The 72,089-nt window shown below is 48.5% G+C and overlaps 2 protein-coding genes across 3 annotated transcripts; one reads left to right on the top strand and one right to left on the bottom strand.

The window, feature by feature from the left end:
* Positions 1–13,000: 13,000 nt before the first annotated feature.
* LOC123410076 (probable uridine nucleosidase 1) lies at positions 13,001–16,621 on the top strand. The gene is made up of 9 exons (XM_045102965.1): positions 13,001–13,276; positions 14,221–14,336; positions 14,415–14,474; positions 14,879–15,061; positions 15,148–15,252; positions 15,345–15,441; positions 15,537–15,644; positions 15,744–15,879; positions 16,084–16,621. The coding sequence occupies exons 1-9, from the start codon at positions 13,216–13,218 to the stop codon at positions 16,190–16,192; spliced, it is 975 nt and encodes a 324-aa protein (XP_044958900.1). The 5' UTR covers positions 13,001–13,215; the 3' UTR covers positions 16,193–16,621.
* A 39,430-nt stretch (positions 16,622–56,051) lies between these two features.
* LOC123412496 (fatty acyl-CoA reductase 1-like) lies at positions 56,052–63,767 on the bottom strand. 2 transcript variants are annotated; one of them, XM_045105442.1, is made up of 7 exons: positions 63,479–63,767; positions 62,752–62,855; positions 60,327–60,529; positions 59,334–59,434; positions 58,521–59,239; positions 56,486–56,613; positions 56,052–56,371 (listed from the first exon to the last, which is right to left on the bottom strand). In XM_045105442.1, the coding sequence occupies exons 1-7, from the start codon at positions 63,576–63,578 to the stop codon at positions 56,218–56,220; spliced, it is 1,509 nt and encodes a 502-aa protein (XP_044961377.1). In that variant the 5' UTR covers positions 63,579–63,767; the 3' UTR covers positions 56,052–56,217. The 2 variants fall into 2 exon arrangements, with proteins under 2 accessions (XP_044961377.1, XP_044961378.1); XM_045105443.1 differs by having other exon boundaries at positions 58,521–59,230.
* Between the last annotated feature and the right edge of the window lie 8,322 nt (positions 63,768–72,089).

The raw sequence follows: 72,089 nt of genomic DNA, 5'->3' as shown, positions 1-72,089 counted from the left end.
TGTAAATATCAAGGAAATCTTTAAGCATGTTCTTGACTTCGACACCCATTAAGGATTTAAATGTGGACATGACCTCATTTAACTCCTCTCGGGTGACCGAGTTTGCAACAGCTCCCTTGGGCACCTCCTCAACCCGCTCCTCATTGCGAGCCATAGTCTTTGGGTGGTGAAACCCTTAATAAAGAGACGAGGGTCTGATACCAATTGAAAGGATTGATATGGTTGACTATAGGGGGGTGAATATGCAACTAACAAATTTTTAACTTTTCTTTAAACAAATTAGGTTTAGCAACAAATAGGTTGTCTAGATAGCAACTAAGTGAGCAACCTATATGATGCTAACAACAACAATAATAAGCAAGAAGTAAATACAAGTAAAGGTAGGAAATAACCACAAGTGAAACCGATGAAGACGAGGATGTGTTTCTGAAGTTCCTTCCTTTTGAAGGGAAGTACGTCTCCGTTGGAGCGGTTTGGAGGAACAATGCTCCCCAAGATTCCACTAAGGTCGCCGTATTCTCCTCATGCCCTCGCACAATACGAGGTGCCGTGATTCCAGTAAGTGGTGCCCTTGAAGGAGGTGACCGAACCTTTACAAACAAGGTTGGGGCAATCTCCACAACTTAATTGGAGGCTCCCAACAAGACCATGAAGCTTCACCACAATGGAATATGGATTCGAGGTGATCTCTTCCGTCTAAGGTGCTCAAACACCCAAGAGTAACAAGATTTGTGATGGATTAATGGGGGGAATAAATTTTCTCTTGGTGGAAGAATGGGGGAAGGCCTTCTCCTCCAAACCCTAGAGAATCAACAAGAGCTGATGGCTACGGAGGGAGATTAGAAAAGTTTGTGCTTTTCGAGCAATGGTGGAGTTGGAGAGGAAAAGGTGAGATCTCCTAGGGGAAGGAGACCCCTATTTATAGTGGGGGGAAATCTGGTTGTTACCAGCCCCTACTGGCCCAGTTAAGTGGTAGTACCATCTACCAGGGTGGTACTACCATCCTGTAGGAGCGGTACTTCCGCTCAGCCTGGTCGAGGAGAGGTAGGACACCAGAGGAAATTTCTAAGAAGAAGTGGGCACGGCAGAAGGGGCGACAGTACTGCTGGAGCGGTACTACCTCTCCCCCTGGGCGGTACTTCCGCCCAAACAAAGAAAAACGCCCCCAAACACTAGGGAAATAAAACAAGCAGTAGAGAGCCTCATGAGGACATCAACACCACTGTTACACCCACAGTCCCAGCTGTTATACATACTGGACCAGTTACTAGAGCTCGTGCACGCCAATTAAATTACCAGGTACTTTCGTTTCTTGGGAATACTTCTAATGTTCATGAACATATGATGCTGCCTAAGTTAGGTACTTTTGTTGTGATCATGAATGAAGGACCTAGCATGGACAAGAAGGATATCCGTTGGAGCGAGATAAAGCATGGAGAAGAAGGTGCACGCGCGGGAGAGAACAATGGAGCTTCCACTCGTGATTTCGCACTTTAAAGCCACCATAAGGAGAGCATGAAGGCTTTGGGCGAAATATTCAATACGTCACTTTATAAATTTCGTCCATAGGCTATTATAGGTGTTGCGCCACCTTATTTTTGGGCCAGGCCCATGTAATTTCGAAATACCATAATATAGGCTATTTTTAGAGTCTGTATATGTGGGGAAATCGAGTTTAGGGCTGTTTCGGACCCCTCCTCCAAGGGTCACGAAATTGCCTCTCTATTTCCTCATATATATAGCCCTTAGGGCACCGTTTAGACTTGGGTTTTGTTTAGATTACAAGTTCGCCATAGCTGCAACTTCGCGTTCTTCGTTTGTGTTCTACGACCGGACAAAGGCGTGACAGAACCCCACCTTCGTCAATAGAGCTTTCCTCTTATATTCACAATATCTTGATTGCAATCCTAGTTTCTTGATTGTTCTTCGTTTGCGTGTAGGAAACAGACCTTCTTGGTCAGGTTGATCGTGCTCCGGCGTGGTCAATAACCTCTCGAAGTTAGTTTAGCGATTGCTAAGGCGTGACGTCCTCACACGTTCATAGTCGGATCGTCAAAGTCGGCTCTACCAAAACGATACCCATGATCTCATTGAAAGACAGGGACAACTTCGCCTCTAACAAGTGCTATCAGAGTTCCATGTTGCTCGGTGAGATTTTACCATATTTTCGTAGTTAGATTGCATCTGTTCTTCATACCTATCGCCCGTGAAAAACCAGAAAAAATACGGTTAGATCATCATATTGGAACCAATCTAAGCCTTTGCATAGTCTTTTTAGTAGTCTGCTTAGTTTAATTTGCGGTTACATCGTCGTGTCGAGTTGCTGGTCTTAGTGTCTAGTTCTTTAGAGTCTCGAGTTCTGTTCACAGGTTGTCACGCCACCACCGCACTGTCTTTCATTGCTGCCATATATCACCTCCACGCTACCATCATTGTTGCTGCCATATACCACCTCCACGCTACCATCATCGCTGCTGCCATATACCACCACCACGCCACCATTATCCTTGTTCCCATATACCACCACCATATATCCACCACAATCCTAGTCTACATCCTTTCCATCTTAGGTTAATTTTGAGATCTGTTTGATTTCGGTTTCGCGTTTCCTTACCTGAGTAGGTTTCGGAAGAAAAAAAGTGTCTGGCACGCTTTCTATAACACTTTTAGGCCAAAATTTCGAGGGGTGAAAAAAATCTCTAACGTTTTGTTAGGATTTTTAAAGAGTTTTGAGACACTCGCCATCATAGTGATTTTTGTCGCAATTTTTGGTCGTCGCAGCCCCGAATTGCTCCAGAAATTAAAAAAATTGTCAATTTTTTTCGTGCCTATCCTGTTTTTCATCCTTGGGAAGAGTTTTGAGACACTCGCCATTATAGTGATTTTCTAGAAAAAAGCGCAAAAAAAGAGCGCAAAAATAACAAAAAAACAGAGTGGCTCTTTCCTTGATTAGTACGTGTCGTCGTGACTTTTGTTGGTGTTCTAGGCTCGCATCTCTAGTACGGTCTAGCCTAGGACCAGCACGGTACCGTCATTGAGCATCTTTTCAACTTTGCATCCCTAAACTAACTATTGTTGATTCTTCTTGCTACCATATTATAAGCCTTCCCAGCTCCACATACATCTACATCATGTGTTTGACACCACCTAACAATCGCTCTATCCAAGCTTTGAGAGTTTTGACTACACCGGTTGCCGATCGCCACCTGTTGTTGGGTAAGAATTGGTAAGAAATTGAGATTTGCTTGACGGATTTGTGACACACCACCACTTCCTAGTAGTTTGTAGTTTCATTTTCTTTTGTGTTCCTATTGCTTCTAACCATTCCAGGATCACACGACGAGGAGATCGACTGGGAGAAACCGACCAACAGGGAGCTCCATGATAAATTTCAGCAAATGAAGTCGGACCAAGTACAGGATTTTGTAACCACCTTTGGAGAGGCCATGGACAAGCTCGAAGGTATGGAGAAGAAATTCGACACCAAGATGAACGCCAAATTCAACGAGGTGCTTGCCCGTTTACCACCACCAGCTGCAGCTTATGTCCCTCTTCAACCACAACAACAACAACGCCTACGAGCGCGACGTGTGCCTGCCGGCCAAGTTCAGATTTTTGGTGTTGTTGCTCCTACTGCTGCTCCTGTTGCTGCTGCTAATGTTGTTGCTCATCCTGCTACTACTACCGAGTTTTCTAAGGCTGAGCAGAAGAAGTATTATGATGGTGATTATGATGGTGATTACGGTGATGAGGGAGAGGTTGCTCCAGTTCAGCACGAGGAACAACAACCACCACGACAAGCCGCCGGTCGTTCACATGGATACAATCGCAACGGTAGGGATGCACCAGACCCTCAGGTACGGAATCATGACCATCTCCCTAGACTTAAATTTAATATTCCTACTTTTGATGGTCGATATGTTCCTGATATATATCTTACTTGGGAGTTAGAAACAGAGCAACGTTTTACATGCTTGCAATTTCCTGAAGATAGACATGTTGTTGTTGCTGTTTGTTCTTTCACTAGTTTTGCTTGTGTTTGGTGGTCTGAATATTGTCGAATACATCATGCTAATATTCCAACTACTTGTCCTGCTTTGAAAACTGCTATGCGTACTCGTTGGGTTCCACCATATTATCAACGTGAATTACTTCAAAACTTACAACGTTTAAGACAAGGAAAAAAGTATGTAGAAGAATATTATCAGGAATTACAAGCTGGAATGATTAGATGTGGTATTGTTGAGGACAATGAAGCTATGCTTGCACGTTTTATGGGTGGATTAAATAGAGATATTCAGACTATTCTAGAATATAAGGATTATAACACTATCACTCGTTCATTCCATCTTGCTTGCAAAGCTGAACGTGAAGTGCAGGATGGACAGGTATTGGCGAGAACTAATTTTTCTACAGGTTGCACTTCCTCATGGACGCCACAAACCACATCTACTTCCACACGTCCTTCTACATCAACACCACCTACTTCAGCCGCCAATTCCACGAGAGATACCAGGAAACAGGCCCCTGCCCCACCCTTCGCTAATAGCACACCTTCCAGGCCTGCACAGCGCTCTTCTTCATCCATGGCATCCACAGGGCAAACACATGAGGTTATTTGTCGTCGTTGCAAGGGTGGAGGTCATTATGCGAGAGAGTGCCCATCCAAGCGCGTGATGATTATTACTGAAGATGGTGGATATGACTCCGCTAGTGATTATGACGAGGAGACTCTGGCTCTTATTGTAAGTGAAGAACGAGGTGTGGATGATAGTGAACAAGAGACACACTACATGGTTGTTGACTACGCTGACAGGTATGAAAGCTTAGTTGCTCAACGTGTTTTAAGTGTGCAGGTAACACAGGCTGAGCAAAATCAGAGGCACAACTTGTTCCATACAAAGGGAGTTGTAAAGGAACGTTCTGTTCGCGTCATTATCGATGGAGGGAGTTGCAACAACTTAGCTAGCATGGAGATGGTGGAGAAGCTATCTCTCACCAACAGACCACATCCTCGTCCTTATTATATCTAGTGGTTCAACAACAGTGGCAAGGTTAAGGTAGCACATACTGTTCGTGTGCATTTTGGCATTGCTACATATTCTGATTTTGTTGATTGTGATGTGGTACCCATGCAAGCATGTTCCGTTTTACTTGGTAGACCATGGCAATTTGATAAAAAATTTGTACACCATGGTAGAACAAATAAGTATACTCTTATTCATAAGGATCAAAATATAACTTTGCTTCCTATGTTTCCTGAACATATTATGAAAGATGACATTGCTAGAGCTAGTAAAGCCAAACAAGACATACATAAGAGTGAAAATCAGATTGTAGCAAAGGAATTTGAGCAACACAATAAGCCTACTAAATCATCATCTAGTGTTGCCTCTAAAATAAAACTGAAGAGTGGTTGTTTACTTGCCACTAAATCTGATATTACTGATTTGGATATTACTACGTCTGTTTGCTATGCTTTCGTATGCAAAGAGGTATTATTTTCATTCGAGGACATGCCACCCTCTTTGCCTCCTACTGTCATTAACATTTTGAAGGAGTTCGCTGACGTGTTTCCACAAGACGTGCCACCGGGATTACCACCTATTAGAGGGATAGAGCATCAGATTGACTTAATTCCCGGTGCATCGCTACCCAACCGTGCACCATACCGTACCAATCCAGAGGAGACGAAGGAGATTATGTGTCAAGTACAAGAGATGCTCAACAAAGGTTATATACGTGAATCTCTTAGTCCTTGTGTTGTTCCTATTATTCTAGTGCCGAAAAAGGATGGTACATCGCGTATGTGTGTTGATTGTAGAGGCATTAATAACCTTACTATTTGTTATCGTCATCCTATTCCTAGGCTAGATGATATGCTTGATGAATTAAGTGTCTCCATAATTTTCTCAAAAGTTGATTTGCGTAGTGGATACCATCAAATTCGCATGAAACTGGGAGATGAATGAAAAACGACATTTAAAACTAAGTTTGGCTTATATGAGTGGTTAGTTATGCCTTTTGGATTGACTAATGCACCTAGCACTTTCATGAGATTAATGAATGACGTTTTACATGCTTTCTTTGGATGATTTGTGGTAGTCTACTTTGATGATATACTGATTTATAGTAGATCTTTGGAGGAACACTTGGATCATTTGCGTGTTGTTTTTACTGCTCTACGTGATGCACATTTGTTTGGTAACCTTGGGAAGTGCACCTTTTGCACATACCGAGTATCTTTTCTTGGCTATGTTGTTACTCCACAGGGAATTGAAGTTGATAAAGACAAGATTGAAGCTATTGAGAGTTGGCCGCAGCCCAAACGGTCACACAAGTAAGGAGTTTCCTTGGACTCGCCGGGTTTTATAGGCGTTTTGTGAGAGATTTCAGCACCATTGCTGCACCTCAATGAGATTACAAAGAAGGATGTGCCTTATTCTTGGGGTACCACACAAGAAGAAGCCTTCACGGTTTTGAAAGATAAGTTAACACATGCTCCTTTACTCCAACTTCCTGATTTTAATAAGACTTTTGAGCTTGAATGTGATGCTAGTGGAATTGGATTAGGAGGTGTGTTATTACAAGGTGGTAAACCTGTTGCATACTTTTATGAAAAAATAAGTGGGCCTAGTCTGAATTATTCTACTTATGATAAGGAATTATATGCTCTTGTTCGGACTTTGGAAACATGGCAACATTATTTATGGCCCAAAGAATTTGTCATACATTCTGATCATGAATCTTTGAAACATATTAAAAGTCAAGCAAAACTGAACCGTAGACATGCTAAATGGGTTGAATCACTGAGACTTTCCCGTACGTCATTAAACACAAGAAGGGTAAAGAAAATGTTATTGTTGATGCTTTGTCTCGTCGTTATACTATGTTTTCACAACTTGACTTTAAAATATTTGGCTTGAAGACCATCAAAGATCAATATGTGCATGATGCTGATTTCAAAGAACAAGTTCATCATTAATAATGGATTTGTGTTTCGTGCTAACAAGCTATGCATTCCAGCTAGCCCCGTTCGTCTTTTGTTGTTATAGGAGGTGCATGGAGGAGGATTGATGGGACACTTTGGCGTATAGAAGACGGAGGACGTACTTGCTACACATTTCTTTTGGTCAAGGATGCGACGGGATGTTGAGCATTTTGTTTTTCGCTGCACGACATGTCAAAAAGCTAAGTGACGACTCAATCCTCATGGTTTATATATGCCTTTGTCTGTACCTAGTGTTCCTTGGGAGGATATATCTATGGACTTTGTTTTAGGTTTACCTCGAACAAAGAAGGGGAGGGATAGCATATTTGTTGTCGTGGACAGATTTTCAAAAATGGCACACTTTATACCATGTCATAAAAGTGATGATGCCGCTAATGTGGCTGATTTGTTCTTTCGTGAAATTATTCGCTTGCATGGTGTTCCAAATACGATTGTTTCAGATCGTGATGCTAAATTTCTTAGCCACTTTTGGGGATGTTTATGGGCTAAGTTGGGGACAAAATTGCTTTTTAGTACTACATGTCACCCCCAAACTGATGGACAAACTGAAGTAGTCAATATATCTTTGTCTACTATGCTTAGAGTTGTTTTGAGGAACAATCTAAAACTGTGGGAAGAATTCTTGCCTCATATTGAATTTGCTTATAATCGTTCGCTGCATTCTACTACAAAGATGTGTCCTTTTGAAGTTGTGTATGGTTTCCTACCTCGTGCACCTATTGATTTGTTACCTCTTCCATCTGCTGAGAAGGTTAATTTTGATGCTAAAGAACATGCTGATTTGATATTAAAAATGCATGAGTTAACTAAGGAAAACATTGAGCGCATGAATACTAAATATAAACTTGCTGGAGACAAGGGTAGAAAACATGTTGTCTTTGCACCTGGAGAACTTGTTTGGTTGCATTTGCGTAAGGATAGGTTTCCTGATTTGCGCAAGTCAAAGCTAATGCCGTGTGCTGATGGTCATTTCAAAGCATTAGAGAAAATAAATGATAATGCATATAGACTTGAGCTGCGTGCAGATTTTGGGGTTAGTCCCACTTTTAACATTGCAGATTTGAAGCTGTATTTGGGTGAGGAAGATGAGCTTCCGTCGAGGACGACTTCAGTTCAAGAAGGGGAGGATGATGAGGACATCAACACCATTGTTACACCCACTGTCCCAACTGCTATACATACTGGACCAGTTACTAGAGCTCGGGCACGCCAATTGAATTACCAGGTACTTTTGTTTCTTGGGAATACTTCTAATGTTCATGAACATATGATGCTGCCTAAGTTAGATACTTTTGTTGTGCTCATGAATGAAGGACCTAGCATGGACAAGAAGGATATCCGTTGGAGCGGGATCAAGCATGGAGAAGAAGGTGCACACGTGGGAGAGAACAATGGAGCTTCCGCTCGTGATTTTCATACTTTAAAGCCACCATAAGGAGAGCATGAAGGCTTTGGACGAAATATTCAAGACGTCACTTTATAAATTTCGTCCATAGGCTATTATAGGTGTTGAGCCACGTTAATTTTGGGTCAGGCCCATGTAATTTTGAAATACCATAATATAGGTTATTTTTAGAGTCCGTATGTGTGGGGAAACCGAGTTTAGAGCTGTTTTCGGACCCCTCCTCCAAGGGTCACGAAATTGCCTCTCTATTCCCTCATATATACAACCCTTAGGGCACCGTTTAGACTTGGGTTTTGTTTAGATTACAAGTTTGCCATAGCGGCAACTTCGCGTTCTTCATTTGTGTTCTACGACCAGACAAAGGCGTCACAGAACCCCACCTTCATCAATAAAGCTTTCCTCTTATATTCGCAATATCTTGATTGCAATCTTAGTTTCTTGCTTGTTCTTCGTTTGTGTGAAGGAAACAAACCTTCGTGGTGAGGTTGATCGTGCTCCGACCTGGTCAATAACCTCTCGGAGTTGGTTTAGCTATTGCTAAGGCGCGACGTCCTCACACGTTCATAGTCGGATCGTCAAAGTCGACTTTACAAAAACGATACCCACGATCTCATTGAAAGGAGGGACAACTTCGCCTCTATCAGAGCCTGGCTCTGGTGGGCGGCAGTAACGCTAGAGCGGTACTACCGCTTTTGCATTTTCCTAGGCACTTTTTCATGGCAGCTTCTTTTCTCTGGAAAAGGGATGGGGAGCAAGAATGAGAGATAGTGTTCCACCCAACTTTTCCAAACGCGGATCCCCTCTTGATAGTATGAGATTATCTATGACTCGAGTCCACCAACCCTAAATAAATAGCTAAACACCATCTTCACTTTCAGTTAATGAGGGGAATATAACCGTCTCATGCCACCTGATAATTCTATGAAAGCATATCGCACACGATTAGTCCGCTAAGGGTATCATCATTAACCACCAAAATTACTTAGGAGAAATTGTGCTCTTACAACTATGTTCTCTTGGATCATATGCCAAGTCTTTGGAAGAGTCCATTCTGATGCCGATACTTCCAATGACAACCGAACACGCCCGAGAGTCCGGCTCATGAGAATAGGCAGACGGCCAAAGGAACCCCAGTCCCGGTCTCCCTCATGGGCGGCCTGCCCGGACGTTTGAGGAGGGTTTGAGGGGTCCGGTTGTAGATGTTCTTATATCCCATATTTGTATCTACACAAATCTAAGAGAAATAATATGGATAGGAGAAGTATGTAAATTGCAACCAATTCTCTCACCTCTTATTAAATACCTCCTCCGTCCGGAAGTCGTGGAAATTGATGTATTTAGACATATTTTAGTTCTAGACACATTTATTTTTATCCATTTTTCCGACAACTAATTTAGGATGGAGGGCTTAGACACACACTATTAGATTAATAGTTACATTTTAACTTTAGTGACTATTATAAAAAAAGTGCCATGTTTTACATATAAAGCAACGATCAACAACATTTTAATACAAATGCACGCCACTACAACACACGCACACACCCAAGGCAAGATACATAGGCACTGATCGCAACAACACCATCCTTAACACTACAAGAGCAACATGGGGCTCAACCAGGAACACGTCACAACGAAGAAATGAAGCCGCATACGACGAACTGTGGGCTCCAAGGCGACGCCTTCAGCAAGGATACGACACCGGACCGCCGCCACCGCTCGATCCGAGGATCAGAGTTTCCCCAGGAGCAGCACGACGGGCATTGAGAGCCATGATGACGCGTCCAAGAAGGGAACGAACTTCGCCGCCTTTGGTTAGTTTGAAGATAGAACATCTTTTCACCCCGACCAACACTCACCGCCACCGATCACCACACCCCGGCTACCACGCCGCCCACACGACCATGTACACCGGGCACCACCAAGCCACGAGATCTGCCCATGAACACCGCGCAACCACCTCCAGGGCCGCCGCCCGACATCCAAGACCTTGACACCACCTCACCCGGGATCCATCGCTACCCCACCAAAGAGACGAGTGGAAAGGTTCTGCCTTTCCCACCATTGGGCAGCCCCTAGCGTCGTGACCCAAAGGCCAGCCAAAACTGTCCTCCACCGACTTGTCCTACCACACTGGGTGCGAGACGAGTTCGGTCTTGCGACACCGTGTGTGAGACGAGGTCAGTCCTGCTGCACCATGTGCGAGACGAGTTCGGTCCTACACACCGTGCGCGAGACGAGATCGGTCCTGCCACACCGGTCGTGAAACGAGCGATGGACTAGAACTGGGAGAGAGCCAACCCTTCGACAGAAGTAGATCCCGAACGACGAGAAGATGCAGCGAAGGTCGACACGGTCCGACCGCAGACGAGCCAACTTCGGAGTAAGCCGTCCTTCGTCGGCGGGCAGAGCCGCCGAGCTACCGTGTAGCGCCGCGCCATCGGAAGCCACCGCCCATGTGTCGGACCTCCCCGCTCCGCCGCCCACGACCGGAGCAACAACCACGCCAGGCTGCCGCCCAACCCGTGTCGCCCACCTCGATCTCGATCAGATCCAGGAAGTGTCGCGCACACCCCACCACACCAGAGGCCAGCCGAGCCAAGCTAGTAGCCGTCCCAAGCCCTCGTTACCGCAACCCTCATCGCCATCTGCTATGATGTGACGAAGCCGCTGTCGGAGCATGCATCCCTGCAGCCCACAACACTAGCACGCCCCACCACCCAGTCAATGCAGCCACCACCACTCCTTTGTAGAGCCGCGCCGCAACATGACCGTCAGAGTCACCGACGTGCCGTCTCGTGCTCCCTACCCGCGAGCCGCGTCTCGCGCCACAGGCTACCAGAAGGACGAGGGAAGGGGGCCCGCCACCATCAAAGCCGGTCGGGCTTTGCCCGACAACGTCCTCTGATGACAGCGAGGAGGAGGGGAGGCGGGGGAGGGGTGCTGGTGGCCGGCGGCTAGGGTTTTGTCCGGCGGGCAGCATGGGCGAACGAGCGAACCGGTTCAACAATGACATAGTAACTTCGATCCAGGGCCGGCCCTGAGAGGGGGCAGGGGGGCGGCCGCCCCAGGCCCCCAAAATCTAGGGGGCCCCACCGGCAAGTACGTAGGTCAGATCGCGTGTGGCCGCCCCACGAAGGCAGGCATAACCGAGACGATGATCACACGAGCACACCCGTCCTATTTTCTTCTTTGCAACGCACAACATCATCCGCGCTAAGATAATGGGCCCGGCCCAGCGTGTGGGCAGCATGACCATCGCTGCTGAAGTCCCCAGTGTATACAACGCCCATATCTCTTTTTTTCTATCGTGGACGCCCATCGCCCATGCGAACATTGAGCCGCCAATCGCGACAACGCCATCGCCGCCAATGCCACGACGGCGGCGATAGAGGAAGACTGGCGGAGCATACCGGGATTCTCGTCTTCTGGTTCTGGTAAAGATTGCTTTGCTCCTTAGAATCCTGTGCGCTTGTATGCATTCTGAAATTTCTTCCCTTCCTTGCTTTCGATGGGGAAAATTATAGTCACCGTGAAGGGAGTTTTCATTTTGGAATTCGAAAATTAGGAGCCATGATGTTACTGTTTGATTTAGGGAAATTAGGAGAATGGGATGGTGTCTACTAAAGCAGGATTAGCCCCTAAGTTATGACGAATTCTTTATGAACTAGTCTGTTTAATTAAATCGATGGTCGCTTTTATGGTTTTGTACTGATATTGGAAAAGCACCATCTCAAACACATTTATATGGTTCCTTCTTTGTAGAAAAAATGAACTTACATCTCGAGGATCAAAGTTGACAGAAATAAAGCTTTGTGGATTTTCAGATGATAGCAAGAAATACAATGAATCTTCTGCTCAACGGTTTTCTCTTGTAGTATATAACATTTAACTTCATTATTCGTGTTATCTATAGGGCTTCGAAGATGGTTCTAATGCTTCGTCAAAGAACATTTTTTTTTCATCAAAGAATGTATAAGGAGGCACTGGATATGTCATATGTGGATCATCGCCGAGGTATGATACACTATTTGATTGTCTCTTGTGACTTGTCATACTGTAGAAAGCACCTGCATCTTTTAAATAGCTATATAGTGATGAAAAACAGTGTGATGTTTGTAAATGTCTCAAGTGAGCTTTAATGGTTTGGTAACTTCAGAAATTTTTAAATGAGATTAATATCCATACCATCATTAATGTAATTGCATCTAGGAACGTTAGATAAAAAAGTTAAGTTAAAAGTATAAATTATTTGATTTTGGATGCACTTTAGTGTTTACTAATTTCATACACCAAGTATTATTTTGATATTTACATTAAGGGCCCCGGGTTCTAGTCTCGCCCCGGGCCCCATAAATCTTAGGACCGGCCCTGCTTCGATCCATAATTCTTCTCGTGAGACAAAAAACAACGCTTATTTCATGCCACTTGCGTCGAAGACTTTGTTGATCCGACACCTCAAGAAGGCACCGCACTAAAATTACCCACACTTAACCCGCAAAATAATAATTACACATACGTAGCCCAGTCAAAAAACAAAAAAAACTACACACAGGTAGTAGTAAGAGGAACGAACTCGGCGCTCCTGACACTCCCTTTCCCCCCAACCCAACCTTCCGTGTCTGCATCATCTCCTCTGTCTATAAAAGTCCGGCGAGGCGAGGCGAGGTTGGGAAAAAGGGCGAGGTCGCGTCCCGCTCATCCACTTGGCTCTGCTCGCATCTTCCTTGTCGATTCCATTTCGGTTCCCCTTGCCTTGCTAAGGGAAGGGAAGGGAAGGGAAGGGATCCGGACGGCGATGGGGCAGGACGGGCAGATCCGCCGCGACAGGGTCATCATCGACACGGATCCCGGCATCGGTGCCTCCTCGACCCCTCCCTCCCTCCCTCCCTCCCTCCCTTCTCCATTGCTTCTCTCTCGCTCGCTTCAATTCCCTGTCACTTCTTCGCTTCCCCACCTGTTGTTGACGTTAATGGATGATGGATGGATGGAGGAGTCAGTTAGTTAGGCAGAAATTACGTTTCGTTATCGTATTCCAACATCACGTACTAACGTACAACGAAAACTCCGGGTTGCTTTTACTTTGCTATTACCACTCTGCTCGCACGTGGTTGGGTTATGTGTGGCGTTTCAACCCAGCCTGCTGACGAAAGCGACGGTGCCGTGCGGCCAGCTCGATGATCGCGACGGTTTGTCTTCATAGACCCGCTTGCTTCTTCAGTGGAGTCGAGCAGGAAAAATAATGCAATTGTGGTTTAGTTTTCTTCTGCAAGTGGAGTAATACTGTACTTAACTCACATGCAAAAAAAAAAATACTCTACTTAATTACCACCCAACTGGACAATCCATTCGGTAGTGGAGTAACTCTTTAATCTTTATGCTAGTTTACGACGCCGTAATTGATGGTATGGGAGTTGCATCTTCACACCAACATATAGGGACATCCATCTCAGCAACGTTGCTGGATACAACTTTCATGACTGCCAAATGTTCATATAGTGATTAATTATGCTTCTTTCCAAGTTCCAGCAATCCAAACTATATTCCGTATGTAGTCCGTAGTTGAATCTTTAAAAAGACAAATATTTGGAACGGAGGGAGTATATTACTGCCTTTGCTGCAAGTTCACAGCTAAGCTTCCAGTTATATGATCAACAACTTCAGGACGCTGGCGTACAAATGTTACACTGGCTTTCACAACTCAAACTATAGTCTGTACTGATATCTCCTTCTCGAAAAAAAACCCTCACCTGTAAAAAGCTACTATCCCCTATTCTCACTGCTTGCTTTCTCCGATTTCTAGATGACAGCATGACGATCCTAATGGCTTTTGGAGAACCAAGTGTGGAGATCATTGGGCTGACAACCATATTCGGCAATGTCACTACAGAGTATGCTACACGCAATGCGCTCTTGCTGGTGAGCATCGGACGCTGTTGAGTTTTGCTTCTTTCGTTTCTTGCTTTTGCTAACTGTTTCAAGTCTTCAAAAGGACAGTGTGAGAGAGCAGGGCATCCTGAGGTTCCAGTAGCAGAGGGCAGCCCTGAGCCTCTTAAGGTACGATGGTTAACGCTGCAATTTTCTACATTTCGAACTTCATGATGGCTTTGCAGCTGGATATTTCATGTTTAGTTGACGCTGGTGCGTGGTTTGTATTATCAATTAAAAATGGCTCCGAGCGGCTACATGATTATCATCCATCAAAAGTGTTTAGCTAAGGTCAAGTAATCAATTGCACAGGATGCCATTTGTTCTTTGTACTAGTTGGTATTTTCTTTTTCCTACTTGCTCTAAATGTCATATTATTAGCTTGTTGATACTTGATAGTCGGTAGCGTGGCATGAAACATGAGCCTACATATTTTATATGGTAGATGGAGTTCAGAACTGAGACCTCCAATAATACTATGTTAAACTACAGTTTCGGTTGGTCAGCTGAATGACATGAATTTTGTATTCTAGGGAGGAGAGCCACGCGTTGCTGACTTTGTTCATGGATCCGATGGTCTTGGTAATTTGTCTCTTCCTGCACCTACCAGTAAGAAGGTTGAGGAAAGTGCTGCCGAGTTCATGGTTAATAAGGTCTCTCAGTTTCCTGGAGAGATATCTGTACTTGCATTGGGACCCCTGACAAATGTCGCATTGGTATGCTTACAGTTATAGGATAAAGCTATTTACCATGCTGTTTATGCCATGCCAGGGGCTAAGAGATAGCTTGTATTCTTTGTTAGGCCATCAAAAGGGACTCGTCATTTGCAAGCAAGGTCAAAAAAATAGTTGTGCTGGGTGGAGCTTTCTTCGCAGCTGGAAATGTCAACCCTGCTGCTGAAGCAAATGTATAGTCATGTATACTGAACACTGCTGCATTATTTATGAACAAGCAGAAACAACAACACAAATATTAAACTTTGAGTGTACAACTCTGCAGATCTATGGAGATCCGGATGCAGCGGATGTAGTTTTTACATCAGGAGCAGCTATTGATGTGGTTGGCATTAACATAACAACTCAATGCTGTTTTACAGGTCTGTTCCTCTATATTAGTGTCATCTTCATAGTTCAACTTGTGTGAGTATGGGGGTTAACTACTAACCTGTCGTGTGAAATTTCTTTTATGCAGACGAGGATCTCTTGGAACTGAAAAACTCAAAAGGGGTGCACGCACAGTTCTTGTGTGACATGTGCAAGTTCTACAGAGATTGGCATGCGAAGTCTGACAGCTTTCATGGTATATTATAGCCTTGTCTTTTCGGTATGCTTTTGCTAAAGTTGCCGCTAAATCTTCAAAACCAGTTTCACTTTCAACTGATTCATGCATTCTATTCAGGGATTTTCCTACATGATCCTGTGAGCTTTACAGCCTTAGTTCATCCCGAGTACTTCACATTCAAGAAGGGTGTTGTGAGAGTCGAGACCCAGGGCATTTGCACCGGCCATACTTTGATGGATCATGGATTGAAAAAGTATGTATATCATATACTATTTTTGAGTAAATCACATTAGCTCTACCTACTTAAGTGTTTCAACGTTCTTACAAACATATTCATCTGGTGATTTTAAGTATCACATGTGCCCAGTCCACTGGTTTAAATTCTAACCAGAATGTCATTTCTGAGTAGTCAGTTGTACAAGCAAGATATTGATCTCTCGTTCGCACTACGTTGCAGGTGGAATTCAGAAAATCCATGGTCGGGTTATGCACCAATTTCAGTTGCATGGACAGTCAATGTGCCAAAGGTCCTTGCATATGTAAAGAAGCTGCTGATGGCACCCTGAGAATAGAACCAGAGGTCTATTCTGAATCTTTGAGCCGAAGTGTAATGGTTCAGGTCAACTCTCATGGCCAAAGTATATTTTTCTGTTTTTAGAAGCAAGCATAGGAGGAAGGGAAGCTTCCTAGTGCAAAGCAACCAATGGGGGTAAATTCTGCACATGACAGACAGCATTGTGACAGCATTGATTCCAAACATTTATATATACAACTACATTTCAAATTTGGAAAAAACTTCCCCATACTCTGCGGTCTTGTCTTTGTTTAGCAGGCATATCTTCGCACATGTTTAGACAAATGAGAAAAGATCTACTTCTCCTGTTTGGCCATGTCTAGGGCTAAACCTGATCTGCCCATGTGAGGTCGTACTGAACATGAATTGGCGCTACTTCCTACTTATAACTGCCTGCACATTTTAGGCCCTTTTCTTGGAACTGTTTCTGGGTGGAAATGGACCGATTGCCACACATTTTTTGTGATATTCCTCTGTTTCAAACATGACATGAGTGCATAGATTTTATCATTGTCGTAGTTTTCTCACGATAGATGCCATGGGATGGCTTATCGAGAATGATTGGGGCCGTAAGGACGCCGGCGGGCTCCGGAAACAGGATTGGAGACAAGCGGTGCGAGACACACGATATACCCAGGTTCGGGGCCCTTCGTGGGAGGTAACACCCCTAGTCCTGCTGGTTTGGTTGATGAACCGGGTGAGTTACAACGATGGTTCTTGAACTGTCCGACGGAGGAGGAAGAAGCTGGTTGCTCTCTCTCTACTTCTCCTACGTGGGTGTGTGTGTGGTGGCGTTGGCCGACCCTCAGCATGGGGTGGTACCAGGGGGTTTTATAGGCCAACCGCCTCACTTACAGTAAGCATATATGGTACTGTGGGACCCGACTGGTAGCCTCTTTGGCCGGCCAGGGGGCATCAGCTAAGGAGTCTTGTTGCATGTAGGGCTCGCCGGTTGCAGGGCCCGTTGAGAGCAAGGGCCCGTCGGCCAGTCGTTGCTATTGGTGTGTGCTCGTCATGCAGCGGCACGGTCTGCATTGTGTGGCGTCGCCTTGCGCCAGCCAGCCGCAATCAGCGGTACGGCCAGGCGCACTGTAGCCATGTCGGGCAGGTAATGGAGTGGTGGAGGTGTGCCGTCACTGTGCCGCCTTGACTGGTCGCAGTCGGTGATGGTCAGCGGTACGTTCGCCTTCAGTGTAGCCACATGCGTTCAGACCAGCGGTACCTGGGCTGCTGTAGCCATGCCTTTGATGATGCATCCCTGACGCGCCTGTCGGGGTGACATCACAAGGGCCGACACATCGCCAGGTGGGTCGTTGTCGAGCTGAATGGCGGGCGGCTTCGCCCCAAGCCAGCCCGCGCTGCATAGCCGGCCAGGAGCAGCCGACCTATAGGGGGAAGCACCCGCCCTGTATTTTCGGAGAAATAAGGGGGAAGTGGCCCGAATTGGCCTACCCAAAGTTATCCCCCGCCAGTAGTCCCCGAAGCAGGGGAGGCCCGCCGGCTCGGAGCGGCGGACCTCGCCGGCTTGGATCCTGCGCTTGCAAGCCCGCGAAGCTGTAGCCAGACCGCTCGCCTGTCGGAGGTGGCCGAGGTCGCAGCCAGTCGGCGTCTTTTGGGCCGCCTCGAGCTCTTCGAAGCGTAGAGACAGAATGCTAAGTGTGGCGCGCTATGGGCCGTGGCCTGACACGCCACACGGCTGACAAGACCGGGCTTATGAGGCGGGGCCCACTTGACCGCGGCCTTGGCCCATGCACGCGGATCTTCTGCGGGTCGAGGCCGACGGTTGTTGTTCCCAACATGCAGTAACGCCGCCCGTGTGGCGTGGGAGTAGTGGGGATCGTGCGCGTCGGATCCCCTCCCTCGCTATCCTACAAGGGGTTTAAATAGGCAGGAGGAGGGCACAGAGAGCCATTCGCCCCCTGCCCCGTCCTTTGTCTTCCCCATCGCTCCCCTTCCGCACAGAGAGATAGAGAGAGACGTCGGTCGTGTGCCTACCGCGCCGTCGTACGTCGCCGACGGCCACCGAAATCTGTTGGCATGTCCATCCTTCGACCCCGCGTGCCGAGCCGCACCGAGACCGATGACGACCAAAGGTGCCTGGACGGCAATAACGTCGACGCGGAGTACATTGAGTGCCTCCGCCACCACCGCAAGATGCTGTCGACAAGGCTTGTGGTAGCGCGCATCGAGGGGGGAACACGCCTCGGCCCCGCGGGACTGCGAGGTGGTGATCTTCACGGAGCACTTCGCCCGGGGTTCGGGCTGCCGGCGAGCACCTCCTTCCGACGGTTCCTCACGCACTTCGGCCTGCAACCCCACCACCTTGAAGCCAACGCCGTTCTGCAGCTGGACGCCTTCGTCTCCATGTGCGAGGGTTAATTGGGGATCGAGCCGCGCCTGGACCTTTGGCTCCGGCTCTTCTTCCTCAAGTAGCTGACGGTGCTGAATAAAAGCACCAAGGTGAAGAAGATGACCGCCTACGGTGCAGCACTTGTCTACCACCATCCGGGAGCCGGCTTCCCGAAGCTTCCTCTCGAGGACTCGGTGAAGGGCTAGCAGAAGGGTTTCTTCTACGTGAAGAACATCGATCCGGCCCTGGACCTCATCAACCTGTCCGATTTCGTCAACACATCCCCAATCGCCATGCTGAACTGGAAGTCGGTCGAGCCGCAGGCGATCGAGGAGGTGGACCAGCTCTGCACCCGGCTGCCTCAGCTGACCGACTTGGAGGGCCTCACGGCCGTGGACCTCCTCACCTCCTTGGTGGCGCACCGGGTGCATCTGCTGCAGCATCGCCCGCACCTCATCCGCCAGATGGGCGGCCGACGCGACCCGTGTCGGCTCTCCACGAAGGACCTGAGGGCGGTGCACGTGGCAAGGCGGGTGAACCTGATCTCAGCCACCCAGATGGACGAGGAGGAGTGTGAAAGGATGTGGATGTCGCCTAGAGGGGGGATAAATAGGCGATTTAAAATAATTACGGTTTAGGCTTGAACAAATGCGGAATAAAACTAACGTTCAATTTCTCAAGCACAAAACCTAAAACAACTAGGCTCACCTATGTGCACCAATAACTTATGCTAAGCAAGATAAACAACTAAGTGATAGCAAGATATACAGCAAGAAACAATATGGCTATCACAAAGTAAAGTGCATAAATACAGAGCTCGGGTGAGAGATAACCACGGCACACAGAGATGATGATGTATCCCGAAGTTCACACCCTTGCGGATGCTAATCTCCGTTTGGAGCGGTGTGGAGGCACAATGCTTCCCAAGATACCACTAAGGCCACCGTAATCTTCTCACGCCCTCGCACAATGCAAGATGCCGTGATTCGACTAAGGGACCCTTGAGGGCGGTCACCAAACCCTTACAAACAAGGTTGGGGCAATCTCCGCAACTTAACTGGAGGCTCCCAACAACACCACGAAGCTTCACCACAAAGGCATATGGCTTCGAGGTGACCACAAATGCTCGGGGCAATCTCCACAACTTAATTGAAGACCCCGACGCTTGCCCGGAGCTTTACACCACAATGATTGAGCTCCAAGGCACCACCAAGTTTCTAGGACGCCAAACCATCCACGAAGAACAATCTCTAGGGTACCATGTACCAAAGGGTAATAAGCTTCACAAACTTCACTTCCACATATCACCGTGGAGAACTCAAACCTATGCACCAAATGCAATGGCAAGGGCACACGGAGTGCCCAAGTCCTTCACTTCCAAATCCCACCACAACTACTAATGCTATGGTGGAAAATGAGAGGGAGAACAATGAAGAACACCAAGAACTAGATCCAAGGGGTTCCCCTCACTTAGAGGAGAAAGTGATTGGTGGAAATGTGGATCTAGATCTCCTCTCTCTTTTCCCTCAAAAAGGAGCAAGAATCATTGGAGGGATTGAGAGTTAGCAAGCTCGAAGAAGATCAACAATGGGGGAAGAACACGAGCTCAATGGATAAGATAAAGTCCAATGGGGAAGAATACCCCCTCTATATAGTGGGGGAAGAATATGCCCGTTACCCCCACTTTCAGCCCGAGCAAAGCGGTACTACCTTTGCCCAATGCGGCACTACCGCTGCCGGTGCGGTGCTACCACACACACGGTGGTGGCAGAGGGAGGAACTACTGCACGGGGCAACGAGCGATAGAACTGCCTGAGCGGTACTACCGCGCGCCCTTACGGTACTTCCGCAGGGTAGTATCCAACTGCCACGGAAGTAAAAAACTACTTCCGTGTCTACCTCCGCTGAGGCTACGAGTGTGAAAAAGTCTGGCATGATAGTACCGGACACAGTGGCGGTACTACCGCGTGAGGGTGGTAGTAAAAAACTACGTCCGTTCTTACACATCGGAAGTACCGCCCAAGCGGTACTACCGTGGTACCGAGCGGTACTACCGCGTGTTGAGAGAAAAACAACTCTCGAATTGAAACTACCATAAGTTTCGCATACAAGCTCCGAATCGAGCAAACCAAAGCTTGTTGGAAATCTTAAGAACATGCAGTTATGAAAATGCCAATGATATAGAGATGTGAGACCTCTATGAATGAAGAACCGGCAAAAACTTCCAACATCGAAAACATCATAGAAGATGCATATGGACTCCGTTTTTGATGAACTCGAGTTTGTCATGAAGATGACCATAAGCTCTCAAACTCACAAAGAGAAACACCAAACAAGAACCAAGAAATGTGATGCAAGGATGCAAATGATTTGAGCTCTCAACGAACGATACGATCAAGCTACTCACTTGAGAGACCCCCATTAAAGTACGACAATCTATCCTAAAACAGAAAAACCTACCAAGGGCAAACCTGTACCTTGCACCTAGTCCTCTTGAGCTAGATGACGATGATCTTGGCTTCCTCAAGATGGACCACCTTTCTTGATTGCGTTGGTTTGATGAAGGCTAGTTGATTACTCCCCCATACTCACTATGGGTGAGCCACCCTTCAGCACATCTTCACAAGTCCATTGCCACCACAATGGACGGCAAGCTTCAAGCATGATATCTTCGTGATGCTCCACTTGAACTTGCACACCGCAATCTTGATGACGATCACCACTTGATGTCATCCTTCATAGGTTGAATGAGATCTTCCTCTTGGCGCAAACCCATGGAAACACACCTAACCCCACATAGAACTCTCGCGAAGACCATGGGTTAGTACACAAAAGCGTTATGGACAATGTACCATACCATGGGATCACTTGACCCCTCTCGGTACATCTTGTACACTTTGTGTGTTGATCATCTTGATTTACTATTTGCTTAGTCTTGATCAACCTTGTGTCTTTATGACCAATCTTTTGATACTACCTTGAATACCACCTTGGTCATCATATAAACTCCTTGAAACCAACAGATGGACTTCAAGAAGTGCCTATGGTCTATGGACAAATCCTTCGAATACAACTTAAAGCAACCATTAGTCCATAGGGATTGTCATCAATTACCAAAACCACATACGGAGAAATATGCTCTAACAGAGTGGCAATGGGGCAAGGCCCCCTTTGATCGGCAGCATCCGGCTCCCGTGGTAAGTAGTGCGTCGCCTTTCCTTCATGTTGTATGCCATTTTTCCGCGCCTGACGCCGGATGCCTTTCGCGGTGTCAGTTGTTCCCTGGCTGCAAATCTATGGTGAGCGGGTAGTCGACTTGCCGGAGTCGGACACCAACGAGGTGGAGACGAGGGATGCGGCCCGTGCCGGTGGCGAAGCATCATGAGTCGACGCGGTGGAGTCGGAAGAGTCCGAGTTGGCTTCTGAGTTTTTTAAATCCGTGCTACGGGGTTGGTCCGATGATGATGCTGAGCCGCCGGCATCGCGCGATGTAGCCGCCATGGAGGACCCAAAGGTCATGGAGGAGTATGCCATCGTGCCGAGGAAGCGGCTTCGCAGAGCCGACGGCGGCTCCGCTACCCACTAGGGAAGGACCCGACGAGCTGTCGTCCGGCTCCCAAGCGAGCATCCGGCTGGCATCCGTCTGGAGGTTGCGGGGGCGACGAGAAGAAGCAGCGGGTTGGGCCGGTGGGACCCGGCAGGAGGGCGATCCCCAATAGTGTTGGGGTAAGTCCTTTGACCGGCTTTCTCCCTTTTATCTTTGTCTTCTTCGGCGTTGCTTATGTTCGTTGTAATGCGTCGAGCAGGGCCCCGTGCACCCTTGGGAGGACGACTCCGATGGCGGCGACGGAGGCCGGCGGGGACGCCGAAAAGGCGTTGAAGGCGCTGGTCGAACAGGAGCGCCTCCCGTGGGAGGAGGCTTCCCAGAAGAAGGCGCTCGAAGAGGCCCGCGTGGAGTCGGCGGATTGGGTGTCGCACCCAGACGACTCGGCTCCATATCCGTCGACCAGGGAGAAGCGTTCCAAGGGGACGCACGACCCTGCGTGGCAGGCAGAGGTGGACACCCAGGCCGACGAGGAGGCGCGAGCGGACGCGAGCACGACAGATGCCGCCAAGGGGCGAGAGCAGGGGACCGACGACGCGTCGGAGGGACCCGAAGATGCGCCGAAGGGACCCGACGTCGCGCCGCCTGCGGCTGAGGTCCTGCTGTCGGAGACAAAGGCTCTAGACGGCAAGGCAGACGGCGGGAGCGACCCGGTAACGAAGGCAGGAGATGGAGCGCCGGAGGCCAAGACCCCCGCAATGAAAGACCCCGCGAGGCCGATTCGTCAAAGGTGTCGACTGGGGCAAGCCTTTAGGAGTTGGGCCATCATCGTATTGGTGCGTAGCTCGACCGCGGCCGGAGCCGGCACCGGCTCCAAGACCCAGCCGCTGGAGCCGTAGCTGGCGGGAACTCCGGGGGAGGGGTTCCCCGCTTCACGGGAGCCGGGGTGCCCGTTCTCGTCGCAGAGTTCACCGAGTGCCGCGACCAGGTGCAACGAGCAGCCCAGGCGACTCAGGAGCGGTTGTTCCATCTACAGCAGTCCGTTGGGGTAGGCATTCTACCCCTTCATTCTTTTTCTTCTGTAGTTTTCTGTGGTGGCGCACTAGCACACCACTAGGTGTAGCCCCCGAGAGTCGGGCCGGTTGGGAGGCAGTCGGGTCGAGTCTTACCTGCGGCAACCTTTTCCTTTGTCCTTTGCAGGCCCACCATGATCGTCGAGTGGTCACTTACAACACGCTGCTGGGTCGGTACTGGGAGGCCTAAAGCAAGTAGGCTGATCTACGGAGTCGGCTGGTCCTAGCCGGCAAGCAGCTGGATCCCCCGCAGGAGGAGTGCGTCCGGCTGTGCGAGGAGGCGGACTTGCTCCAGGCGGAGAAGAGGGACCGCGAGGCGGCCCTGTGACGCCCTCCGTTCAATCGTACACTAATCATACACGCAAATGTGTACGATCAAACCCAAGGACTCACGGGAAGATATCACAACACAACTCTAGACACAAATAAAATAATACAAGCTTCATATTACAAGCTAGGGGCCTCAAGGGCTAGAATACAGAAGCTCGATAAACACACGAGTCAGCGGAAGCAACAATACCTGAGTACAGACATTAAACATGAGGTGCCTTAGAGAAGGCTAGCACAAAAGAAACACGATCGAACGAGGCGAGGCCTCCTGCCTGGGAACCTCCTAACTACTCCTATCTTCAGCGGCCTCCACGAAGAAGACACCATCGGGGCGGCAGGCGTCGACAGGAAACTCCATCTCCTGGGCTCCACCATCTGATCACAACAACGGATCAAGGGAACAAAGGGGAGCAAAGAAATGGTGAGTACTCATCCAAAGTACTCGCAATTCTTACATGAGAACTATACTAAGTATGCATCAGTATCAAAGAAGGGGGGTTATATGTGGAGTGACTGCAACAATGCGAGAACAAAGAGAGAAGGCCTAGTCCTATCGAAGACTAGCATCTTCAGGGTCTTGCAGCAATAGACGAGAGTAGAACATGTGCAACACAAATAATAGTCATATTGTTGCAGCAAAATTAAAGTGAGGTCACGCCCACAGATCCTCCCTCGACTCCCTGCGAGGAAGCAATCCCGCAGCAACTAATTCCAGTTAAGTAATAGTTGTAGTTGTATAAGATCAGGGCACAATTCCAAGTCGTCATGTAACCATGGACACGGCTATTCGAATAGATAAGTTCTTCCCTGCAGGGGTGCACAACATATTCGCCGACGCGCTCGATAACACTCTGGTCGGACACACTTTTCTGGGTCCTGCCCGGCCTCGGAATATCGACACGTCGCAGCCCCACCTAAGCCTCAACAGAGAGGCCAGCCCGCCGGTCTAACTCCTAAGCACAGAGGGTTCGTGGGCCCACTTCCCCTCCGCGCTCCTGCACGGTGCGTGGACGGCCGAGGTCAGTCCTAGCATCCCTTAATCACAAGCGCAATGCATCTCGGGACCACTCGACACGCGCCGCTCCATTGCTGACATCTGAAAAGCTTCGGCTGATACCGCGACGTCGAGTACCCATAATTCTTCCCACGCAGACGATTAGTGCGTAATAAGGCCTTCCGACCAACCAAGATCAAATACTCAAATCCATTATCATTTTAATTAGGCCATCGACACAATCTCGCGGGAATCCACCCGTCTAACAACAAATCACCAATGATCCCAGTAACATGGTCGAGTAACTGTGTGGTTGTAACATCGGGGGGAATCCAAGGTATCACCCTCGTTGGATTCCGAACGATGTATCTGTCAAGGTGGACTTAGAGGAATCACCCTCGGGGGTCCCACACTTGAGGGGTTGCACGACAGAGGCATTGTCGGGAATGGTGAAAGAGGAATCACCCTCGATAACCACGACCAACTAGCTGTACTGCAGAGATATCATCAGGAGTACTTAGCGAGGTGTCATCCTCGGTACCCGATAGTATTTCTGTAGCGTCGTACAACTAAGGGGGGTGTATGTGCTGTGTCGGGAATGGCTCGTCGATCAGGGATCGAGATTTGAAAACAAAGCGGGGCAACTGGACTACGGGGTCAGAGGGGATGACTGCTCCACCTATACTGAACAGTTTAAAGGTAGGGTACTGAAAGTAGCAGTTCATCAAAATAGGCTATGCATCAGATATAGGAGCTAACTACAATAGTAGCAAAATTCTAATGCAAGCATGAGGAAGAAAGAATAGGCGATATAGGAATGATCAAGGGGGGTTTGCTTGCCTTGTTGCTCTGCGGCAAAGGGCTGGTCGACAGGGTCGTAGATGTACCCAAGAGCAGCGTCAGTCTCGGGGTCTACCGGTAAGAAGAGGGGGAAGAAACAATAAAAAATAGCAACGGTGCAACACGATGCATGACATGGCAAGATGCACGCTAGACATGAGCTAACGTAGGAACATCCGTCATAGACGAGTCGGAAGAATATCTGACGATATTTTCCGGGTCTCTGGCTACTACCGGTCAGATTGTACACGATGGAAAAGTTCCATCTTTGCTATGCTAGGGACGCGTGACAGACGAATGGACCGTGTATCCAGGTTCGTCTCATTCTGCTGATCAACTTACATGTTGAAAATATTTTGATCTCACTTATGGTTTAATTAATATTAATTTTAAAGTTTTATTAATTATTTAGGAACTAAAAACAGATTTCATTAATTTAATTAAATGCTATTATGACATCAGCATGATGTCATGGTGCCATCAGCAGTTGACTAGTGAACTGACTAGTGGGTCCGAGGCGTCATAGACTCAGTTTTTAATTATGATTAAATAGTAATTAATCTGATTAATTTAGTGGGGGACCCACGTGTCATACTCTAATTAATCTAATTACCTATTTTGTTAATTAATTAATTAATTAAATAATATATCTATTTATTTATTTATGTAATAAAAACATATTTTTATTTTTGTAATTTTATTTAACAACGTCCGGGGCCTCCCTGTAAGTGGGAGTGGGGGTTTGGCCCCACCGGTAAGTGACATAGGCCACATACACACACATATAAATAGAGTATTTTCCCTATATACATGCATACAACATAATATTTCATACATACATACGGGATACATACATACGCAATACATATATCATTTTTTCTACTCTTTCATCTCTAACCTCTCTCACACACAACAACTCTGTGTGTCACATGAACCTCTCTCAACAGAGATAGGATGCAAACACCATTGCCACCTCCACGAGTCCAAAGGCGCCGGAACGCGATGGCGATCGCCGGAACAGAACCGGGAGAGGGAGGAGGAGAGGATGGCCGGGGCCCGGAGGTCACCGACGTTGACGGGAGGGCCCGGTGTAGCCAGAGTGCACGGGAAGGGGCCGAGGAGGTGGCGTCGGATCCGTCGAGGAGGAGCTCCGGTGGTGGTTACGTCGTTGGGGAGGCATCCCAGCCGAGGTGCAGGCCGGGGCCGGCCGGATCCGGCCCGGAGGAGGCGAGGCGGCCGCCGAAGGGCCGCCGGAGGGGCTCGGCCGGTGGGGGGAAGGCACGGCCGCCAATTGGGGTGTGGCCGGCGCCGTAGGGGAGCGGGGCGCAGCGGAGGCAGGGGCCTCGCTGACGGTGGGGATCGGCCGCGTGAGGAGGGGTTGCCGGAGGGGAGGGGGCCGGCCGGTGGAGGGGGGGGGGGGGTTGGAGGGGGTTCCGGCCGGCGTGGGGACGAGCGGGACGGCGGGGGCCGACGGGAGGGGAGGGCTGGCGGTGCGAGGGGCCCCGGTGGTGCTTGCGTGGGAACAGGGGGGCGAGCGGGAGGAGAGGCACGGGCGGGCGAGGGGCCGAGCGGGTGAGGCGAGCGCGTGGGGAGCTCGGGTCGGTCGAGCGACGGGGGTGGGAGAGATCGAGAGGACATGGGGGCGCATGGGTAGTGCGGTAGGTGAGGGGGGGGGTTGGTGGGGTCTGGGAGTGACGAGGGGAGCGGTTCCCTCGTTCTGGCGGCGCGGGTGGGGGGAGTGGGAGTGGCGCTGGGGCACTTAGGGTTTGGGAGTTAGGGGCGCCGGTTGGGGGCTTGTCCGGCTGGGCCAACTTGGCCTAGTTGGGCCAGGGGCTTTTCCCTTTTTTTAAATACTTTCTTTTAATTTAATCTGTTATATATATATAGCTCCTATTTTAATTATATAGGGAATGTAATAACTTTAAAATGCGAGATTCACTTTTATAAGTTATTAGGAAATTTCTATAACTCTCCCGACATTTTATTTTATTTCAAACATTATAAAACTTTCCCCGTTCGATTTATTTTTAAACTTCGAACTTCGACTCGGTTTCGACTATCACGAGATGAACGATAGAATCACGGTGACGTGGCATCCTTTGCATAGGTTTACTATAGTTCAATTACCGAGATTACTGTAGCCTAATCTGGGGATGTCACAACTCTCCCCTACTAACAAGAATTCTCGTCCCGAGAATTAAGAGGTAGAAGGAAAGAGCTCGGGGTATTCATCACGAAGATGATCCTCGGGTTCCCAAGTGGCTTCATCTTCAGAATGATTTGACCAGTGTGACTTTGCGACGAGTCTTACGTTCGGCTTGGTCGAGAATGCGGACCGGATGCTCTTTATAAGAGAGGTCATGTTGCAGCTCAAGCATATCATGATTCACTTCTCGAATAGGATCCTTGAAGCAACGGCGGAGCTGAGAAACATGGAAGACATCGTGAACCTGAGAAAGGTTCGCCGACAGTTCCAATTGATAAGCCACTCTTCCGCGCCTTTCGAGAACATTGAAAGGACCAATGTAGCGAGGAGCTAACTTGCCCTTGATTCCAAAACGATGTGCACCTCTCAATGGTGTGACACGAAGATAAGCCTTTTAGCTAGGTTGATAGACCATATCTTGATGATGACGGTCATACTGACTCTTCTGACGAGACCGAGCAGCCTTCAGATTCTCCAGAACAACGCGGATTTGATCTTCAACATGTTGGATAAATATCAGGACTGAAGAGTGATCGGTCCATTGAACGGTGGCTCGAGAATTTCATACGAAGCCAAGTGTAAGGGATACCTTGGAGTGAAAGATGTACAGGAGAGTCAGGGTTCAATCATGTGGAACTTTGGGTTATGGGTCCACCATGTGGGCCAAGAATAGGAAGAGGGGTGACATATTATACGGTCTTGGTAGCAAGACATGTCAGAGGATAGTGTGTCAGTTATGTTGGCAACAACATCGGGACCAAGGGCGGGGGATGACTAGAACCATTTTCCTGCTCGTTGAAACGAGGCGGACCAATAGGCAAGGTCCTTATCCACCGGCGGCTACCGGAATGTTATCAACAATAGTAACAGGATCTTACTAACAGAGTTGTACACCGAGAACTTTACCTAAGCAGGAAATTATCACTGCTTAGATAAGTGATGCCACAAGAAAAATCAAAAATACCAATGGGAAGGAAAATGTGTTCACACACACAAGTATTAAAGTATACCATTCCCGAGGAAACACATAAAGTATATTATACATGATACGTCATCAAATACATAACCATTTGGACATAGAGGGAGAAGAATCACGATGTTTACCCATACCATGCGGTTTGGGATAATTGATCAGGAACAATTTAGCATTGCGCTTCCAATGTTCCTGTTGAAATTTGAAGTACCACATTCGTGATTCGAGGTAGCATCGACAAGGTCATCAGGTAAAGGCCGGACTTATGTGTATAAAAAGAGGATTCATGAGGATCAACTTATGAAATAAGTCATATAGTTTCCGCATGGAAGGATGGCGAATCTTACATATGGAAGAATTTATAAGAATAGGTCCTTCGGCCCGGTGTGCCAGACAAGACATCACCGTACCGGTTACATAAGGACCAAAGTTTATAATTATTGGGAAAATGTTCCAACCATCATATCTGCCCGAGATTCAAATCTGGTTGGTGTCGGGCCACCTCAGACTCAAGATGCCTGAGAAGAAAGATGAAAATGCAAGATTCTCATGATATGAGCTACACAAGCAATTCTCGAATCAAGAGTTCGATTTAACACATATGAACACAATGTCAAGACATTCTTGCCCACATAGAATTCTTACGACGAAATGCAAGTGAGTTGCGATTTGGGAACCATCATCGAGGATATCAAGGCCCTTGCATAAGCCTCGATTAGCTCTTATGAAGAAACCTCTTTTCCTTGATCAAATCAGTCAGTGGCTTGGCGTGCTAAGAGAAGTTATATGAAGTGAAGATAACAAATCTTCAAAACATATAACACTTCGCACATGCGTGAATGACTTGGGAAGATCCTAGAGGAAGCAGCACAAAACTTTCAAATATTCACGGCGGCAAGAGTGCACGTGAACTTTGGGAAAGCACTTCTTATATCAAACATATCCTCCATGAGCTAGGCACAAAGATACTGCTTTCAAAAGCTTCATCACGAACCATGGAGAACTTGAGGGTGCGACCGATGGGCTCAACAACAATCCCTCAAGATTTTGACAGGGATGAATTTCCAAAATTATAATATCAAGGAGATAGCATTTGTCAAATCAAATGGTATGATGTCGTATGCTCGAGGGAACAACAACAATTAAACATTGGTCGAAGGGTGCACTCGGAAATACGGACGGAGTAGCACAACCAATGTCAAAAATGCTGAGTCAACACCCAACTCACTAAGAATGAAACAACCAGTTGTTAACCTCAAGGCAATAGGGTTGCCAGAAGTATTGGAATCACAATCAGAGTTCACTTGTTGGTATTCCGGTTTGAAACAACACGAGGACCAAGAATGAACGGTGATGGCGAGAAGTATTACTATATCAAGAATTTTTAAGACGTGTGCAATTCTCACGACATCCTTGACATAAAAGATAGTAATACTCCAAGGTAGAAGATAACATAAACTGAATACCAAGGAACTTAAGGGACAACACCAAACACGAACATGTTTTTGTTGGAGGGAAGGCAAAAAGGTTGTTGATGAAAACACAAATCATCGAGGGGCAAGGATGGCATTTCTCATCATGCATCCGATCGGTGCCCTGGAAGAGCTCAGAATGTTGATGATTGTCACAACACATTTGTCGAGAAGCTTCACGAAGATGTAATCGTTCAGCGACGACATCAAGCAAGGGAATGATGAAGCAGGAGGTTGTCGGAAGCACAGATAAGGCTGCTAGCTTAGAATTGAGATTGCCTTTCAGAACAACCAACAAGATGTGGAAAACTTGATGCAAGCTTAACATACAGTTGGAATTGTGTTCCAGGGATGAACGGTTTAGATAGCATGGTCGAGCTCCAACATGACGATGATGTAGCTTAACAGCTTGGAATGACATGATCGAGTACAAACTTGTAAACAAGGTAGATTACTAAAAGTTGTTGAATCGCAATGCGTACTCAATTCAGTTATCGATGTACTCGCGTGTCCAACATCTCAAATACGAGGAAACTGGAATTAATGAAAATATCATAGTCGATGAGGAGATCACAAGAAGTTATATAGCTCTGCGATATCCTCGAGCTACAAGGAATAATACTCGAAGGTAGATCAACATTAAGGCTTGGACCAATGTATTGATCTGAAGAAGACAAGTACTTTAACTCGTATGAGAATGAAATCAAGGTAGGACAACATGGTCTGAAGCACGATTGCAAAGGACAAGATCACAGAGACCAGATTGAACCATAGAATGGATGATTATTGATACGAGAAGCTGCTCTGGTAAGATCCACGTCGTTTCCATGGGCATGAACACAAAGTTCAAGGTCGACTCCCACTTCATCAATGCATCACCTGCCATTTATTCCTCACCTTTGATCAGGTTGTAGCTTTGAAAGGATATTCGGCAAAGCACCAGAAGAGTAAGACTCATGAAAACTTTTCGAGTCATATTGATTTAGGAAGGCATAGGTTCAACCCATCGAGGCATCATTAGGAACACATACCATACATTCCAAGAGTAATTAACACATGCTTGAAGGGCATGGCTGACAAAAGCTTAGGGTACAACTTATCAGAGGGAGAAGACACAATTTACCAATGGCATCTTGTGTCAGGGGAAGCAATCACAAGAATTTTCGAAAGCAAAGGATGCCGTCGGTTAATAACCCAGAATGAATCTGGCAGTCCACAAAAGATCTGATGTGAGTATCGGTACTCAATCAGAGGGGAGCAAAACGCAAGGCATCATATTATAGAACATCTCAAAAGTATCGATACTTAATTACCAAAGGATTTAGGATTTCCAGGTTGGTGTATCATAATCAGATGCTCCGACCAATATACAGGTAAGCTGAATGGATTTAGATGGACAATCAACACAATTGATTTGTCGAGAACCAGCTCTGTTTGAAAGGACGTCTAAACCGGAAAGATAATATATGAGTATCAACAGATGATTGTGTGCCTTCACACAATGGCAGAATCAATAAGATCAGAGGAAAATCACAAGGGATTTTTAATGAATACGGCTAGACATATGGATTTAACCATAATGCAAGCAGATGAGAAAGGTCAAGAGCGATAGGCTACAAGGGATTCCGAAAGATCGAATAGAAATTCGAAGAACTTTCGAAACCCATGACAACTGATGACGGACGAAACTCCCATAAGACAATTCGTTGCATCTCGTAAAACAAGAGCAATTGGAGAGGAAAATATGAGCGACATTTGTATGTAGTCATCCATAGTGGTTGACGGAGGAAGGGAAATCGCAAGAGCAATGGGCACAAGTTCTCGAGAGAAACATCGGAGAGTATCATCGGAGTCTTCTGAGGAATCAAGCCATCGTCTGGCATGGGGGCTCTCCGAGAGGAAGTATTTACGAGAACCTAAAGTTAGAGTTTGCAAAATATTTAACCCAAAAGAGAAGAGAGAGTAGAATCCAGAGTATAGAAAAGGAGTAAAAGATACTAATACCACCCAATTGAGATGTGGGCCCGTAAGCCATAGCATCAGTGCTAGTAAAGTTTTTCAAACACTAGACTCAACTTAGGCCAAGGAGTTGGAAAAGGGGCTACCTACAGGCAGTCGGCTCTGATACCAACTTGTGACACCCTCCATTTAATCGTACGTTAATCATACACGCAAATGCGTACGATCAAACCCAAGGACTCACGGGAAGATATCACAACACAACTCTAGACACAAATAAAATAATACAAGCTTCATATTACAAGTCAGGGGCCTTGAGGGCTAGAATACAGAAGCTCGATAAACACACGAGTCAGCGGAAGCAACAATATCTGAGTACAGACATTAAACACGAGGTGCCTTAGAGAAGGCTAGCACAAAATAAACACGATCGAACGAGGCGAGGCCTCCTGCCTGGGAACCTCCAAACTACTCCTATCTTCAGCAGCCTCCACGAAGAAGACACCATCGGGGCGGCAGGCGTCGACTGGGAACTCCATCTCCCGGGCTCCATCATCTGATCGCAGCAACGGATCAAGGGAACAAAGGGGGAGCAAAACAACTGTGAGTACTCGTCCAAAGTACTCGCAAGTTTTACATCAGAACTATACTAAGTATGCATCAGTATCAAAGAAGGGGGGTTATATGTGGAGTGACTGCACCAATGCGAGAATAGAGAGAGAAGGCCTAGTCCTATCGAAGACTAGCATCTTCAGGGTCTTGCAGCAATAGATGAGAGTAGAACAGGTGTAACACAAATAATAGTCATATTGTTGCAGCAAAATTAAAGTGAGGTCACGCCCACAGATCCTCCCTCGACTCCCTGCGTGGAAGAAATCTCGGAGCAACTAATTCCAGTTAAGTAACAGTTGTAGTTGCATAAGATCAAGGCACAACTCCAAGCCGTCCTGTAACCGTGCACACAGGTATTCGAATAGATAAGTTCTTCCCTGCAGGGGTGCACAACATATTCCCCGACGCGCTCGATAACACTCTGGTCGGACACACTTTTCTGGGTCCTGCCCGGCCTCGGAATATCGACACGTCGTAGCCCCACCTAAGACTCAACAGAGAGGCCAGCCCGCCGGTCTAACTCCTAAGCACAGAGGGTTCGTGGGCCCACTTCCCCTCCGCGCTCCTGCACGGTGCGTGGACGGCCGAGGTCAGTCCTAGCATCCCTTAATCACAAGCGCAATGCATCTCGGGACCACTCGACACGCGCCGCTCCATTGCTGACATCTGAAAAGCTTCGGCTGATACCGCGACGTCGAGTACCCATAATTCTTCCCACGCAGACGATTAGTGCGTAATAAGGCCTTCCGACCAACCAAGATCAAATACTCAAATCCATTATCATTTTAATTAGGCCATCGACACAATCTCGCGGGAATCCACCCGTCTAACAACAAATCACCAATGATCCCAGTAACATGGTCGAGTAACTGTGTGGTTGTAACATCGGGGGGAATCCAAGGTATCACCCTCGTTGGATTCCGAACGATGTATCTGTCAAGGTGGACTTAGAGGAATCACCCTCGGGGGTCCCACACTTGAGGGGTTGCACGACAGAGGCATTGTCGGGAATGGTGAAAGAGGAATCACCCTCGATAACCACGACCAACTAGCTGTACTGCAGAGATATCATCAGGAGTACTTAGCGAGGTGTCATCCTCGGTACCCGATAGTATTTCTGTAGCGTCGTACAACTAAGGGGGGTGTATGTGCTGTGTCGGGAATGGCTCGTCGATCAGGGATCGAGATTTGAAAACAAAGCGGGGCAACTGGACTACCGGGTGAGAGGGGATGCCTGCTCCACCTATACTAAACAGTTTAAAGGTACAGTACTGAAAGTAGCAGTTCATCAAAAATAGGCTATGCATCAGATATAGGAGCTAACTACAACAGTAGCAAAATTCTAATGCAAGCATGAGGAAGAAAGAATAGGCGATATAGGGATGATCAAGGGGGGTTTGCTTGCCTTGTTGCTCTGCGGCAAAGGGCTGGTCGACAGGGTCGTAGATGTACCAGGCAGCAGCGTCGGTCTCGAGGTCTACCGGTAAGAAGAGGGGAAAGAAACAATAAATAATAGCAACGGTGCAACACGATTTATGACATGGCAAGATGCAGGCTAGACATGAGCTAACGGAGAAACATCCGTCATAGAAGGGTCGGAAGAATATCTAACGATATTTTCCGGGTGTGTGGCTACTACCAGTCAGACTTAACACGATGGAAAAGTTCCATGTTTGCTATGCTAGGGACGCGTGACACACGAATGGACCGTGTATCCAAGTTCGCCTCATTATGTTGATCAACTTTCATGTTGAAAATATTTTGATCTGACTTAATGTTTAATTAATATTAATTTTTAAAGTTTTATTAATTATTTAGGAATTAAAAACAGATTTAACTAATTTAATTAAATGCTATTATGACATCAGCATGATGTCATGCTGCCATCAGCAGTTGACTGGTCAACTAACTAGTGGGTCCCATGCGTCATAGACTCGGTTTTTAATTAAGATTAAATAGTAATTAATCAGATTAATTTGGTGGGGACCCACGTGTGATACTCTAATTATTCTAATTACCTATTTAATTAATTAACTAATTAATTAAATAATATATCTATTTATTTATTTATTAAATAAAAACATATTTTATTTTTATATTTTTATTTAACAACATGTGGGGCCTCACTGTAAGTGGGAGTGGGGGTTTGGCCCCACGGTAAGTGACATAGGCCACATGCACACACATATACATAAAGTATTTTTCCTATATACATGCATACAACATAATATTCCATACATACATACGGGATACATACATACGCAATACATACCTGCATTATACATATATCATTTTTTTTCTTTTCTTTCATCTCTAACCTTTCTCACACAGAACAACTCTCTTTGTCACACGAACCTCTCTCAACAGAGAGAGGAGGCAAACACCATTGCCACCTCCATGAGTCCAACGGCGCGAGAACGCGACGGCGATCGCCGAAACGGAACCGGGAGAGGGAGGAGGAGAGGATGGCTGGGGTCAGGAGCTCACCGGCGTTGACGGGAGGGCTCGGTGTAGCCCGAGTGCACGGGAAGAGGCAGAGGAAGTGGCGTCGGATCCGTCGGGGAGGAGCTCCGATGGCGATGACGTCGTTGGGGAGGCGCCCGACCGAGGTGGAGGCCGGGGCCGGCCGGATCCGGCCCGGAGGAGGCGAGGCAGCCGCTGGAGGGGCTCTGCCGGTGGGGGGAAGGCAGCGCCGCCGGTTGGGGTGTGGCCGGCGCCGTAAGGGAGCGGGGCGCAGGGGAGGCAGGGCCTCGCCAACCGTGGGGATCGGCCGCGTGGGGAGGGGTCGCCGGAGGGGAGAGGCCGGCCGGTGGAGCGGCGGGGGTTGCAGGGGGTTCCAGCCGGCGTGGGGCACGAGCGGGACGGCGGGGGCCGACGGGAGGGGAGGGCTGATGGTGCGAGGGGCCCCGGCGGCGCTTGCGTGGGAACACGGGGGGCGAGCGGGAGGAGAGGCATGTGCAGGCGAGGGGCCGAGCGGGTGAGGCGAGCGCGTGGGGAGCTGGGGTCGGTCGAGCGACGGGGGTGGGAGAGATCGAGAGGACAGGGGGCGCGTGGGGAGTGCGATAGGTGAGGAGGGGTTGGTGGGGTCTAGGCGTGACGAGGGGGGAGGGGCGGTTCCCTCGTCCTGGCAGCGCACGTAGGGGGAGTGGGACTGGCGCTGGGGCTCTTAGGGTTTGGGAGTTGGGGGCGCCGGTTGGGGGCTTGGCCGGCTGGGACAACTTGGCCCAGTTGGGCTAGGGGCATTTTTTTTAAATACTTTATTTTAATTTTATTTTGTTATATATATATATATATATATATATATATATATATATATATATAGCTCCTGTTTAGTTATATAGGAGATGTCATAACTTTAAAATGCCCGATTCACTTATATAACTTATTAGGAAATTTCTATAACTCTCCCGACATTTTTATTTTATTTTAAACATTATAAAACTTTTCCCGTTCAATTTATTTTTAAACTTCGAACTTCGACTCGGTTTCGACTATCACGAGATCAACGATAGAATCACGATGACGTGGCATCCTTTGCATAGGTTTACTGTAGTTCAGTTATCGAGATTACTGTAGCCTAATCTAGGGATGTCAGAGGCCCATCGCGTGGAGCTGGTGATAGAGCACTTGATAAAGGCGAGGGTCACGATCTTTCTATGAGATGGTAACTATCGATTTGGTGGAGACGATTTTGACGATCCGACTACAAACATTCACAACGTCGCGCCTTAGCAATCGCTAAACCAATCTCCAAGAGGTTATTGACCACGCCGGAGCACGATCAACCTGACCACGAAGGTCTATTCCTTCAAGCAATCGAAGAACAAGCAAGAATATGATATTGCAATCTGAATATTGCGACTATATACGAAGTATTGATAAGGGTGGGGATCCGAAAGCGGCCTTAGTCTGGTTGTTGGACACAAATGAAGTACACGAAGTTGCAATGGCTAACTTTTAACTAAACAAATCCCAACCAAAAAGCTACTAGGTTGATCTACTTATATAGGAACAAGGGGTGGCATCCAAAGAGGTGGGAGGACATACCAAGGTAGCCTAAAACTAACCCTAGGTCGTACAAGGCCTATGGGCCCAAGTGGAGGTGGTGCAACGTCATTTTGTTTGGTCGATATCTCTACGCTCCAGACGAATTGACGGTTCTTCCAATTGGGCCAGAAAGCTAGTAAAATCTACTTTGCATCCCAAAAAGAATCACGCAATTCGGAGTCTGGATGAAAAATTTCAAGGCATTTTAGTACAGGTATGTTTGTGAAGTCGAATCTGAGTCCAGAACGTGAAAGACTTGGACTCTATCTTCTCTTGGGCTAAAAGTGATGTGAGAAAACTTCTTGAACAACAACTAATTATTTTCTTTGACATGAGAGGACCTCTTGAATAGCATCCAACCATTTCCTCTTCCCTTGTCATCACACGTGATTTATACAAGTGTTCGGCCATTCTGCATTTAGGCATAAAATAAAAACAGGTGAAGTATTTTTGTTCCGGATAACATAAATAAATTATTGCATGACTTCTATCAGAAATCACCTCAAATAAATACGTATATGCAATGATTGTGATAATATCAAAGGTAGTCATGTCCTCATCATCCTTCCCTTTTTGAAAATAAAGTCGTCCTCGACGCTGCTTAATATGAAATTTGGCTAACAAAAGAGACAAGGTGTACATGTTGTATATGTATATGTCATTTATTTTTACTTCCCTTGGCTTTTGCACATATGACACATGTATACATGAGTAACTTTCATATGTTATGAAATATAAAGCCAAAATATTATCACAAGAAGTAGAAAGTATGAAAATATGGCAACTCAGTTTGCACATATAAGTGAAGCTCTTATTTATATCAAAAGGTAAACAATGCTCATCACTATACCATCCCAACATTGGTGAAGAAATTGAATTGTTTCAAATGCATATGCTACAACAGGCTGAACTAAGAAAACATGCAACATGTCATTTGACATAGAATCATCAACAAGATTGGAGGTCATATCAAAATGATTAAACATTGGCACAATTATTTTAAACATATTTGATCCAAATTTGATTTATTCCCTTTTTCACATGGTTCTTTCTCAACAATAGTTAATTCAATGGGTGCACTCAAAATTGTTCATATTGTAGTTGTCTGAGCACACGACAAAGTCAAATCATGAACGTAGTTCTCAAAAATAGGTGGTGTGATCAAAGTAGTAGGTGGCTCATCATAGGGTACATTGCAATTGACAAGGCATTCATCATACTCATGTGGAGGTGGAAGATAGGTACTTTTTTCATTACCCCTTATGATCAACTCAGATGATGTAGGCACTCTTGATGATAACATGTCACATGGTGAAGGTGATGTATCCCTCACAACAATTGATGTTGTTGTATCGTACGCCCAGTAGTTGAAGGAACAACCATATCAACTCTCGGGAGGCGAGCCACCGCGAGGCCTTGAAGGCCAAGGATGACCAGCTGGCGAAGGCGGTCGAGACGACGTAGACGGCGCAAGAGGAGCTAATCCGCCGGATCCAGGTCTGGTCGGCGAGGGAGCAGGAGTTGCAGGAGGAGCCGCACGAGGTGGACCGACTTCTGACCCGTAAGTTTTATTTGTCTTGATTTTTCATTCTTGCGCCACATTGGGCTTGGCCTTTTTCTTGCCTTACGCTGCGTGTTTGTTCTCCTTCTCAGATCTCTTCCCAGATACGCAGGAGGAGGCGGAGGCGCCCGTGGAGAACCACGGTGAGGAGCAGCAGTCATTGGGCGTCCATGTCGGGGTGTTCGCCGCCTGGATGATGGACGAGGTGGGGATCGCCGCCAAGGTCCGCCTGAATGAGGTGGTTTGGGCCATGGGGCAGCTCCAGAAGGACGGGCTGGTTCGGGCCATGGGGCAGCTCCAGAAGGATGGGCTGGCGCTGGTTCGTACCCTGTGGCCGAACACGGTGGAGCCGGCCTCTGTGAGCCTGCTATCACGGTGGCTGGAGGCTGGAAGCGGACGAGTGAGCCCATGGCACGCCTCGGCTGCACGAGCCGGCGCGTTCATGGCACTCCGAGTCGCCAAGTCATGGTACTCAGATCTAAACCTGGTGCTGCTCGCGTTCCAGCGAGTTGGTACGGACGCGGAGCTGGAGGCGGTCGCCGAAGAGCTGGCCGTGCAGGCAAGCGACCTTGCGTTGTTTGTCTCGTGGGATGAATTCATCCCGGAGCGTGCAGCCGATGACGCGGTGATCCCGGAGGACCAGTATTTGCTGGCTCTGGATGACCCGTAAGGCAGCGCCGCTGAGACGGATGCCGAGGGCGCCGACTCCAGCGATGATGCCTACGTCGACCTCGTGTCAGAGGAGGACACATGCGCGAGGGCCGATGTGGGACGCGTTGGTGTCGGAGATGGGGCTTCTACCTCGGTTGTTGCGGATGCACGAGAACCAAGGATGGGGCCTCCACCTCGACTGTTGTGGGAGACGCCGGAGTGAACGATGGAGCCGCCACGGGCTAGGATTTTTTCTTTTCTTCCTGCTTAGGTTAGTCCGTGGTTCCACCCACTGGGGTGTGATGTAATGAACTTGTGGTTGTGGGCCTTTATGTTTTTGTGTATCAATGCATGCTTTGAATTTTCTCAAAAAAATTGTGTCTGCCGACTCATCCTTTTCATTTTTCTCGTTTTGGTTTCCGTCTATCCAAGACCTTGCCATCTTCGGATTCAGCCCCGCCGATCAGACAGCCGGGAGCCGGTCTATGAGTTGGATGGGCATCTGCTTCTGGTGGAGTCAGCCATGGGTTTTCTGGAGCCGCGGGGATGTTTTAGCTAGGTGGAGTACATCAGAGGCGGTTGGAAATGGAAAAAGGTTCGGTTAGCCTAAGCCGGTCGCTCCTTCGCAAGCGGCGTTCGTGTGCGGCGAGCTTCCCGTCCCAGAGTCCTGCTAGCCGGACAACCAGGAGTTGGTCTGCAGCTAGGCAGGGTGGTAGGGGTGGTTTGCTTGGCCTACATCACTTGATCTGCTTTGAAGAGAGAGCGAGAGGGCTTGGGCCGGCCGACGAGCCCCCGGGTCTGGGGAGCCAGACCGGAGCGCTCGCTCAAGAAACGATGTGCTCTTTAAAGGAATCAAAAAGGTGTGCCCCAAGTGTCGGCTTGGGACACCCGCAGCATTCATTAGGGCCAAAAGGGTGGAGGATACATACATACATTGGTTCTTTCTAGCAGTAAAACGGACGAAGGAGCACCACATTCCATGGACGCTCCGACTCCTCGCCGGAGGCATCTCTCTTGCGCTTCTGTGGCTTCTGGGCATCTATGAGATAGTACACGTTGTTGTGCAGCGCCTTGCTCATGATGAACGGACCCTCTCAAGGAGAGGATAGCTTGTGCTGGTCGGCGTTTGCTGGAACCGTGTGAGCACCAGGTCCCCCTCGTGGAAGGAGAGGGGCCTGATCCATTTGCTGTGGTAGTGCCATAGCTTCTGATGGTAGATGATCGTCCGGCTCAGGGCCAACTCATGTGCCTCCTCGAGTAGGTCAACGTTGTCTTCCTTGATTCTTTTACATGCGCCTCCGTGTACAGGATGACACTAGGCGAGTCAAACTCAATGTCCATGGGGATGACTTCCTTGGATCTGTACACGAGGAAGAAAGGAGTGAAGCCGGTTGACCGGTTAGGCCTGGTCCGGAGGCTCCACAGGACAACCGACAATTCTTCGACCCAGTAGCCGGCTGATCGGACGAGCGGTGACATGAGCCATGGCTTGATGCCGGATAGGATCAAGCCATTTGCTCTCTCTGCATGGATGTTAGACTATGGGTGAGCTACCGATGCGTGGTCGAGCCGGATGCCCTCCTTGGAGCAGAAAAGTGCCATCGCGCCTTTGGCGAAGTTAGTGCCGTTGTCGGTGATGATGCTGTGGGGGACGCCGTAGCGGACGGTCATGTTTGTGATGAACCAGACGGTTGTGGGGCCGTCCAGTTTCTTGATGGGCATGGCCTCGATCCACTTGGTAAACTTGTCGACGGCTACGAGGAGGTGCGTCATGCTGCCCCGGGCAGTCTTGAATGGTCCTACCATGTCGAGCCCCCAGACGGCAAAAGGCCATCAGAGGGGGATGGTCTTGAGGGTCGTAGTCCGTAGGTGGCTGTGCATGCTGAAACGTTGGCACCCCTCACACTCGTCGACTAACTGCTTTGCTTCTTCCAGGGTCGTCGACCAGTAAAACCCATGGCGTAGCACCTTGGCCACCAGGGTCCTTGAGGCGGCGTGATGCCTGCACTTTCCCTTGTGGATGTCTTAGAGGAATTTCCTGCCCCTTTTCCAACTCGATGCAACGCTGGAAAACGGCGGTTGCGCTCCGTCGAACCAGTTTGCGGTTGATGATGGGATAAGCAAGGGACCAACGCTGGATCTGGTGGGCCTCGGCCTTGTCAGGGGGGAGCTCGCCGCGTATGAGGTAAGCAAGGATGGGATGGGCCCATATCGGGGCCGAGACAGGAGCCGACGCCAGCTCGAGCAAAGGAACAGGGGTAGCAGGATCCCCTGGGATCTTCGTCGGAGTCCCCGAGGCAAAGCTGTCAGTCCACGGGACCAGGGTGGAGGCGGACGCACCTTCCACCATCATGGCGGCTGCGGGCTTGGAGCCGGCCGCCACGGTACTGGTTGTAGACAGCTACGCGGGTGAAGCCGGCCGAGCCCCCGTGCCCGAGGAGGAGCCGGAGGGATCTGCGGGTACCAAGATGGACGCCGAATCTGGAGACGGCTTGATTGATGGCTTATGCAGTTGCTCGAGGGAGACGTTGACTCGGAGCGCCTGGCGGGTGGAGCCGATTTTTTCCACTGCGTCCTCCGCCTTGTTGTCCACTCGGGGGACGTGGTGGAACTCACAACCATCGAAGGATCCGGTGAGCTGTTGGACAAGGAAGCGGTAGCTGATCATGTTGGCGTCTCTGGCCTCCCATTCACCAGAGACCTGGTGCACCACAAGGTCCGAGTCACTGAAGCAGAGGATTCGCCGGAGGCCTTGGACGAGAGGCTCGTACTCGGCCACGTTGTTGGAGGTGGCGAAGTGGATCTAGAGAGCGTACTTGAGCTGATCCCCTTTTGGGGACGACAGGATGATGCCGGATCCCAAGTCGGTTCGCATCTTGGAGCCGTCAAGGTGCATGCGCCAGTGCATGGACTCCGGAGACGGCGGCACAAGCTGGGTCTCGGCCCAATCGATGAAGAAGTCGGCCACCTTCTAGGACTTGATGACCATGCGCATATCGTACTGGATGTCGTGGTCGGCCATGGTGATGGTCCACTTGGCGATCCGGCCGGTGGCGTCCCGGTTGCCCATGATTTTTGAAAGTGGAGGCGTGCTCACCATGGTGATGGTGTGCTCCTCGAAGTATTGCTTCAGCTTCTTGGCCGCGAAGTATATACCGAAACACATCTTCCGTTAGTGGGGGTAGCTCTGCTTGGAGGCGGAAAGAACCTCGCTCAGATAGTAGACGGGGTGCTGAACCGGCAGCGCCCTGCCCTCCTCAAGCCGTTCCACCACCAGCATGACGCTGACTATGTGCGCGGTTGCCGCGATGTACGCGAGCATGGGCTACTTTTTGGCTGGCGCGTCCAAGATGGGCGCACTGGAGAGGGCGCACTTGAGGTCGCGGAATGCTTCGTCCGCCTGGTCGGTCCAATCGAACTTGTCCATCTTCTTCATGAGCTGGTAAAGGGTCAGCGCCTTCTCACCTAGCCAACTGACAAACCGTCCTAGCGAGGCCAGGCAGTCGGCGAACTTATGGATGTCGTGAAGCTTGGTCAGCTTGTGCATACACTCGATGGCCTCGATCTTCTCTAGGTTAGCTTCAATGTCGCACGCGGACACAAAGAAGCCCACGAGCTGGCTGGCTGGCATACCGAAGATGCACTTCTCTGGGTTGAGACGGACCTTGTACTCGCGTAGGTTGGCGAAAGTCTCCCGGAGATTGTCGAGGAGGCTGAAGTGCTTCTTGGATTTGACGACGATGTCATGGACGTAGACATGCACGTTCCTGGCGATTTGGGGTAGGAGGCATTTCTGCATACAACGATGGAAGGTGGCACCTGCATTCTTCAAGTCGAATGACATGGTGACATAGCATTAGGCCCCGAATGGGCTGATGAAGGAGGTTTTCAGCTAGTCGCCGGGTCCAGCTTGATCTGTTGGTAGCCGGAGTAGGCGTCCACGAAGGACATCAAATCACAGCCGGCCCTGGAGTGGATCACTTGATCGATCCGGGGCAGGGTGAAAGGGTCCTTTGGACATGCCTTGTTCAGGCTGGTGTAGTCGATACACATGCGCCATATTTTGTTGTTTTTCGGCACGAGGACTAGGTTGGCCAGCCAGTATGGCTGGAAAACTTCCATGATGAAGCCGGGTGCGAGCAGCCGGGCGATCTCTTCTCCTATAGTGCGCTGCTTCTCCTCAGAGAAACGGCACACGGGTTGCTTGACCATCCGGCCATACATGAAGCTTGTGCTCGACGTAGTTCCTCGGAACACCCAACATGTCCTTTGGCGACCGTGCAAAGATGTCCCGATTCTCATGGACAAAGTCGACGAGCTCGCCTTCCTATTTGCTGCTGAGGGTGGCGCCGATGGTGATGCACTGCTTGGGGCTAGCCGGGTCGAGTGGCACATCCTTGGTGTCCTTGGACGGCTGGAAAGTCGCCTCGCTGGCCGGCTGGGACGGGAGAGTCGGCACGGCCGACTGCTCGGTGGCCTGGGCCACGAGCCAGTCGAGTTGACGTTTCTCCTCCGCGATCACCAATGCCTCAACCAACCGACTATTGTCATGAGCGCACTTGATTGACTTTTTGTAGTCGCCGGCAACGGTGATGATGCCCTTAGGACCCGACATCTTCATCTTGAGGTAGGCGTAGTGGGGGTTCGCCATGAACTTGGCGAGTGCCGGCCTGTCCAGCAACGAGTGGTAGGGGTTGTCGAGGTCCACCACCTCGAACCATATCGACTCATGGAGGAAGTGGGCCTTGTCGCCGAAGAGTACGTCAAGTTGGATTTTGTTGACGGGCGAGCAGGATTGCCTCGACACGATGCCATGGAAAACTGTCCGGGTTGGCTACATGTCTTTCTCCCTGAGCCCTAGCTTGACCAGCGTGCCACGATAGAGGATGTTGATGTTGCTGCCACCGTCGACCAACACCTACGAGAACTAGCAGGTGAGCCTCTTGGAGGTGATGGTGGGATCAAGGACGAGGGCGTAGCTGCCAGGGTTTGGCATCACGGCCGGGTGGTCCGCATGGCTCCACGTGACTGGTTTCTCCGACCAATGCATGTACTTGGGGACCGAGGGAACGGTGGCCTTCACCTCATGCCGGCGCCGACGTTGGTTGTTCTTGTCGCCGCCTCCAGTGGTGAAGACGACATAGGCCCCGCCCTTGTCAGGGAACTAGTCACGAAGGCGGCCGTCGATGGGGGAGCCGGAGCCGACCAGAGACGAGGGAGCCGAAAGGCCCTTGCCCGGGCCAGTCTACGGGAGAAACTACGCTGTCTGAGCCTGTGTGTAGCCAGCTACGCCCCGGAGTGCATCTTGCAGGGTGCGTCGAGCATCTGCTCGAAGGTGAGCTTGGGCTGCAAGGTGCCCTTGCCAGCTCGCTGGCGCTGGCTAGCGGCCTGGGCAGCCGACCGCTCTTCCTTGGTGGTGGCGACCTGCTTGCTCCCGTATCGGGTATCCGGCTGGTCGGTCTTCCGCTTGTTTTCTGCTGCCCCGACCCTCGCCGGCCGGCTGCGAGGCGGCTGGCTGTGGAACAACCTTGCCGGTTGTGGTGACCTTGATTCGTATCGCGGAGTCGGTCGTGGCATACTTGTCTGACTTGGCTATAAGTTCTGCCAGGGTGGACAGCTCGGAGTACATGATCTTGTGTTTAAGGAGGGTGTCGTCTCAGCAGCACTCGATGAAGTACTGGATGGCCTGCAACTCGTGCACCCTTCGCAAGAGTTGCGCAGCTCGGTCCAGCGCGTGAAGTAGTCACTGAGGGGCTCGTCAGCCGCCTGGACGCACATGGCCAGTTCGCGGGGACGGTCGGGACGCTTGTAGGTGTCGGTGAAGTTGCGAACGAACGCCTCCTCGAAGTCTACCCCATCTTTGATGCTGCTGGCTGGTAGGCTGTTAAGCCTAGTCCGGGCCAAGCCAGTCTGCATGAGGGGGACACAACGCACGACGACGTGCTTGTTACCCCTGGCGATGCCGACTGCGATGATGTAGTCGAGAAACCAATCTTCTGATTTGGCCGTACTGTTGTACTTGGGAGTGTCCTGGGGAAGTGTCAAGCTGGTGGGGAACGGCTCCTCGCAGATCCGAGGGCCGAAGCACATCGGACCGATTGGCCCCTCCTCCTCCAGGAGGGCGGATTGCGCCAGTCGGACGAGACGAAGGCGGGCCTCGTTCTTGCTTCGGGGGACGCGTTGTCTGAGTCGGGCTATGAGCTCAACCCGGATAGGTGGAGCACGCTAGCGTGCCCGCTCCTGCCGTGGAGGTGGGGTGCGGGCGTGAGCGGATCGGCCATCTCCCTCGGAGGCGTTGTTGCGCCGGCTCGAGACTACCGGCTACTCGTTCCATGTTGGGAACGCCTGCTGCGACTCCCATCGGCTCATCGACCGGAGCCCCGGGGGGGGGGGGGAGTGCTGGACCTACTAGCGGCCGCTGGCAGCCCGCTGGTTCTCATTCTCGAGGTGAGGGGACTCAGAGCCGGCATGGGCCGGGTCGAGGAGAGCGTGCTGCAAGTTGGCAGCTACGATGAGGTCTTGGATGTGCTTTTCCTGCTATGCACGCTCCTCACCCTCCATGGTGGCCATATCCTCGTAGGCCACCTAGACAACCCTCATGTTGGCCGCGGGGGTGTCATGGGTGGGCAGTCTGTTGGAAATATGCCCTAGAGGCAATAATAAATTGGTTATTATCATATTTCCTTGTTCATGATAATCGTCTATTGTTCATGCTATAATTGTATTAACAGGAAACAGTAATACATGTGTGAATAAATAGATCACAAAGTGTCCCTAGCAAGCCTCTAGTTGGCTAGCTCATTAGTCAATAGATGATCATGGTTTCCTGATCATGGGCATTAGATGTCATTGATAATGGGATCAAATAATTAGGAGAATGATGTGATGGACAAGACCCAATCCTAAGCATAGCACTAGGTCGTATTGTTCGTATGCTAAAGCATTTCTAATGTCAAGTATCTTTTCCTTGGACCGTGGGATTGTGCAACTCCCGGATACCGTAGGAGTGCTTTGGGTGTATCAAACGTCACAACGTAACTGGGTGACTATAAAGGTGCACTACGGGTATCTCCGAAAGTGTCTATTGGGTTGGTACAAATCGAGATCGGGATTTGTCACTCCGTGTGACGGAGAGGTATCTCTGGGCCCACTCGGTAGATCATCATCATGAGCTCAATGTGACTAAGGAGTTAGTCACACGATGACGTGCTACGCAACGAGTAAAGAGACTTACCGGTAACGAGGTTGAACAAGGTATTGGTATACCGACGACCGAATCTCGGGCAAGTTCTATACCGACAGACAAAGGGAATTGTGTACGAGATTGATTGAATCCTTGACATCGTGGTTCATCCGATGAGATCATCGTGGAGCAAGTGGGAGCCACCATGGGTATCCAGACCCCGCTGATGGTTATTGGCCAGAGAGGTGTGTCGATCATGTCTGCCTGTCTCCCGAACCCGTAGGGTCTACACACTTAAGGTTTGGTGACGCTAGGGTTATAGGGAATTGTTATACGAGGTTACCGGAAGTTGTTCGGTTTCCCGGATGAGATCCCGGACGTCACGAGGAGCTCCGGAATGGTCCGGAGGTAAAGTTTGATATATAGGACGGATGGTTTCGGACACCGGAAGTGTTTCGGGCATCACCGGTAACGTACCGGGACCACCGGGACCATCGGAGGTGGCCACGGGGGTCCATCGAAGGGGGGCAACGACCCCGGGGGTAAGATGGGCCAAGTGGGGGAGGGAACCAGCCCCTAGGTGGGCTGGTGTGCCTCCCCACTCAGCCCAATGCGCAGGGGAGAGAAAAGGGGGGGGGGCAAACCCTAAGCCAGGTGGGCCTAAGGCCCACAAGGGGTGCGCCACACCCCTCCTCCCCCCTTTGGCCGCCGCACCAGCCCCCATCTAGGGCTGCCGCCCCCCAGGAAGGGGAAACCCTCAAGGGGGCGCATCCCCTCCCTTCCCCTATATATACCGGGCACTTTTGGCCATTGGGAGATAGACTTTTCCCTCTCCCTCGGCGCAGCCCTGCCCTTCTTCCTCCTCCTCTGTGCCGGTGCTTAGCGAAGCCCTGCCGGGAGACCTCGTCTCTCCATTGACACCACGCCGTCGTGCTGCTGGAGTTCTTCCCCAACCTCTCCCTCCTCCTTGCTGGATCAAGGTGCGGGAGACGTCACCGGGCTGCACGTGTGTTGAACGCGGAGGTGCCGTAGTTCGGCACTAGATCGGAATCACACCGCGATCCGAATCGCTGCGAGTACGACTCCATCAACCGCGTTCTAGTAACGCTTCCACTTAGCGATCTTTAAAGGTATGAAGATTCTCTTACCACTCTCTCGTTGCTGGTCTTTCCATAGGAAGATCTGAATATGCGTAGGAAAATTTTGAATTTATGCTACGTTACCCAACAGTGGCAGCCGAGCCAGGTTTTCTATGCGTAGATTCTATGCACGAGTAGAACACAAAAGTTGTGGGCGATGATTTGTCAATATGCTTGCCGCTACTAGTATTATTCCTTTCCGGTGGTACTGTGGGATGAAGCGGCCCGGACCGACTTTACACGTACGCCTACGTGAGACTGGTTCCACCGACACACATGCACACCGTGCATAAAGGTGGCTATTGGGTGTCTGTCTCTCCTACTCTAGTCGGATTGGATTTGATGAAAAGGGCCTTATGAAGGGTAAATAGGTTTGGCATATCATCGTTGTGGCTGTCACGTAGGTAAGAAGGCGTTCTTGCTAGAAACCCAAATCAGCCACGTAAAACTTGCAACAACAATTAGAGGACGTCTAACTTGTTTTTGCAGGGTTTGACATGTGATGTGATATGGCCAAAGTTGTGATGTTGCATGTATGATGTATGAGATGATCATGTTATTGTAATAGGTTTCACGACTTGCATGTCGATGAGTATGACAACCGGCAGGAGCCATAGGAGTTGTGTTAATTTATTGTATGAGATGCAACGCCATGTGCTTACTACTTTTACTTCATTGTTAACGGTTAGCTATAGTAGTAGTGATAGTAGTAGTTGGCGTGACGACTTCACGGAGACACGATGATGGAGATCATGGTGTCACGCCGGTGACGATGATGATCATGCGATGCCTGAAGATGGAGATCGAAAGGGCGAAGATGATAATATCATGTCACTATATGATTGCATTGTGATGTTTATCATGTTTTACATCTTATTGCTTAGAACGGCGGTAGCATAATAAGATGATCCCTCTTAAAATTTCGAGAACGTATTCCCCTAAGTGTGCACCGTTGCGAAGGTTCGTTGTCTCGAAGCACCACGTGATGATCGGGTGTGATAAATTCTAACGTTCGCATACAACGGGTGTAAGCCAGATTTACACACGCGAAACACCTAGGTTGACTCGACGAGCTTAGCATGTACAAACATGACCTTGAATACAAGAGACCGAAAGGTCGAACATGAGTCGTATGGTTGAATACGATCAGCATGAAGTAGCTCACCATGGTGACTAGTCCGTCTCACGTGATGATCGGACACGGGTTAGTCAACATGGATCATGTATCACTTAGATGACTAGAGGGATGTCGATTTAAGTGGGAGTGCATACTTAATTTGATTAAATGAACTTAATTGTCATGAACTTAGTCTAAAAGTTGTCTTTATAAATATTGTAGATGGCCAACGTCAACCTCAATTTCAACGCATTCCTAGAGAAAAACAAGCTGAAAGATGATGGTAGCAACTATGCGGACTGGGTTCGCAACTTGAAGCTCATCCTTGAAGCAGCTAAAAAGGCTTATGTCCTTGGTGCGCCGCTAGGTGACCCTCCCGCTCCCGTAGCAGCCCAGGACATTCTGAACGTCTGGCAAACGCGGAGTGATGACTACTCTCTGGTTAGGTGTGGCATGTTATACAGTTTAGAAACGGGGCTCCAAAGGCGTTTTGAGCAACACGGGGCATATGAGATGTTCCAGGAGCTGAAGCTAGTTTTTCAAGCTCATGCCCGTGTCGAGAGATATGAAGTCTCCGACAAGTTCTTTAGCTGTAAGATGGAGGAGAACAGTTCTGTCAGTGAGCACATACTCAAAATGTCTGGGTTACACGGTCGTCTGACTTCACTTGGAGTCAAACTTCCGGATGATGCTATAATTGACAGAATCCTCCAGTCTCTCCCATCAAGCTACAAAGGCTTTGTGCTTAACTACAACATGCAAGGGATGGAGAAGACCATTCCCGAGTTGTAGTCGATGCTCAAGTCTGCAGAAGTAGAAATCAAGAAAGAGCATCAAGTGTTGATGGTCAACAAGACCACTAGTTTCAAGAAAGGCAAGAGTAAGACGAACTTCAAGAAAGACGGCAAAACTGTTGCCGCACCCAGTAAGCCAAATGCCGGGAAGAAGAAAAAGAATGAACCCAAGCCTGAGACCGAGTGCTTCTATTGCAAGGGAAAGGGTCACTCGAAACGGAACTGCCCCAAATACTTAGCGGACAAGAAGGCCGGCAACGTTAAAGGTATATGTGATATACATGTTATGGATGTGTACCTAACCAGCGCTCCTAGTAGCTCCTGGGTATTTGATACCGGTGTTGTTGCTCACATTTGCAACTCAAAGCAGGAACTGCGGAATAAGCGGAGACTAGCCAAGGACGAGGTGACGATGCGCGTCGGGAATGGTTCAAAGGTCGATGTGATCGCTGTCGGCACGCTACCTCTACATCTACCATCGGGATTAGTCTTAAACCTTAATAATTGTTATTTAGTACCATCTTTAAGCATGAACATTGTATCAGGGTCTTGCCTAATGCGAGACGGCTACTCATTTAAGTCAGAGAATAATGGTTGTTCTATTTATATGAGTGATATGTTTTATGGTCATGCTCCGCTGGTGAATGGTTTATTCTTGATGAATCTCGATCGTGATGTTACACATATTCATAGTGTGAGTACCAAAAGATGTAAAGTTGATAATGATAGTCCCACATACTTGTGGCACTGCCGCCTTGGTCATATCGGTGTTAAGCGCATGAAGAAGCTCCATACTGATGGACTATTAGAGTCTCTTCATTTTGAATCATTTGACACATGCGAACCATGCCTCATGGGCAAGATGACTAAGACTCCATTCTCAGGTATAATGGAAAGAGCAACCGACTTATTGGAAATAATACATACTGATGTGTGTAGTCCAATGAACGTTGAAGCTCGCGGTGGCTATCGTTATGTTCTCACTCTCACCGATGATTTGAGTAGGTATGGGTATATCTACTTGATGAAGCACAAATCTGAGACATTTGAAAAGTTCAAGGAATTTCAGAGTGAGGTCGAGAATCAACGTGACAGAAAAATCAAGTGTCTACGATCTGATCATGGAGGAGAATATTTGAGTCATGAGTTTGGCACACACCTAAGGAAGTGTGGAATCATTTCACAACTGACGCCGCCTGGCACACCGCAACGCAACGGAGTGTCTAAACGTCGTAATCGCACTTTATTAGATATGGTACGATCTATGATGTCTCTTACCGACTTACCGCTATCATTTTGGGGATACGCATTAGAAACTGCAGCATTCACTTTAAATAGGGCACCGTCTAAATCCGTTGAGACGACACCGTATGAACTATGGTTTGGCAAGAAACCTAAGTTGTCGTTTCTTAAAGTTTGGGGCTGCGATGCTTATGTGAAGAAACTTCAACCAGAAAAGCTCGAACCCAAAGCGGAGAAATGCGTATTCATAGGATACCCTAAGGAAACTATTGGGTATACATTCTATCTTAGATCCGAAGGTAAAACCTTTGTTGCCAAGAACGGATCCTTTCTAGAGAAAGAGTTTCTCTCGAAAGAAGTAAGTGGGAGGAAGGTAGAACTTGATGGGGTAATTACACCCCCTCTCGAACAGGATAGTAGCACAGCGCGGGAAGTTGTTCTTGTGGCGCCTACACCAACTAAAGAGGAAGTTAATGATGATGATCATGAAGCTTTGGATCAAGTTACTACTGAACCGCGAAGGTCCACAAGGGCACGCTCCGCACCAGAGTGGTACGTTAACCCTGTGATGGAAATCATGTTGTTAGAGAACGGTGAACCTTCGAACTATGAAGAAGCGATGGCGGGCCCAGATTCCAACAAATGGCTTGAAGCTATGAAATCCGAGATAGGATCCATGTATGAGAACAAAGTATGGACTTTGGTGGACTTGCCCGATGACCGGCGAGCCATAGAAAATAAATGGATCTTCAAGAAGAAGACTGATGCAAACGGTAATGTAACCGTTTACAAAGCTCGACTTGTCGCAAAGGGTTCTCGAAAAATTCAAGGAGTTGACTACGAAGAGACTTTCTCTCCCATAGCAAAGCTGAAATCAGTCCGAATCATGTTAGCAATTGCCGCCTTTTATGATTATGAAATTTGGCAAATGGACGTCAAAACAGCGTTCCTTAACGGGAACCTTAAGGAAGAGTTGTATACATGCAACCAGAAGGTTTTGTCGACCCTAAGGGTGCTAACAAAGTGTGCAAGCTCCAGCGCTCCATCTATGAGCTGGTGCAAGCATCTGGGAGTTGGAACATTCGCTTTAATGAGGTGATTAAAGCGTTTGGGTTCATACAAGTTTACGGAGAAGCCTGTCTGTACAAGAAAGTGAGTGGGAGCTCTGTAGCTTTCCTCATACTGTATGTGGATGACATATTATTGATGGGGAACAATACAGAAATGTTGGAGAGCATAAAGGCCTATTTGAACAAGAGATTTTCAATGAAGGACCTTGGAGAAGCTGCATACATATTAGGCATCAAGATCTATAGAGATAGATCAAAACGCCTCATAGGTCTTTCGCAAAGTACATACCTTGACAAGATATTGAAGAAGTTCAATATGGAAAACTCAAAGAAAAGGTTCTTGCCAGTTTTGCAAGGTATGAGATTGAGTAAGACTCAGTCGCCGATCACGGCAGCAAAAAGAGAGAAGATGAGTTATGTTCCCTACGCTTCAGCCGTGGGCTCTCTAATGTATGCCATGCTGTGTACCAGACCTGATATAAACCTTGCCATAAGTTTGGTAGGGAGGCAACAAAGTGATCCCGGTATGGAACACTGGACAGCGGTCAAGAATATCCTTAAGTACCTGAAAAGGACTAAGGAAATGTTTCTTGTTTATGGAGGTGACGAAGAGCTCGTCGTAAAGGGTTGCGTCGACGCTAGCTTCGACACAGATCCGGATGACTCTAAGTCACAGACCGGATACGTATATGTGTTGAATGGTGGGGCAGTGAGCTGGTGCAGCAGCAAGCAAGAAGTCGTGGCAGCATCTACATGTGAAGTGGAGTACATAGCTGCTTCAGAAGCAGCTCATGAAGGAATTTGGATGAAGGAGCTCATCACCGACCTTGGAGTGCTTCCAAGCGCGCCGGGTCCAATGACACTCTTCTGTGATAACACTGGGGCCATTGCCATAGCCAAGGAGACCAGGTTTCATCGGAAGACGAAGCACATCAAACACCGCTACAACTCCATCCAGGACCATGTCCAGAGTGGAGTGATAGATATTTGTAAAGTACACACGGATCTGAATGTTGCAGACCTGTCGACTAAACCTCTTCCACGAGCAAAACATGATCAACACCATAATGCTATGGGTGTTCGATACATCACAATGTAACTAGATTATTGACTCTAGTGCAAGTGGGAGACTGTTTGAAATATGCCCTAGAGGCAATAATAAAATGGTTGTTATCATATTTCCTTGTTCATGATAATCGTCTATTGTTCATGCTATAATTGTATTAACAGGAAACAATAATAGGTGTGTGAATAAATAGATCACAAAGTGTCCCTAGCAAGCCTCTAGTTGGCTAGCTCGTTAGTCAATAGATGATCATGGTTTCCTGATCATGGGCATTAGATGTCATTGATAACGGGATCACATCATTAGGAGAATGATGTGATGGACAAGACCCAATCCTAAGCATAGCACTAGATCGTATTGTTCGTATGCTAAAGATTTTCTAGTGTCAAGTATCTTTTCCTTTGACCGTGAGATTGTGCAACTCCCGGATACCGTAGGAGTGCTTTGGGTGTATCAAACGTCACAACGTAACTGGGTGACTATAAAGGTGCACTACGGGTATCTCCGAAAGTGTCTGTTGGGTTGGTACGAATCGAGATCGGGATTTGTCACTCCGTGTGACGGAGAGGTATCTCTGGGCCCACTCGGTAGAACATCATCATGAGCTCAATGTGACTAAGGAGGTAGTCACACGATAACGTGCTACGGAACGAGTAAAGAGACTTACTGGTAACGAGGTTGAACAAGGTATTGGTATACCGACGACCGAATCTCGGGCAAGTTCTATACCGACAGACAAAGGGAATTGTATACGGGATTGATTGAATCCTTGACATCGTGGTTCATCCGATGAGATCATCGTGGAGCAAGTGGGAGCCACCATGGGTATCCAGACCCCGCTGATGGTTATTGGCCAGAGAGGTGTCTCGGTCATGTCTGCGTGTCTCCCGAACCCGTAGGGTCTACACACTTAAGGTTCAGTGACGCTAGGGTTATAGGGAATTGTTATACGAGGTTACCGAAAGTTGCTCGGAGTCCCGGATGAGATCCCGGACGTCACGAGAAGCTTCGGAATGGTCTGAAGGTAAAGATTGATATATAGGACGGATGGTTTTGGACACCGGAAGTGTTTCGGGCATCACCGGTAACGTACCGGGACCACCGGGACCACCGGAGGTGGCCCGGGGGGTCCACCGAAGGGGGGCAACGACCCCGGGAGGTAAGATGGGCCAAGTGGGGGAGGGAACCAGCCCCTAGGTGGGCTGGTGCGCATCCCCACTCAGCCCAATGCGTAGGGGAGAGAAAAGGGGGGGGGGAAACCCTAAGCCAGGTGGGCCTAAGGCCCACCAGGGGTGCGCCACACCCTCCTCCCCCCTTTGGCCGCCGCACTAGCCCCCATCTAGGGCTGCCGCTCCCCCAGGAAGGGGAAACCCTCAAGGGGGCGCATCCCCTGCCTCCCCCTATATATACCGGGCACTTTTGGCCATTGGGAGATAGACTTTTGCCTCTCCCTCGGCGCAACCCTGCCCTTCTTCCTCCTCCTCTCTGCCGGTGCTTGGCGAAGCCCTGCCGGGAGACCTCGTCTCTCCATCGACACCACGCCGTCGTGCTGCTGGAGTTCTTCCCCAACCTCTCCCTCCTCCTTGCTGGATCAAGGTGCGGGAGACGTCACCGGGCTGCACGTGTGTTGAACGCGGAGGTGTCGTAGTTCGGCACTAGATCGGAATCACACCGCGATCCAAATCGCTGCGAGTACGACTCCATCAACCGCGTTCTAGTAACGCTTCCGCTTAGCGATCTTCAAAGGTATGAAGATGCTCTTACCGCTCTCTCGTTGCTGGTCTTTCCATAGGAAGATCTGAATATGCGTAGGAATATTTTGAATTTATGCTACGTTACCCAACACGGTCTGCCGCCTAGGATTTCAGCGACTACGCGGCTGCGACTACGAACCTCACCGCGTCAGTTGGGCTCGTCATCAGCCGGGGTGAGGCCATAGGCGGAGTTGTACTCGCATTGCCCGACCCCATCCAACGTCGGGCAGTCGCGAGGGATGTGGCCTCCGTGAGCAGCCGCTTGCGGGCCACTTCCAGCTCGGCCGTGGCGACAACCGGGTTGGCCGTTGGCGCGATAGGGGTGCTCAATCCTTGAAGCGTAGAGCGGAGAGGGTCGGAGGGACCAGGACGAGCCGCGGTGGCGGCCGCGTGCGCCTCGTCCCGGGCGCGAGACGCAGCAACAGTCGCGTCCGCCTGCGCCTTAGTGCGACCGAAACTCGTGGAGGAGCCGGTGGCCATCACCTCCGTGAGGATGCGGAGGCCGTTGGCGCCGCTCAAAGTGGTTGCCCCCGTGAATGATGGCGGGTCGGAGAAGTCGAGCACCTCACAGGGGTACCCGTCGAATGCCAGCGCGTTGTCGAGCCGCAGCTTGCCGAAGAGCGTGCAAAGGTCGAGCGAGACGTTTGGTCCCCGCACAGCTTGTGAGAGGGACCGGTGGTGAGGCCCGCGGAGCAGGTGGAGCCGGGGTTCAGCGCCGCGGAATCTTCCGCGAAAGCGAGCTCCACGGGCGTGCTGATCCGACTGGATGCGAAGCGCAAGACGGAGTCGGCGAAGGGTCCCGCCCAGAGCATGACTCCGACCGGCGCCGCGGACGGCCCTATTACGGGCGCCAACTGTCGTCATTTTCTCATGACAGATGTCATGGGGTGGCTTATCGAGAGTGGTTGGGGCCGTAAGGACGCCGGCGGGCTCCAGAAACGGGATTGGGGACAAGCGGTGCGAGACACACGATGTACCCAGGTTCGGGGCCCTTCGTGGGAGGTAACACCCCCAGCCCTACTGATTTGGTTGATGAACCGGGTGAGTTACAATGGTGCTCCTTGAGCTGTGCGACAGAGGAGGAAGAAAAAGTTGGCTGCTCTCTCTAATTCTCCTATGTGGGTGTGTGTGTGTGGTGGAGTTGGACCACCCTCTGCATTGGGTGGTACGAGGGGTTTTTAAAGGCCAACCCTTGGCTTACAATAAGCATATATGGTACTGGGGGACCCGACTGGCAGCCTCTCTCAATGGCCAGGAGGCCCACTAGCTGAGGAGTCTTGTCGTGTGTAGGGCCCGCCGACTGCATGGTCCCGTCGAGAGCAAAGGCCCGCTGGCCAGTCGTTGCTATTGGTGCGTGCTCGTCACGTAGCGGCACGGGCCGCACTGTGTGGCGTCGCCTTACGGCAGCCGGTTACAGTCAGCGGTATGGCCAGACGCACTGTAGCCATGCCAGGGCAGGTAATGGATCGGATGGAGGCGTGCCGTCACTGTGCTGCCTCGACTGGTCGCAATCGGTGATGGTCAACGATACGTCGCTTCTACTATAGCCACGCGCGTTCAGACCAGCGGTACCTGGGCTGCTGCAGCCATGCCTTTGGTGATGCGTCCCTGACGCGCCTGTCGAGGTGACATGACGAGGGCTGACCCGCCGGCTGGTGGATCATTTCCGAGCCGAATGATGTGCGGCTTCGCCCCGAGCCGGCCGTGCTGCATAGCCGGCAAGGAAGAGCCGGCATATAGGAAGGAAGCGCCTGCCGTGTTATTCGAAGAAAAAAGGGAGAAGTGGCCCGAATTGGTCTACCCCGGATTATCCCCCGTCAATCATCCCAGCTCATTTCTAGACATGAGCAAATTACACAAACCTGGACATATAATTCAAGAATACATGCTTCTTTTTTTATCAATGATGTCCTTCTCCAATGCAATAATCTAGTCGGCATATGGAAAGTGTTCCTTGTTTTTCTATCACATCCCCATCATACAAGAATGGCTTTTTGGAGAAGATAAGGTGCATATATGTGGATACAAATTGCTGCAGTTTTACTTGAGCACATACTTGAGGACACCCGGTATGTGGATCTTGTAGAAGTAGTCGTTCCAGTCGACGGTCTTGGGATCGAAATTGAACATGTCGTCCTCCGGGCTTGTCTTGGTCACGGTCAGTCGGAGCCGCTCCAAGTTGATGTCGTCGAAGCTTGATTGATATATTGATTCATTCAAATGATTTGACAACAAGTAAAGAAGATGAGACGTGAAGGAGATGCTATTAGTGAAGGTTGGATGAGTACTAGTGGTGACGCTTGCTTACCATCCTTTGAATAAGGCGAAGGGCCCGTAGACGTCGACGAGATGCATGACGAACTTGTATTTCCGGGTGAGGTCGTCGTAGAGGTGCGAGAAGAGGCCGCAGAGGAGCAGGTTCACCACGTGCAGGATCTGCACGCACCATTCAAATTTCATTCGTTGTAAGATTATCAAAAAATATTTTGATACTTATTTAAAAAAATTCTAAAGACCATGCTTATCTTGATACTCATACTAAGATGATCGTATGCATTTCAAGTTGTACACAGACCGAGAAGTGAAAATCTCTTCCAAATTTAGGCTTGCACGCACAAAGAGAAGGATTCCCGTCTCCTCCTGTAACCCTAGCCGCCGCCTCCCGTCGCCCCCCGTAACCCCCTCCCGTCGCCCCCGTGGGCGACCAGGGGTAACCCTAGCCGCCGCCGCCGGTCATCCCTCGCTCCTCCTTCATCCTCGCCGCCGCCAGCAGCGCGCCTGGCCGGCAGGGGCGGCGGCGGGGATCCTCTCCCCTTCACGCGATATGGCTGGCGCGGGACGATTGTTCGTGAGGAGGCGCCGGACTAGCGCGCGGTGCGGCGGCGCTCCATGTGGATCCTAGCGGCGGCGTGCGGAGCGCGTCGACGACTGGGGTTCGTTCTTGCGGCGCCGTGTGGCGGCTACGGGAGGGGCAAGACATGGTGGTCGCATGCGTCGTCGAGTTCGGATCAGATCCTTCTGGATCCGGCACCCGGACGCCGTCGGCCAGCGCAAGGTGGTGGTACTCGTCACTGTTCAGATTGGATCTTCATTGATCCAGATACCGGCGGTGTGCTTCTCTCCTGCGGTTTCCTGGCGTTGCCGGCGTGGCCGCAGATGAAGCTGGTGGAGGAGATTCAGATAAGGGGAAACCCATTGGTCGGCCCTGGCCGGCCGCGCCATCGACGATGCTCAAGGGCGCCGTTGCTCTTCCTAGAGACATCGGTCTACGTCTGCTCCTCCACTACCTACCTCACTGCCTCTCGGGTGAAAACCATAACTCCGGTGGGCGGCGGCGGCGTCCTTGACGTCGTGACCTTCCTGAAGGCGTTGCCTTGAGGGCTGAGTGGTGGTGGACACTATGTGGGTCCTGGACGGTTGCTGGTGGTGGGCACTGCTGCGGGGAAAACCCTAAGATCTGACTTTTCAGATCGGACGATGGCGACTTTTCAGATCGGACGATGGCGGTACTGCGGTGTCGTTTGTCTTTTGAGAGCATCGTTTGTGGAGCAGCGCTGGATGACAGAGGCATGAGATGGAGCGGCTTCGTCTGACCCGAAGATTTGGTGGAACTATCAAGTCATGCCTGACCGACAGGTGCTACGCTGAGTTATGCCTGGTTGGTAGGTGCTACGCATGACAGTTCTTTCAGAATCTTCGTGTCTGGGCGAATGAGCGCAGGGCGGTGGCGCTGTTTGGCGCCGTGGTGGCCTCGATCATCTTGCACGGAGCTTTCGGTGGAGATGTCAAGTGATGCCTGGTCGACAGGTGCTACGTTGTGTCATGGCTGGTCGGCAGGTGCTACGCACGACAGATCTTCGGAATCTTCGCGTCTGGACTGACGAGCCGTGGTGGCGTCGACGGATGGACAGACTTACAAGGATGATACAGATCTCTCCTGAAGATGGGTCAGCGGTCTGATGATAATGGCGGCGTCTGAAACGTGTGCATGTGGTGTACGGTTTAGGTCTGCTGCACTGGCTGTGGGTTCCGATACGTTATGTGGATGTATCGGTGACGGCACCGGTTTTAGATATGGGGAGTGAGAGCATTCACATTATTTTTATAGATGTGAATGATGGCTTTGAATGGTTTGATGTATGTTCTTGTTAGACCCCATGTTGAATAATTAATAAAAATGGTCGTACGCATCGGTTGATGCAAAAGGCCGGGGTTTGAACCTCCTTTTCAAAAAAAAAAAAATCGTTGTAAGATTATTACTAAACGATTTGATTGATCACCTTATTAGAGAAAAGAAAAGAAAATAAAAGAAGTGAAGAAGAGAGAGATGGGTGGACCTCAACCTCAAGTGGCAGCTTGTACTTGATGAGCATGTAGAGATGGAAGCTGGCGATGGTCTTGAAGAAGTGCATCTCCTTGGTGGGGATGACCTGGCCGTCCTTGCTCAGCCTGGGGTTCTGGTAGAAGTGGCGGCGGCCGGACTCGTAGAGCACGCCGTAGGGGGCCGGGTTGCGCAGCGACGAGGTGGCGTGGTACATCACCTCCGCGCCCTGCTCCTCCGAGTGCGCCACCATGGCCACCATCATGGCGTTGGCCACCATGTCCCCCGGGATCACGTCCATGGTCAGCTCCAGGTCCGCCAGGAAGCACGACAGGTTCTGCTTGGCGTAGCCGATGATGATGGTGTCGATGGTCCGAGTCCCCTGCATCCACCCGGGCAGCGGGTCCCTGAGGATGCTAGTGATGATGCTGGGCCGCAGGATCACCACCGGGATGGCGCCGTGGAGCTGCCCCAGCAGCATCTCGCCCATGGCCTTGGTGAACACGTACGTGTTGGACCACCCGAAGTGGCGGGACCGCTCCAGCCCCAGCTCCTTCATGCCTTTCCGCTCCCTCTTGGCCTTGTCGCCGACGCCGCCGTCCTGCAGCTCTAGCTCCTTCTTCACGTCGCCGACCAGCCGCAGCTCCGCGTCCATGTCCAGGTAGGTGCCTTCCCTCAGGGTCTCCCCCTTCTTGAAAGGCCTCTCCATGATCAGCCCTTCCCTGTCGCCGGCTGCAAATGCTGCCACATTCAACATTTTTTTTTTCTCTCTCTCTCAGCAATTCAGCATTTTTCGATCGACACAAGAATTGAACAAGAGAAAAAGTGCTCGGACCGGTAGACACATGGAGGAGCATCTTGAGATTGGCACACTTCTTGGCCAACTGGCACAGGTATTTCACCCCCATCACATTCACATCCAACGCAACGTCATATCTGCAAATCAATACTATGAGTTTGTACAAAACTAACTTTATTTAAGCTTTTAATTGCCATTTCCGTCTGATATATATATATATATATATATATATATATATATATATATATATATATATATATATATATATATATATATATATATATATATATATATATATATAGAGGGTCGCGTTATTCGTCATCCTGGGTGAGGAATAGTTATTCTTCAACCCCTTCATTTTAACATCAATGCATCATAAATTTACGTTTCGTAATTTTTTACTTTTTCCATACGTAAAAATAGACAGTAAGAAAATATATATTCACCGTAAAAAATATTTTCGTTACGTAAAATTACAAACGTAAAAACATAGCGTAAAAGATACATAAAATGCATATTTTCTTGTCTTACAGCCTATATTTTTAAATTTTTATGCCAAATTTTACATAGTGAGTCAATTTGAATGTAACTATTTGTATTTTAAATGTAATTTATTTATGAAAAGCTCGTAAGATTACCTCGGGTGAAAAATAACCTATTCTGCATCCTGGGTGATGAATAGAGTTTCTATACATATGAAAATGGCTATGTACTCTTGGGAGTACGTGCTCCCGCTCCTCATGTATCACATAGATAAGTCTTTTATATCTTATTATTATTTTTACTATACTTCATTAATAAGTACTAGATACCTTAAAGTGAGTTTCATAAAAAAATTCATGTGAGTTTATGTATTTTTAAAGGTTTACATATATACTGCTTTGTTTATGCGTGAAAAAGGTATATTACAAAAAGTACGTCGCAACTGATTATTTTCTAACAAAATTCAAATTGAGGTATCTTAGAATATTTAACCAAGGCAAAAGACTTGACATTTTTATTAATTAAGGAGAAGATTTTGGTGGGCACCTTTCATAAAAGTTGGTAGTTGCAGCTCCATTGACAATGATGTCGACCTCCTTGGCCAGCTCCTCCAACCTGAGAGCATCCAGCCCCATGTTCTCGAAGATGACGTCACCGGCCAAAGGGACAATCTTTTCCTCCACAAACACCTCGAAACCTCCCTTACCGTGCTTCTCTTTCAGAAGGCAGAAGAGCTCAGTGTCTGTCACCTGAACCATCACCGTCCATCAAAATGAACTTTGGTCCTTGTTTTGTTGAAAACTCAATTTGGGTTGTACTATTTCTTTAGTAACTAGGTAATTAACATTTTAAACCCTTAGATAATCAGCCGTGCATTGCAACAAGGGTATACATATTCTAATAGGTTAGCATATGATTTACCTCTACATACTAGTGTGTTTGTGTAAAAATAATCGAATTTTATTTGGTAAACAATTTTCGGATTACAGAAAAAACATAATTTTCTTTGATATGTCAATGAGAGTTGGGAGAGTTATGTAAAAAACTAAACACAGAGAGAAAAAAGAGTAAAACACACTTCCTTTCTTTTTACTGCACGTATTGGAATTTTCAAAGGTCTTATCATACTAAATACATATAATATGAAAAATATATGTCATGATAGATCTAATGATATAGATTTTGTAATATGAATGTTTCTTTTAAAAGCGTTCAAAAACGGAGTAAAAAGAAACAGATGAATGAAGTAAGATTTGACAAAGGACGAGCGGATAACGAACCTACCAGCTGCCACAAAAGGGTCGGCACCAAAGATCTTGGAGATGTTGTGGGCATACTAACTGCACATACCCTTCGCCGCAGTACAGTAATAACTATGAACATGCTCATGCCCCGTAGTGGTGAATTACTAGCACTAGCGGTACCACTGCCACGCAGGAGATCTATCCCTGTCTTTACCCATCTCTCCGGGCTGAATTGCTCTGGGCTAAATTATTGGCGGTGAATGGTGTGTGTAGGGTAAGCATGAACTTTTTTTTTTTGTGGGAGGGTATGCTTGAATGGATGGACTCAAATCAACCAACTCCTCATATGGCTCATTCATTTGGTGTCCCTAGTCGTAAGCCCACCGGCCACTCCTCACTTATCCTTGTAAAGGACAAAGCTTACAGCTTCTTCACTGTTTACACCGAAAAAAGAAAGACAGCTTATCTAATCTTCTATAGTAACACAATAAGCTTTGTTCGGTGAAATGGCTCGTTCCAAAATTGCAAAGTTTGTCAGTAAAATTTGTGCAAAGTCAAACACCGTCTACTATAGTACTCCTTGTTCCAGTGAGCGATTGGCCATGGTTGGCATTGAGAGATGAGTTATAATAACCGATCTTGTTTAACAGCTGATTGTTCCGCTTCTATGGTTTGCTTCTGTAGTGCTTGATTTAGATCACATAGACTGTAAAATCTTATAAGAGCTATGTTTCTTTCTAATAAAATATGGCTGCGGTCCTCCGAGATGAGTTATGATAATTAAACTTCCGAATCAACTTTTGCCTCTCTCTTGTCCCGTGAGTAACCAACTTTTCCCATAACGGGTTAGTTAAGTAATATAGCAAAAAACAGTTCAGTAACCACAAATTTAGCTTATGTCACCATTGAGTCAGCGAGCACCTCGCCTCTTGGTTGGAGCCCTACGTTGGATGCTCTTGAACCCTTGGCATGGATCTAGTCGGAGCTTTTCACATTTTACCGGGAGCTGTGGATCCCCGTGACCGTGATGCACGGCACAGGTCCGGGGAAATATTTATGCAAGGGAGGGACATTGGGGTAGGTGGTGCCATGAAGAATAATTAGTACCGCTAGCTAGATGGGCATGGACGACGACGTGACTAAGCATGAATGGGGCGATGCATCCATCACACATTGATGGCTTGCGTGTTAGACCATATCGAATGATTTTGTACTACTCCAGTACGTTGCAGCGCAAATTAGTCAAGATGTATACAGCGCTCTGCTCCATGCATGGTGCGCATGGACATGGGACATGCATCTCTCCTCTCGCTTCGAGTTCGATCGTCATAGTGACTAGATAGATCCAGCTACACGATAGAAGATGTGCTCACGAGTGAAAGAGAGAAGTGCGTAAACGTACATCAATTATTACCCTCTTCATGGAGAATTAGCTGACGCTCAAATGGATGTATCCAACGGAGGAGGGAGTAATATGCAAGAATTGATGAGAGTCCATGTGCTGGTGGTGGTTGGATATGCATCGATCGTACTTGGATATCGCAAGATGTATATACAGTAGTATATACGTATAATAATTGAGCACATGCCATGCATGGAGAATCCACACGCAAAATGAGGGTAATAACCCCCGTCTGGCCTGTGCATGGATGGATCTACCTACACCATGACTTAGGTCCGTTCAAGTAACGTAGTAGTAAGTTGGAGCGAGTTGGTTTGGCAAGAACCTCTTCTTGGACGCGTTGCTTGGCGGACTGGGCGTCGATGGCTCGCACGAGCAGGTAGATCCTCCTAACGTCTGGCTGCACCCGGAGTATCTTCTCCACAAGAACTGCATGTCATCAAAGTCGTACAGCATGGATCAGAGATCAGTACCGCGCGCAAGCCGTCGTCTCGTTAATTAGCCATGCATCATGCAACTTGCTTGCATGAGGCTTAAGCACGTACGTACGTACTTCACTGTTTTCTAAATACTCCCTCCGTTCCTAAATATAAGTCTTTTTAGATGTTTCACTACAAGACTACATACGGTTGTATATAGACATATTTTAGAGTGTAGATTCACTCATTTTGCTTCGTATGTAGTCTTCTAATAAAATCTATAAAAGACTTATATTTAAGAACGGATAAAGTATTTGTTATAAAAAACTAGACTAATTCTCTTCAACAATAGATATTGTGATAATAAAAAAGTACCCCCTCCATCCCAAAACTTTTGTCTAGAAAATAATGTATTTAAATACTAAAAAATGACTAGATACATTCATACATAGATAAATGTAAGACAAGAATTTTAAAACAGATGAAGTAGTATGTAGGCAGCTAACTTAACTATAACACGTGTTAAGTTAGCTGCCACAGCCCACAGCTAGTACTTGTTAAGCACTAGTCAGCTGACTAAACCTGACTCGGTACTCAAAAGTAAATAAAAACAAGCCAGACTCGTCTACTTACTCTTTCCGAGGAAGCCGGTGGCGCCGGTGATGAGGATGCTCTTGCCCTTGAAATACCCTGCTATCTTTTCTGCGTCCAAGCTGCCATCCATCATCACCATCTTTCTTCTCCCTTCTCCGATTCCTCCTTCCTCCTCTTGATCCCCTTCCTCCTCCGGAGACAAGGAGACAGAACGAGATCTGAAGAGAGAGAGAGAGGGGGAGAGAGAAGCAGAGCCCTGCCACTAGAAGGCTAGGAGTAGCAGTAGTGAGCCAGTGAGGAGTGGCCGGTGACTGCAGGTGCACACACTAACACGTATTTATGCAGTTGGCAGTTGCTAAGATAGGGCATGCAAGCCAGGCACGTAGAGATCCAGTGTCAACGAAATTAAAGGCCGCGCGGCACAAGGCTAGCTAGCTCTGGTCTACTCATTATGTTTTGATCGCTTCGGGGTTTTTTCCTCCCGCCGTCTAGGCATAGCTTCGTTCTTTTATGATTTTAATCTTTATCCGGGTGGTCTTGTGTGTGTGCGCGTTCATGGATGTATGCATTCCAATTATACAGATGTCGGTGAGTATGTTTGTATTCTTTTGTTGCTTCATTATAAGATACGATGACCCCTAAATTTCCTCCGACATATCCTTATGCACACTGATGGCGAAAACCGTCATCCAACACCATTCGATATATGTGCGTCAGTAAAATACAATTTAAAATTTAAATTTAGTTTGATTCATAGAACGCGTCGGGTTACATCATCGGATCGCATGCCCCAATCACAATAAAAGGAGGCAATTATGTTTAGTTTTCACATGGGTGAATCCAAAAAAACTTCAATCCGATAGTGCCTGGAATTTTCTGCCTTGCCGTACGCAGGGCCGGCTCTGGCCCTAGGCGAACATGAGCGACGCCCAAGGGCCCATGTTTTGCGGGAGCCCATCACTGCGTATGTGTATGTATACTTCTATTGTTATACGGGCTGAAAAAATGTATCTGGCCGGAAGAGGAAAAGGGATCAGATCGGGAAAGAAAAAGGCATCGATCGATCGTCCAGATTCCACAACGTGTGCTTGTTCGTTCGTCGCATTGCCTCGGCCGCGTGCCTGCATCGCCGCGCGGTTGCGCCTCCGACGGTCCGCCTTGACCCCGTGAGCGGTGCGTGTGCAGTGGAGATCGCCCAGGCCATGAATCCGTGTCCCTGCTCGCCCATTCGCTCAAGGTAATCTCAACACTATATGTTTGCCTACATATTTGCCTAGTGCCCTAGTCCTGTTACATCAGTTGATCTGATTACTATTTACAATCTTAGGTGTTACAATGCCACCGAGACAAAAGTCCGATGCTGCGAAAAAAAAAGAGAATCAACTAGTTGAATCATAAAAGGGTGATTTAAATAGGTTTTTTCCGGTGGTAAATAGTGTTGGTAATTAAAGGCAAGAATCTAAACCGGGACAAGATGATGATCATAATTCAAATGACGATCTTGAAGTATTTTTTGTGAAGAACTGAAATATTATTGCCGATGACCTCATAAGAACTTAGTTTTTATTTGAGGTAATCAAACTAACAGAGAATATTATTTGTTATATTTCGCTACTTCTTTATTTCTTTTGTCATGATATGACATAACTTAAGCGCTTATCAATTATTTATAGACGTCTTTAAATAAAAATGTGTTGTTAGATGTAAACTTTAATATTTTACGCATGTATATTTATAGATGCGTACATATTTATTATCTGCAAGGGCCTATTTTTGAACTTTGCCTTAGGGCCCAGGAAAATATAGAGCCGGCCCTGGCCGTACGGGCGGCCATTTTCACGCCAATCAAGGTGTCGGCATCGTTGTGTACCCAGCCTCTGGCTCCACCGCATCATCAATATACGTTGTTATCAACTCATCTTTGTGTCGCCGCAACATCTAGTAGTGAACGGATTGCAAGATCATTCTTGTGTTGGCATCCACACACTGTGTATTCAAGGACAACATCTTCACGATCTTCAACTTCTTTTTCTCAAGTGTGGCCTTCCTCTTTTCGATCATGGCCCTCCTCTCTTCGAGCTTGAGCTTCTTCTTCGTCGCCTCCATCAACGATTTGAACCTCTTCGCCTTTTCTCCTCCGTGAGGTCCGAACGCTTCACGCATGCATCCCCCTTCTTCGATAAGATATTCACAAACTTCTTCGTGAACTTGGCTGCAGCACCTTCTCACTTCGTCTTCCCCTCCCCCCACTTCTTGCCCCGTAAAAATATTCTAACCTTCTTCAAAGGTTCTTGGGTTGGGCCACCTGTTTCTTCCTCCGTTGCTTGGGCGGCGGTCTTGGATATGCCAAGCTTCCACTTTGTTTTCCTATTTAACTTCAACCAAAAATACATGACGATGAAGTTTTTTTTCTCCAACTTCTTGTACACCAACAAAGCACGGGAAGGCTAAAAGATGATAGTTGTCAACAATGCATATCCGGCTAGCGAGCAACAAAACTAAGCATATCCGACTTGTGAGCAACAAAACTAAGCATATCATGCTAGTGTTAAATAAAAATAAGCATATCCGGCTAGTGAGCAACAAAACTAAGCATAACCTGCTAGTGGTCAACTTACTTGCTTGATTATTTGTGCCCTGCTAGGCCACCGCTCGATGAGATCCTTCAAGTGCCCGCAATACGTCGATACAACCTCTCCGATGTTGTACCATCGATGGTTGAGGGACTTCAATTCACGGTTGTGGATGACCGCATCATAGTAGGGGGCGAGATGCTTGTGTTCATGGAACCAAATGTTAATGTTGTTCCAAAATGTTGTGCCCTTTTCCTCCATGCCATGAATCAAATCGACGCTAGTTGTGAACCATGCATCACGCAATATCTCGTCCTCCCACATGTTGAAGCTTTCTCCTCTACCCTTCTTCTTTGGATCATTGATTGTACCATCCAGATCATCGTCCTCGCTGTTCTCCTCCTACTCTTCCTCCTCCTCCTACTAGTGTTCGGCTACCCAATGCCGGTATTGCTGTGTGCGCACTCCGGTCTGGGTGTAGGACTGTTGTGTGCCCGTCTGGGTGAAGGACTGTTGCTGCGGGTAGTTGTCGTACTAGGCAGGACCCGAGTCTTCCACCTGTTCGTCGTCATAGCCATATACTCCTCCGCCTCCGTCATGGGTGATGTTGAGCATCTCACTATACGGGTCATCGTACACTGGGTCTCCCTCTCTAGGCATTGTCGTGAACAGCGTGCGGGGACCCATATGCTCCCCGCCCATCGTCCTAGCCCGAACGTGATGCGCTGAAGAATCCTCAGAGAAGATCCACGTCATGTTTACGTTTATGCTATAAGGCACCTTCCCGGCGGCTGTTTTTGCTACTTGGTAGTGTAGTAGTACAGAGGCTTGTAATACTCTGGCCACTACATTGTATATATTGTGGGTCCGTCCGTCAGAGGCTGTGATGTCCTCCATGCATGATGCCACCACCACACCCACCAACGACTATCAGCTTCTTGAGCTTCTCCTCCCGTGTGACCTTCGCTTTGACGCGAGGAGTTTGTCGTGTAGCCGAGCTGATCTTCCGGGCGAGCAAGATGCTCGGATCCTCCTACACCTCCGTCACCTTCGCCACCTCTACCACCTTTGCCACCTCCATCTTTGATAGCTTCCCCTCTGGTTCCATGCATCAACGGCGAAAGGAAGAGGGTGTGCGAAAAGGGAGGGAATTTGATGGAGAGTGATAGGGATAGAAGGAGGGAGTGGAAGATTTGTAAGTGGAAACAATGTGGGTTGCTATGAAATCACGGTCTCCGCCTTCCTTTTGGGTGGTCTAGAGGGGTGAGATTCCGACGTTTCTCGTGTTCAAACTTCCATAAAATTCCCCTATGTTTGCTTCTGGTTTGAGGGAAAATACAGGTCCAGACCAATACATGCCCGCGTTGGATGACTTTCGTGACCTGGACTACACGGTCCAAACGGATGTAGATGTTTTGAGGGTTGGTGTTGGAGATGCCCTAAGTTAACAAAATACACTAGGAAAAAAACTAGCTCTGGTCTAGCCCGGGACATGTTAGAAACAGCTGGGAGTGCTGTCACATATGCACACTATCTTTCCGTATGTACTACCAACAGCTACTACATGTTACTACTGCCGTTTCAAGAACCCTCAAGGTCATGTTTGGTTGCCCGCATCCGCCCCAACTAGGCCTAGTTGGGAAACGAAAAGTGCGTTTGGTTGCGAATGCGGTGGGCTGGCTCACATCGGCACAAAGCTTAAAGAAGCCTACAACCTGGATCGCTAGACACTGTCGACTGCAGCGCAAGCTCGCATGTGGGGGGGGGGGGGGCAAGCCGAAAGCAAGTGGGGATGGCGGGAGATGAAAATTGGGCACGACGGCACGACGCCAAATCTATCCTCACCACCATTTACTTGGTGACCACTACCTATAGGGAAACCCCTTCCTCTAGCCTCACCATCGGCGACGACAGCGACTCAGATCTATCCAAGCGGTAGAGGCATATCCGACAGCAGCAGTTGTTGCTCCCCTTCCATTTGGCCACCTTCTGGTCATTGACTCTGTAACATCCCAATTTTCGTAAATTCGGATGTTAATAGATCATTCATTTGCATCCCACATTTTATGCATCATTGTGTTCCTCTGAAAATTTTTATCGTTATGTGACTGCAGGCAATTTATCGGAGCGGAGATAATATGACTTCTCCCCTGTGAGTTAAAGTCATCATTTTTGATTTTTGCAAATTTTTCCAAACTCCGAATTATTTTAGTCGAGTTTTTTTTTCGATCGCGTTGTGTGATCCTAGTGCATAAAACTTTTTTTAGTTGCATTAGGTGGAACTAGGGTTCCTATATATATTATATATGTATTAGTTGTATATGTATTTTGTTTTCCTAAGTATTCTAGCGCATATATGTATATTAGTACTTTTTTTCCTAGTATTTTGTTAGCTAGGAAAATATATTTTTTCTGTTTTGTTTTGTTTTTTTTTATTTCTTTTTTTGCTGCTGTTTGTTTGTTTTCTTTTCAAAAAAAAAAAAAAAACAGCCCAGCCACCCCATGCATGCACGCATGCCTTGCATGCAGCCTCCCCCACGTCCCCAATCCCTCTCCCTCCCCACGTCTCCTCTTTCCTTTTTTCTTCTCTCCCTCCCCACGTCTCCTCCTTCCTATTTTCTCTCCCTTTTCCTTATTACTCTCTTCCTTCTTTCTCCTCCCTCTCTTTCCTATTTTTCTCTCCCATGATCTCCTTCCCAAAGTTCTCCCTCTCCTTCCTTTCTACTCTCCTCCCCTAAGCCTATATAAACCCCCCCACCTCCACCTCTCCCCAACCCTAGCCGCCGTCTCTCCACCGCCGCCTCCACAAGCCGCCGCCGGCGCCTCACCCCACCGCCGCCCTAGCCGCCGCCGCGAGCAGCGGCAGCAGCCCGAAAGCTGCTGCACCTCGGCCTCGCCGCGGAGGAGGAGCCCTCCCCGAACTCTCTCTCCACCGCCGCCTCTTCCCCGTGGAGGAGGAACCTCACCGCCGCCGCCCGACGCCCCACCGCCCGGAGCTACTCCCTCCTTCCTCGCCGGCCATCCCCTTTCTTGCCGGTGCAACACCTCCAGAAGCAGGTAGCAACCTCTCTCTCTCTATTTCATGCACTCCATCTCAGCCATTAGAAGCTTGCCACGTGTGCCTCTCATTAGCACTAGCAGTTTCGTAATTTCTGTCCAGATTTCGAAAACAGAAACTTTCAATCTTGTTTTGATCACAACTTTTTATCCGTACGTCCAATGACATTGATTCTTTTTCCAGTAGCTCACAAATTTCCTGTAGTTTTTAAAAATATATAATGTTTCTGTGTTGGGAATTTTCAAATATAAGTTAGAGCAGATTTAGTTTAAACACTGTTTTGCCTATTCCAGGAGTTTGAAAAATGATATTGAGTTGATTCTTTTTGCTACTGTTTTCTAGTGATAAAACCTTACTGTAGTAGAATTTTCAGAATTTTCCAAGTATTTTTACTGGTGTTTTCAACAGAAACAAGTTTCTGTCCTACCGACGCGCGATAAAATTCTTTTGCGTAGTCGTTTGCCAATCATTGCATGTGATGTTATTTTTACTCGTGGCATGATTGAATTGCTTATGGTGTGCTTTGTGTTTGTATCGGTAGATCATCCGGAGTGCGAAGCGTGTTACTTAGAGATGCTCGAGCGGGACAACTATCATCAAGGCAAGTCATCTTTGATCATGTTATTTTTACCTATGTTTTCAATGCATAGTAGATCACCTTCTTTGCCCTATTTGCATGCTGCCTAGGTACTTGGAAACTTTAGTCATAGGTGTAGTATCATGTGGTAGGAACACCAACACCCCGATACTTGGCCCCGGGACGACAATGTTATATATGCTATGCTCTAGTAGATGGGTTATCGGTTGAGTGTATTCCACGAGTGATGCGAGGTTGATATAATAATCAAGACCGGACTAAGACAAGATTTTCAAGACCTCGGACGCAATGCAACACTGGGTGAAGGACGGTTGATCGGCTCCCTGGGAAACCCAGTGGATGCCCGGGATGCTGGAGAGGCCATGTCATCCTGCGGAAAGCTTCACCCAGGCTCAAAGGGACGGACGGAGACTTCAAGACTCAAGGCTTACCTGCACAGCCACAAGTCATTATGGGCTCTGGCTTGGTTGGACAACGCGGCGACTCTGGACAGGCGGTGCTAGCAGATGTAGACGAACGGTAGGAATGGATGGGCACCGACAGGGATTCAGAGGGACCCGTTGAAAGACCATGTTTTGATCATCCGGTCTTCAAACACCCTGAAGTGCGAGGACAAACCCGGAGGCGATCAAATCTTGTGGGGAACGTGTGCAAAACTCTGCAGAGTACTCAACCTAATCGATTAGCCGTGTCCACGGTCATGGACAAATTGAGCCGAAGGCATTGAATTTCCCCTGAACTCTCGACACAACTTAATAATGATGTGGGTGTTAACAACTATTCGGGTACGAGAATTGGTTGGCGGAACCATCTCGTTAACAACAAACTATGTAGTAATATTTTGCTTTCAAACCCTTTTGTTGTAGGATAAAACTAGCTTTATGCAAAAAACTTAGCTCCACCGGCCAAATATGCATGTAGAGATAGTGATTATTTTACTCCCTCTCTTGATGATTTGCCAGCATATTCAATATGCTGACCTACACGGCTGCAACGTATCATGTTGCAGAGTACTTTTCCGACCAGGAGTGAGGTTACCGTTCTACGCTCAGCGACATGCCCTTGGAGTCGGATGGACTCGTCTACCTGATGCTTCCGCTTAGTCTTCGTTAGATAATCTCATGAGTTGGCCTTCAGCCACTTTATTGTACTCCTTTATTGTAATAAAGTACTCTTTATGAGATTTCGATTAATAAAGCTGTGTGATTGCACTCTTGAATATATACATTATGTACTGTGTGTGTACCAGCATGATCTTGGGATGGTACAGAAACACCAGAGGCTTGACTCGTTGAGTCGGGTCGCTACAGAAATGGTATCAGAGCCAAGTTGACCTTAGGACGTAACCTCTAGGAATGGAAAAGCCTTAGGAAGAAAACTATTTTCTCTAAAATCTTCTATTTCCTCTTCTGATCATTTCTGACTTCTCTCCGATTTTCCAATGTTTAGATGGCCACCTTCATCCCTGTTATGTTCACGGAGTTTTGCCAGCCCGACACCACTATGCCGTTCGGAAAAGAGCTGGTGCAGATCACCAAAGACTTGAGGATTGCTGTGCCGACTATCACAGGGAAGCCAACTTCATATTACCCGGAGGATTCATGCTACAGGATCGAGGTGCATATTCCCGGAAGGACATTCGAGCCGCGCACTGAGCCGATGGATTTCAAGTTCATCGCACCCAGCTGGATTCTCGGAAGGGACATGGCGATCCATTGTGCACTCGGACGTATCAAGGATAAATACAAAGGCTGCCCTATTTCTCCAGACCTATTCGTTGTATCCTGGAGAAATGAAGACGGAGACATCATCTCAAGCAAGACCAACGACGCTCTCTTATCTTATGCCCAGACCTTGGAGAAGCACAGCGTAACTCTAGAGTATCACGCGATCAAGGACGCCAAGAAGATCAAGCAACTGTCACTCCGCGAGCTTGAGCTTGAAGATGCAGCCCAGGAAGCCCACTATGAGCATGAGCTGGAAGTGAAGGACTTTCTGGAGCGGATCGAGAAGCTGAAGACTCGAGTTGCATACCTGGAGGAGGAACTGGACATGGGCGAGAACCTTCATCCCGAAGGAGACGTAGCCCCCGTGATCAGCAACGACGAGGACTATGAAGAAAGGTCCACCGAAGGACCCGACACTATGCTATTTTGAGGAGGACACTTAGACTAGACCACCAATTTTTACTTTATCGTTTTACGTTTTAGGCCGATGTTTAGGATTATCGATTTTGTATCCTCGTGTGAACCTTTGTGATGTTTGAATAAAATGTGTGGTGTGATATTTGTGTGTTGCATTCATATGGGTAGTGTAATTCCTCTAGACCATTGTTCTATGCTAATCTCACCCCTCTACAAACATCAGATGCCTCCAAGACGCGCCCCTACCTCCAACTTTCCGCCGGATCTCACCCAGTTG

This window comes from Hordeum vulgare, chromosome 7H (assembly GCF_904849725.1).
Source record: "Hordeum vulgare subsp. vulgare chromosome 7H, MorexV3_pseudomolecules_assembly, whole genome shotgun sequence".
NCBI lineage: Eukaryota > Viridiplantae > Streptophyta > Magnoliopsida > Poales > Poaceae > Hordeum > Hordeum vulgare.
This window is presented reverse-complemented; position numbering and strand designations above follow the sequence as displayed.

What these genes read in the sequence shown, in the direction of transcription:
- LOC123410076 (XM_045102965.1), top strand. Translation starts at nt 13,216, where the DNA reads ATGGGGCAGGACGGGCAGATCCGCCGCGACAGGGTCATCATCGACACG. An exon ending in ACCCTGCTGCTGAAGCAAAT is followed by an intron (nt 15,253 to 15,344) that starts GTATAGTCATGT and finishes ACAACTCTGCAG; the next exon opens with ATCTATGGAGATCCGGATGC. An exon ending in ATGGATCATGGATTGAAAAA is followed by an intron (nt 15,880 to 16,083) that starts GTATGTATATCA and finishes ACTACGTTGCAG; the next exon opens with GTGGAATTCAGAAAATCCAT.
- LOC123412496 (XM_045105442.1), bottom strand. Translation starts at nt 63,578, where the DNA reads ATGGTGATGATGGATGGCAGCTTGGACGCAGAAAAGATAGCAGGGTAT. An exon ending in AGTACAAGCTGCCACTTGAG is followed by an intron (nt 56,614 to 58,520) that starts GTTGAGGTCCAC and finishes TGGTGCGTGCAG; the next exon opens with ATCCTGCACGTGGTGAACCT. An exon ending in TTCGCCTTATTCAAAGGATG is followed by an intron (nt 56,372 to 56,485) that starts GTAAGCAAGCGT and finishes ATATCAATCAAG; the next exon opens with CTTCGACGACATCAACTTGG.